The sequence below is a fragment of the Tenrec ecaudatus genome, chromosome 10 (assembly GCF_050624435.1).
Source record: "Tenrec ecaudatus isolate mTenEca1 chromosome 10, mTenEca1.hap1, whole genome shotgun sequence".
Taxonomy (NCBI): domain Eukaryota; kingdom Metazoa; phylum Chordata; class Mammalia; order Afrosoricida; family Tenrecidae; genus Tenrec; species Tenrec ecaudatus.
The window spans coordinates 33326854-33398942 of NC_134539.1; the positions used below are offsets into that span (position 1 = coordinate 33326854).

Below are 72089 nucleotides of genomic sequence, written 5' to 3' on the forward strand. Positions count from 1 at the left end.
CCCACCCCCATTATCATGACCCCAATTCTACCTTACAAACCCGGCTAGACTGGAGCATGCACACTGGTACAGATAAGTACTCTCGACACGCGGAATCCTGGACAGATAACCCCCCAGGAACAGCAATGGGAGTAGCAATTCCATGAGGGTAGGGGAAGGTGTGGGGAGAAAGAAGGAATCAATCACAAGGATCAACATATAGCCCTCCCCTGACCCCAGGGAGATGAACAACAGAAACGTGGGTGAAGGGAAACAGCAGACGGTGGAAGATATGAAAAGAATAATAATTTATAATTTACCAAGAGTTCACGGGGCAGGGGTGGGGGGATGAGGAGCTGATACCAAGGGCTCAAGTCAAAAGAAAATGGTTTGAATATGATGATAGTAACACATATGCAAATGTGCTTGATACAGTTGATGTATGGATTGTTATGAAAACTCCCAGTAAAACGATTTATAAAAATTAAAAAAATATTTTTAAAAGATCCCATCAAGTCTGTTTTCAAGATCTAGTGTGTGGTCGGTGTTAGGTCTGAGAACACTTTCTGTCCTAGGGCAGATAGTGACATTTCTTTCCATCCCAACCAATACACAACTAAGTCAATCTTAAATTTCAAGCATTTTGACAAACAAGATGTTGTTAAGGAGGGATACTTAAAATTGAGGTAGGGGTGATTGTACAATCCTCCGTGATGACTGAATGATTGAACTATTGAATTATATGATATGTAAATTACTTGCCAATAAAACTTTTTTTGGGGGGGGATGTTGTTTAACAGAGATCAAGACAACAAAAAGCTGGGGAAGGGTGGGGAAAGCTAGATTCTTTCCTTGTTGTCAATGTATTTATCACCCGACTTTTACGAATTCAACTTTTTACCAGTGTACACCTGACTGACAGCAATTGCAATGATTGGTTGTGCAACCCTACCCTTAATCAATACCCATATTCCCCCTCACTCTTCCCCCTCAAAAACTCACTGCCATCAAGTCAAACTCCTGATGACCCTGTAGGACAGTGTAGAATTGTGGACCTGCCCCTGAGGGTTTCTGAAACTCTAAGTCTCTCCTGGAATAGAAAGCCTCATCTTTCTCCCACAGAGAAAGATACAGCTGGTGGTGTTGAACTGACAACTTTGATAACCTTTCATGGCTGCTCAACGTGTGACCAGTACGCCACCCAGGGTCCTATCACTCCCGGCACTGGTAACCACTAATAAACGGATCTCTCTGCTTCCTTCTCACATCTTGTTATATGTGAGGATGACGCATTTATCCTTTTGTGATTAACTTATTCCACCCAGCATAATGTCTTCAAGCGCCGTACTTGTTGTAGCCTGTATCAAGAGTATAGGGTGGCTGGAAGTCAGCATCAACTCAATGGCAGTGAATTTGGGTTGTAGTTGGTTGGTTGGTTTGGCTTATCAAGGCTTGATTTCTCCTCCTGGCCAAGTGGCATATGGGGACCACATTCTGTTTAGCCGTTCACCTATCAATGGACATTTCAGGTTGTTTTCACCTTTGATTGTTGTAAATAGTGCTTCAGTGAACACTGGCATACAAGTCTCCTTTCAAATCTCGTAGCATCCACCCGGAGTGCCTTGCTCAGCCACATGGTAGTTCTGTTTCGTTTTGTGGGGACCACCATCCTCTTTCCCGCAACTAGGCCACTTTGCCTTCCAACAGAGATGACTAGGGGTCCCGATTTCTCTATATTCCTATTAACATTTGTTATCTTCTGTATTATTGTTTTCTTTCTTTCTTTTATTTTATTTTTTATTGGTTTTTTTCTTAGCCGTTCTTGGGGATATGAAATTGTCCCTCATTGTCATTTTGATTTATATCTCTGATGACACCGAGCATCTCTCCTGGTCGTTGATGGCCATTTGAAGGCCTTCTTTGGTGAAATGCCCATCGGAGTCCTGTGCCCATTTTTGTCATTGTATTATGTGCCTTTTTGGTTCTGCATTGTTAACGTTTCATATATTTTTAAATCATTAAATTCTTATCAAATAGATGATTTTCCAAGATATGCTCTTCTCCTAGTCAGTAACTTGTTTCTTTTCACTCTTTTGGTAAATGAAAGTTTTCTAATTTTCATGAGAGTTCCTTTGTTTTGTCTTTTTTGCTTTTGTTATCACTATTGGCTAATCCACATGAGGTCTGACAGCATTGTCCCTGTAGATCTTCTAAGAAGCTTAAAGTCTTGGTTTTCACAAGTAGAGTGTTTGAATATGTTTGAATGTGTTTTTGTATGTAGTTTGAGACGTGAGTTCTGTTTTATGTTTCTGAATGTGGAAACCTGGTTTCCCCAACACCATTTATCAAACAGACTCCTTTCCCTGTAGAATGACCTTAGTACCCTTGTAAAACTCAGATGACCACCTATAGGTGGGGTGATTGCCGGCCCGATTTTGTTGGTCTATGTGTCTGTGGTTACATCACTACTAGACTGCTTTGAGTCCTATAGCTGTATAATACTGAAGAAATGTGCAATTTCCTTTTCTATTTCATTCTTGACCCATTGCTAGTTTAATAACATATTGTTTAATTTTCATATATTTGTGTATTTTCCAGATTTTTTTTCTGTTACTGGTTTCTAGCATCATTCTGTTGGGGTCAGAAAAAATAGTTTGTAGTATTTCATTCTTTTAAAAAATTTTTCAGGATTAGCTTTATGACCTAAAATGTGGTCTGTCCTGGAACATGACAGTAACATGTATGTTTTGCTGTTGTCAGGTGGACTGTTCTATAGCTGTTAAGTCTAGTTCGTTTATAGTGTCGTTCAGGTCTTCTCTTTCCTTATTGGTCATAAATATTATTTTGTTGGTGTGGTTATAGAGTAGATTGCTACTGCTCAATGCCCCTCTACAACAAAATAAAGTCTTGGAAAATCCATACATGTCTCAAAAAATTATAAATTTATAAAGGTTTTGAAGCCTAGAAATGTGATAAGCCTGGTGTAAATATTAAACAAGATGTCCCTTATTTTGACTTGACCTCTCCAGGGTCTGTAGGTGACTTAAGTGGCCTCTAGAGGTTGCTTCTGTGTGCTTCCAACAGCTAGAGCATTGCAGTGGTGTAGAAATGTGATCCAGTCATTTACAGTCAATTAACCTGTGTTAAAAATGTATTCTTCTCTCTTTACCATTTATACCCACTTCTTGATAAATAGGAGAAAACTAAGTGTTTTTCAAATTCTTATTCTTAAAATTGAAATTATTGCTTTCTAAATGTCCTCTGAGGATATCTCCCTCTGTCCTCACAACCACAGTGTGCAGATAACAAGCTGCTTCTCTTGGTCTCAAGGTTTTTTTGAGCACCCGACATCTGTGTGCTCAGGGACTGTCCTGTGCATTTGGACGAGGCACACAATCCTAAGCCATATTGCTATAATGATCATTCCCATCTGTATAGTGGTTTGCATGAATATTCTAGGGGTGAAAGCAGTGGGAAGGTCCATCTTAGGTGAGGAGGTGCCCTTCATGCAGAGCTTTAAGGGGCAGGAAGGAGTCTGCAGTGTGACCGTCTGAAAGAAGTACCTCCCAGTTGCTCAGAAAGCAGCTTGGTTGGGTGCGTGCCAGCATGGAGGTCCGTGTAGCCACAAAGGCAGCACTAGGCACCCATTCTGAAGGATGAGGCTGAAGAGGGAGACAGGAGGCAGACTAGATGGGCCTGGGCAGCTATGCAACGGAGTTAGGGTTTTATCTTCAAGTGTGGAAGGTTTTTTTGTTCAGGAGAGACATGATCTGAAGCATTAGGAATGGCCCGAAGGAAAGCAGAGGCACCCGTGGAATGGGTTTAAGTTGGGAATGTTTGAAAGCAGACAGACCGGATTCACTGATGGATTGAAGGAGGAGGGTGAGGGAAAGAACAAGCATGGATGACCTATAGGTTTGGGGTTTGAACAGCCCGGCGAATGGTACATGGAAAAGATCGGAGAGTAAGTTGAGAAACTGAGAGTCAGTTTTGGCTGGTATTAAATCTGCAGGGTCCATTATACAGCCAAGTGCAGACGTCACTTGGTTACTCGAGGCTGCCCTCTGGAGGATGGGCTGGGGCTGGCAAATCAGTTATGCACTCCATCTAGTGGATCTCTATTACCTGGGCTGCTTAAATAAAACAGAAGCTATTTAACTGCTTCAAATGGTACCTGGAAAGTTAGCATAATTCCATAAGATCTTCATGATATTTCAATCGGGTTATTTAATATGCCTTATCTCATGGGTGCTTGACCTTGACACGGTGTTCAGAGGTAATTTTCCTTCTTCCTGTTCATGCATCTGAAATCTCTATCCAGGTGGAAACGAAGTGGAAATCATTCAGGAACCATCAATACCAAATATACAGGAAAAGGTCGTGTGCTGGGGTTTGCATTTTCTTGAAGGTGGGGGCAGACATTGATCACTGCACGACGCAGGATTAGGTTATGGCAGTGAAGAGGAGGTGGTGGTGTGTCACTGAGGCAGGAAGGGCGTATCTTGACCCAATCTCTGTGAGATATCAAAGAAGTCAAACAAACAAGAGAGCAGAGAGATGCCAAGCCACATAAAGATTGCCACGAGCAGAAGCTCTGAAGAGACGAGGACCTTTGCTCCAGGATCCATGGAGAAGGAGAATCTTCTACCAGAGCAAGCACCCCGAATTGGGGTGTCTACCCTGACAGCCTGTGAGAAAAGGCATGCCTGTTATATCCTTCCACCTATGGTAGTTCTGTTAGAGCAGGCCTAGATTATTGAGACAGGAGTCAGGCTAGGTTAAGTAGCCCATCCCGAGTTCCCTTCCCGGCCCTCAGCCCCTTCTAATCCTTCCTCCAGTGTCTGTCCTCCCTTCTTGGCTGTAGCCCCATGGAAGCCTGGCCTTGGCTGCTCATTCTCTGCTCTGTGTTGGCCGTGTACACTGCGGACGTGCCAACTTCAGTAATTAAGTCAAAGGACTAGGATCCAGGTTGAAGGGCCTGAAACAGATAGAAAGCCAGGAGACAAAGCACCCGTGTGTTCCGAGAGAATCATCCAGAGGAACCACGCGCCGCGGAGCTCCTGAGAGTGGATGGAAAACGGCTATGTGAGACCGCTTCCAAGTGCAATGGGCTGCCCTCTGGTTGTGCCATGTTTACAGTTCTTGCTAACAGCGTCCCAGATGAAGTTAACGCATAGCAGATGGTATCTGCCCATCTCTGCTAATCCGTTCCTGCTGTTCATTTAATCTGAGTCAGAAACCCCAGGGCACTCTCGGTGCAGGTTCTGATTTCTATAACCAATAGGTCCCAGCCATTTTCCGTGGTGACAGCACATGATGCGCCTTTATAGCAGTACCGTCCATCTTAACATGTGGGGCCTTCACTGGCTTGTTGATCAGGAAGTCAAGTTGTCCTCCCAGAAGCCCCATGTCCATCATTCCCTCCAAGGGCCTGAAGGACTTGCTGGTGACTGGGTCACTCAGCAGTGCCTGCCTCCATATCCTTCGTCTGCTCCCCCGGCTGCCATCACGCCGTGGCTAGCCTCCTGCCTCCTGCTGAGCTTCAGACTTCTCCCCTCTCGGACCAGCAGTTCATTCCCTCTCTCTTCCCTGAGCGGCTTCTGGAGAAGAGTTTCCCATGATATCTCTCTCACTTCTTCTCTAGTCCTTTCCTCGTGAGGACAGAGGGACCAGACTCAACCCACTGCCATCTGTCAATAACTCTCCCGCAGTTTCCGGGCCTTCCTTCTCAGTCTGACCACTGTGCCGATTCCCAAATGGAAGTGAGCTTCCCTTTCTAGCTGCGATTCCTCTCTTCCCCGATCCCTCTCACTAAAACCGAGCCACTTGCTGTAGCGTCCATTCCGATTCGAGGTGATCCAAGGTGTTGCAGAGCAAAACTGCCCTCAATAGAGTTCTACTGGTAGATCGTAGGGCTTTCTTGCCAGGGGCGCTCTGGGGGGATTTGAAATCTCCAATCTTCCTGTTAATTACCAATTAGTCACTGTTTCTCCTACCCAGGTACTCCTAGCAGGACCTTTCGCACCCCAAACCCAAGCCCATTGCTGTTGAGTTGATACCGACTCTTAGTGACCCTGCCTAACACAGAGAAGTACACAGAATGACTTCGCCCAAATTCATGATGGAGCTGCCGGTCAAAACCACAAGACACTACCATTTACCTCCACTAGGGTGGCTACGATGTAAAGCAAACAAAGGAAGACAGAGCCAGAAATGTTGACGAGGGAAAGCTGGGACTCCCCTCTGTGCTAGTGGGAATGCGGTATGACCCCGCTGCTGCGGAAAACCGTTTGATGCTAAGACTCTGCTTTCAGGGATCATGTCTATATTCGAACACCGTTTGATGACACCTCAGCAAGTTAAACCCCGAGCCCCACTGTGATGCCCCCGGTTCACTCCTGGTGACACGTGACAGCAGTGAAGCAGACAGCTGTGCTTGTGACAGGACCGGTCCCATTCGCCTATACATGGGAGTAACCCCAATGTTCATCAGCCGCTGAACGAGTAAACACAACGTGCGACGTGTCTACAGTGGAAAATGACTCAGTCGTCATGCGACAACATGGACGAACCTTGAAAACATTAGGCGGAGTGGAGTGAGTGGATCACAAAAGGACAAATGTTTTATTTTATACTTATATAAAATACCTCAAATTCAAGTAGGCAAAGGGTAGCGATCCAGGCTTATTCATGGCTCCGTAGAGTGGAAAGGCGGGATTGGGGGGTGTCAGTGAGGATGAGGCGTGTTTAGGAAGCATTGAGTTTCTGTTTATGATTATGGAATTGGGGGGAACAAATAATGATGATGATTGCCCAGCATGGTGGACACAATTGGTATCACTGGATTCTGCACATGAAAAATGTTGAATTGGCAAGTGTTGTGCCTATTTTTACAGCAATAAGAAGTACTTCTTTCCTTCTATTCTCATAATCAGATTTTATTCGTCTTTTAATTTTTGCAGAACTCCCGGGTAAAAATTGGAAAATTGTTGATTTATAACACTTTCTAAATGAGACAAACTTTTCTTTTGTTATGTCTAGTACCAAGATTTTATTTGAAACTGTAGCAAATGGAATTTACATGTTTCTTCTTCGTTGTACATGACTGAAAACACATTAGCTGTTTCAATTCCAGCCCTGATTTTGCCAGTTACTACCAACACAACTGAGCGTTCCTGGGAATGCTCAAATCGACCCTACTGAACCTCCACCTAGCTTTACCCCAAACAAAGATTTCGATTTTAAAAGAAAACATGTGGATTCAGCATTCATTAAGATTAAAAGTGTAATAAACTAAAACAGGCATCTTTCTTGAAGCCCTGATAGCACAATTTTGGCCAGATAATTTATATTGGGTACTGGTGCCCGAGTTTTGCCCAACCATATTTGAAATTAGGAGGATGGGCTTTCTACTCCCATTAAGTCACAGTCTCAGAAACTTAAAGGAGCCAGTCTACCTTGTCCTATAGGGTCGCAATGAGTCAGCATCTGCTCGAGGGCAGTGTAGCTGTGTCTGTGTGTGTGTGCGTGCGTGCGTGAGTGTGTTATTTGAAATTATAACACAAAACAACTCTCTAATTAAAATAAAAAGAACTCTACTCTCATTTCATGTATATTTCTTTCTCTTGCTCTCTCTCTCTCTTTCACACACACACACACACCACACACTGTTTAAACTTCTGCTCAGCTGTTTTTTCCTTTACTTAAAAAAAAAAAAAAAGGTGCCAGGAATCCCACCCCACCCTGCTGCTGGGTAACACTCAGTCATTTATTATTCCTGGACCAGACGCTTGCATTCATGATGAAGAAAACAGTTTGCCATGAATAGGATTTGGGTCTCTACTAAAAACAAACAAACAAAAAATGGCTAAAAAGAGACTTGAATTTCTTTTCAAATTCTATGGCTAAATTCCTATGTGGTGAAAATATTGGCAAGCTGCTGCATTTCACTTCAGGTCAGATTACTGCTGTGGTCAGGCCCAGGGGTGCCAGTGCGAGCTGCTTGTGGCCAGCTTTTTAAGAGACCAAAGAGGGCCTCAGCGGGATGTGTGCTGACACGAAGTGTTGGTGCAAGAGGAGGCAGGAGAGAGAACTGAAGACTTTCACAAAAACAACACCAGTTATGAACTATCACCAATGTCTACGTAGTTTTACTGTCTGGCGAACCAAAGCACCACTTCTCAGAATGTACCGTACTGGTAGAGGACCCTTTACCAGAGTTGTGTGTACTATTATGTGTTTATCCAGTCATCCGCCGATGAACCTTTCCATTGTTTTTCCCTGTGCCTATTGGAACGAGTGCTGCAGGGAACGCTGGTGTACACGTTTCTCTCACGCTGCCTGACTGCTTTCAAGGAGCTAACTAGGAATTATATATCTTACAAAACGCTCATCGAATCAGATCATTCAATCAAGCTCACCTAGGATGAGCTCGTTGTCATCCAGGTAAATCTTCCCTGGAGCAGACAGCCTCTCCCAAGGCAATGGCCCTTAATGTAAACATACACAACCATCCTCCCTTTCTCAGTGTTTATCAGCACTGAACTTAGAAACCAAACACCCTTCATATTAACCACCCAGCCCCAAACTCACCAAACCCCTTCTTAGCCCTCTCACTCGCCCAGACTATGATTGACTATGATCCTGCCATCATCCATGAAACAAATGCAGCTGTGGCAGAGATAGGCTAGTTTTCTGATATCCGGTTTGATTTCATTAATATCAACCCCCCAAACTCATTGTCACTGAGCACATGCGCACTCATGGTGACCTCTGGATTTCAGAGCAGAACTGAGCACCTGGGATTTTCTGGGCTACAATCTTCATGGAGCAGATAGACCTGGCACCATTGGATGAGTGAAAGCGATTTGAACCCAGGGAACTCTTTCGTTCATTAAAATCAAAAGCATGCCCATTGCCATCAAATTTATTACAATTCATAGCAACCGAGGGGTCAGAGTAGAACTACCCCCACGAGGTTGCTAAGCCGATACATCTTTTCAGAAGCAAATATTGAATTTCTTCTCCTCTTCTGTACGTGAATGAGACCATATGACTAAGTTTTAACCTGTGAGATGTAAGTGAAGATACTGTTTGGTTACGAGTTGGGCTGTGATCCGCAAGGTCGGCAGTTCAAAACCACCGGCTGCTCCAAGGGAGAAATACCAGGATGTGTACTCCCATAAACAGTTTCTGTCTCAGAAATCCACAAGGGGTCACTATGAGTCAGTATTGATTTGATGGCAGTGAGTTTGGTTTGCTTTGGTGTTTCCTTTTGTTGAGTTGGAATATTTGAAATAAAGTGGTGAGTGAGCCCTAGTATCGGAATAAAGACAGTACCAAAAAGAAAGATGGGGCAAAAAATATAGAAAAGACTGAGTTCTTGGGTCCTCTCGAAAAGCAGCCTAGTTGCCTTGGGCCATCTACTCTGAACTGCCTCACGAGCAGGAAAAGAGCCATCTCACTTGAACCACAGCGACTTCAAGCTTCTTTATGACAGCAATGTAACCTGTGCCTTCAGACTGCAAACCATCCAGTGAAGGAGGGAAAAACACCTCTTCCTTAAACTATCCGAAAGTTTAATCGAGAATAAAGCAACGTGGATCCCTGATGGAGACATTGTAAACCTTCTACCTCAGATTTCACTGGAACAAGACGACCAAATTAAAACTACTTCCCTTGACTTTGAAAATTGTAGAAAAATGAGTTTTGTTGTTGTTGTTGTTTTAAATCAAGTTTCCTCCTGTGGGTTGGAAACCACCAAAGAACTAAGCTGTCGTAGGTTGAATTGTTGTTCACCAAAATATGCATCTGCTTGGCTAGGTCAAGATTCTCAGGGGTTTGGCAGTGATGCATGCGATCGCCCCACCCCATGGTGTGGTCATGCACTCAGTCAAGAAGTTGTAAACCACCACCAGCTTCATGGGAGAAAGATGGGCCTTTCTACTCCTGTAAAGAGTTAGAGTCTGTGAAACTCACAAGGGCAGTTCTACCCTGTCTTGTAGGGTTGCTGTGAGTTGACATCACCGCCATATAGTCAGTTTGCTTTTTTGTTTATTTGTTTGTTTGTTTGTTTTGTTAGACAAGGTTCTCTAGAAAAACACAACCAGGACACTGATGATTTTATATATACATATAACATAAGAAATAAACAATTAATCTATAAAGCAGTACAAGTGGCTCAGTGCAACTCACTTTTGTAAGACAGCTAATACACTAGCAGTCTCTCAAGTCACTAGGGCCACCGGGTAGTCCTCTGTAGAGCAATTCAGGCAATCCGGCCACAGGCAGCAAGCAGCAAGGCAGGTCACCAGCAGTCAGCCAGATGACAGGGTCTGACCATCCCCAGCTCAAGCATGACAAAGCAGGTGTTGAGGGAACCTCAAACTCAGTAGCATGACAAAGCAGGTGTTGAGGGAACCTCAAACTACAGCAACACAGTCCATGGGTTAGGTGTCCCACAGGTAGTGTACCTTGTAAATTGAGGCAGAGAACAAGCTCAGGAAGCCGCACACTGATCCTCTCATCAAAGAGCAAGAGACAAGAAAGGCAAGGCTCACCGAGCCACTTATCTCGCCGCCCTTCAATGAATCCCACATGTGTTCATTAGCCATGTTGGCACAATAAACTTACTTCTCACATTTGTATTGCAGTATCCTTACTTAGCCCAGAGCCCTGATCTGATGTAATAGGAGTCTCCCTGGGGTGTGCTCTGCATCAGCTTTTAATTTACAAGATACATTGGGAGAGAGAAGCAAGCAGAGGGATTGGGATCTCAGTACCACCATAAAAGAAGACCTCGGAGCAGGGCGTGGGATCCTTGTGCTGAGAACCTCCGAGAGCCAGAGGAAGATTGATGCCAAGACACATGACCATCTCTAAGGATGGCCAGGCCCACCATTGTTGAAAGGAGTCCAGGGCCTTTCCGTACAACAGACCGAGAAAGCCTTTTCCTTGAGCTGGTGCCCTGAACTCAGGCTTCTCACTTCCTCAAACTTGAGTGCATAAACTTTTGTTGATCAAGGTTATCTGATTGTGGCATTCTGTGGTAGTTGTCTAGATAACTAAGATACCAACCAGTCGACCAACCAGCCAAATGACCTACACTTTGAGATCCTATCTCCCCAATCCCATTTTTAATACAGCTAGCACACAAAAAGGAAGGTTTTCTTCTTCTTTTTAAAAATTAGAAACCTGGCCTCCTCTTACCAAAACTCCTGGCCATTCAGTCAGTGTGGTCTCCTAGAAAGCCCCCTGTGGATTTCCGAGACTGTAACTGCTCCTGGGAGTACAAGACTCCATCTTTCCCCTGCGAGTGGCCGGTGTTTTGAAGTGCCAACCATTCAGATCATCGCCCACTGACAACTACTATGTCGGCAGAGCTCTTCTTAGTTACACTTAAAAGTATACTACAGAACTAGAAAGCGACTGTCTTAAAGTAGTCTAATCAAGAACTTTTGTGGCTATTAAAAACTTGGTAAATTCCATTCATTTGCTTTTGCCTGAAAACAAAACCCACGTTCAAGTTGTGTCGACATCTTGAAAACAAGCAGCCAAGGGGAGTGGATTTCTCCTTCGCTGCTTTTAAGCAAGCATTCTAGGGAATAGCATCATCCCTGACCCCCCTTCGTAGAGTCCAAAAAGCCCCTAGTTGCTCTTGTAGCCTGCTCTCCCACTCCCCTTCCTTCTGCCTATGAAATGCCTTTGCAGCGTGTGTGTGCATGTGTGTGTGCATGCACATGCATGTGAGCTTCTGTGCCTCATGGTCACTGATGCATTCAAATAAAGAATTTCTCCGTGCCCCTCCCCCCCCCCAAAAAAAAAACAACAACAAGAAGCCAGGATGCTGCAGAGGGATGCTAGCGAGCCTTGCACATGGAGGCATTTGGCATATCCAAGGGCTGGCATGAAGTCCCAATGCACCCTCCACTCTGTTACAAGCTCCTGCCTCTCCAGTCCTGGCAATGCAGCCATGGCTTCCCGTCACACGCCCACAGAGTTGCTGCGCTGGCTGGACAGGGGCGGCACAGTCCAATGTGGCAGCGTTGCGAGACTGGTGGAGTTGGGCTGTTCAGTTTACTTGCCGTCATGGTAAGGAATACAGGGAGTGGTTCCTGCAGATAAAAGGAGGTCCTAGCGGTGCAAGTTCAAGTCCTCAACTAACTTAAAAGGTTGGAGTTTTGAACTCACCCCCAAGCAACTCAGAGGAAAGTCCTGGTTATCTCTTCCTAAAGGCCACAGTCTTGAAAATCCTCTGACTAAGAATTCTAAGGAGTTGCAGACTTAGTAAGACTGTAAAAATGTGCAACCACTTTGGAAAGCAGCGTGGAGTTTCGCAAAAGGTTAAGCATAGATTTATTTACCATATGACCCAACAATCCCACATCTAGGAATTTCCTAGAGATGTAAAAACATACTAAAACCCACTGAATTGAATACTTTAAATGATTGACTTTTACTATGTGTGAATTATACTCTGTAAAGCTGTTTTGTTTTGTTTCCATTTGTCTTGTTTTTTAAGAAAGATGGAACTTTAACCACATCTTGAAGAATGGATAGTCTTTTTTTCAGGCACTGGAGAGGAGAGAAAGTAGGGAAGTAGAGGTACCAGGCTAATGAACTTTCTAAGAGATCAATCAAGAAGAAGCAATAACTCAAATTCTCCTTGGTGTTTTTTTTTTTTTTAATTGACTCTTGAGCTCAGTGACCTCAGTCCTTCTGAGGTATGATGAAGCCAGGAGACAGCAAACCAAACCTCTGCCGTGCTAGCAGGGCACCGAGACCTAGCATCCCTCCTCTGTTTCCTTTCAGCCTTGCTTAAAGGACCCAGAGTGGGTGAGGGCCAAAAGTTTTAGTGCTTCTGAGAAGGAGCTTTGGGGTTTTCCAAAACAGCTTTTAGTTGGTGACTCGTAGAGCGTCACAGCTGAGAAATGCGTCTGCCGGCAAGACTCGGCATCAAGTTTGTTTTGTTAAGGGCGGCATTGAGTCAAGCCAGGCAGGCAAAGCTCCTCGGGAAGGCTGGATAGAATAGTTCACAGTGACACCCACTCGCTTTGTTTCCCCTTTTCCCTAAAATCTCTTGAGAGCAGGATCTATTACTCAACTCCTTTTCATTGTCCTGCATTTCCATGTAATTGTATACAAAAAAAAACCCTTCACTGGCATCTAGTAGATGCTGACTCATAGCAACCCTCTAGGACAGGGTAGAACTGCTCCTTCTTTACCGCAGCAAGAAGCCCTGCCTTTCTCCCGTGGAGCATCTGGTGGTTTTAAACTTCAGACCTTGTACTTAGCTGCCCAACTCAAAAGCACTAAGCTCAGTGAAACCTTAATCCTCAAAGTGAACATTTAGTTTCGTTTTGTTTTGTTTTTTAGCACTTTAAGTAAGTCTTTGGCAGCAGATTTACCTGGTGCCATACGTTGTTTGGTTCTTGACCACTGATTCTATAGACGCTGATTGCAGATCAAAGTAAAATTAAATCCTTGACAACTTCAAGTTTTCTCAATTTATCATGATGTTGCTTATTGATCCAGCTGTGAGGATTTTTATTTTCCTTATGTTGAGATGTAATCCATATTAGAAGATTGTAGTCTTTGATCTTCATCCATGGTTGCTTTAAGTCTTCATTTTCAGCAAAAAAAAGATATATCCCATAACTGTTTACATAAATAGTGTCCAGTCACGTGAGTTTTTTATCTGTGCAGGTCAACAATCCATGTTGGTCTAAAAAGCTGTTCTGTACATGAATACCTTCCCTTTCTAACTCTATAATGTCAAGTGCGATGTTTTCATACCACTTAATTAATTAAATGTATATATTAATATATATATTGATAACTATGAAAGTAAAGAATAAAATCAAAAAATTTTTCCTTAAATTATAAATCCAGGCATTATAGGGCTAAACAGTATTTGAAATTCTATGACATTGGCTAAGCTAAGGATATTATCAATAAAATCCAACATTTGCCTGCCAGTTGTCCTTCTGTGTGTTGTTGTGATGGTGGATGCTATATCACTGGTATTTCAAATACCGACAGAGTCACCCAAAGCGAACAAGCTTCAGCAGAGCTTCCAGACTACGAACGGACTTTGGAGAATGACTAGGCTGTCCACTTCTAAGTAATTAGTCACTAAAAACCTTATATATCACTTCAAAGCATTGTCAGGTACTGTAAACATCACAAATAACAGCAGAGCATTATCAGAGATAGTGCTGGGAGATGAATCCCTCATGTCAGAAGGCAACCACAATATGACTGAGGAAGCGCTGCCTTCTCAAGTAGTCAAAGATAATGACGTGAATGAAGTGTGTGGGAGAAAAGCCTTTGTGACCTTCATTTGCTGGTGTGACAGGACTGAAAATGAAAAGAAACTGAAATACTCTAATAATAATTGGAACTTGGAATGTACAAAGTATGAATCTAGGAAAATTGGAAGTTGGCAGAAATGACATTGAATGCATAAAGATATCTATCCTAGTTATTAGTGAGCTGAGATGGACTGGTATTGACCATTTTGAATCAGAAGATTCTATGGTTTACTATGTCAGAAATGACATAATCAAAAATGGCATTAATTGTTAAAAAGACTATTTCAAGATTTAACTGAAGTATCATGTTGTCTGTGATAGGATTATATCTATTCTCATTGTAGGAAATCCAATCAATACAACTATTATTCAAATCTAAGCATCAACCACTAAGAATAAATTGAAGAATTCTACCAATGTCTTCAATGAGAAATTGATCAAATATGAAATCAAGATGCATTTATAATCATTGATGATTGCTTGCAAAAGTTAGAAACAAAGAGGAAGAGTAGTGGGAAGATATGGTCTTGGTGATGACAATAAAACTGGAGATCAGATGACAGAAGTTTGCAAAACCAACAACCTGTTCATAGCAAATGCCATTTTTCAAAAACACAGAAGGTAATTATATATATTGACTTCTCCAGATAGGATACACAGTTATCAAGTTAACTACATCTGTAGGAAGAGACGATGGAGAAGCTCAGTATCAGCAGGTAAAACAAGGCCAGAGGCTCACTGTGAAACACACCACCAATTGCTCTTATGTAAGTGCAGGTTGAAGCTGAAGGAAATTAAAACAAGTCTACAAAAGTCAAAATATGAGCTTGAATATATCCCAGCTGAATTTCAAGAACAGATTTGATGTATTTAACATGAATGACAGAAGACCTCATCAGCTGTGGGAGGACATCAAGAACATCATTCATGAAGAAAGCAAAAGATGATTAAAAAGACATGAAAGAAAGTGGATATCGGAGGAGACTCTGAAACTTGCTCTTAATCATAGACTATTTAAAGCAAATGGAGGAAATGAAGTCAAAGAGCTGACCAGAGAATTTCAAAAGACAGCTCAAGAAGACAAAGTAAAATGTTACAATGAAATGTGCAAAAACCTACAGTTAGAAATCCAAAACAGAAACAGAAAGAACCAAGAGAAAAAAAACAAGTTTTGAATTACAATATTGAAAGATTCTATTCAGCACACAGTTGAATAAGGTTGGTGAACAACCCCAACACACACATTTTCTGACTTTAAACACTCAAAAACCCCTTGTTCTGTTACACCAGTGGTTCTCAACCTTCCTCACGCCGCGACCCTTTCATATAGTGCCTCATGTTGTGGTGACCCCTCAACCATAAAATTATTTTCATTGCTACTTCATCCCTGTAATTTTGCTACTGTTACGAATTGGGTGACCCCTGTGAAAGTGTCGTTTGACCCCCCAAAGGGGTCGTGACCCACAGGTTGAGAACCGCTGTGTTAGACCGTCTATAAACAGATTCCACACGAGCACAATGAAGAGCTCTGGAACTTGCATTATTCATCCTGTTACCCATAGTTTGTTATGATTCACAGAGTCGAATGTCTGCCTAGTCAATAAGACCCAGGCAAACATCTTTCCGATATTCTCTGCTTCATACAAGATCCATCCGACATCAGCAATGACAGCTCTCAGTGCTCTCCTGAATCCAGCTTGGATTTCTGGCAATTCCATGTTGAATTCCTGCAACTCTCTGGATCATCTTGAGCAAACTTTTACTTCTGTGTGATATTAATGATTGTTGTTGTTCTTTATAAGAACCCTGGAATGTAGTGGTTATGCGACCCACTACATGGAACACATGGTTGGCAGTTCAAAACCACAGCAGCTCCGAGGGAGAAAACTGGGCTTTCTGTCTACTTCCATAAATAGTTACAGTCTCAGAAACCCACCGGGGTCTGCTATGAGTCAGGTTTGGCTCGATGACAGAGAGGTTGTTGTTGCTAGGTGCTGATGAGGCAGTTCTAACTCATAGAAACCCTACATACAACAGATGGAAGCACTGTCCAGTCCTGCACCATCCTGGTGGTTTAGTGGGTTATGCCTTGGGCTGCTAACAACAAGGCCAGCAGTTTGAAACCACCAGCTGCTCCATGGAAGAAAGATGAGACTTTCTACTTCTGTAAGAAACCCATAAGGACAAGTGGAAAGTTAAAGGAAATAGGAGAAAGAAGTAGGAGGCAAAGAACATTTATAGAGGTCTAAATGCAGGCATGTGCATATGTAAATATATTTTATATAATGATAGGGAAATAGATCTATGTACATATATTTATATGCTAAGTATTAAGGTAGCAGACCGACATTGGGCCTCTACTCAAGTACTCCCTCAATGTAAGAACACCTTGTTCTAATAATCCAGCATTCTGTGATGCTCACCTTCTGGACACGATTGCTGAAGACAAAGTGGTGCATCAGCAAATGTGGTAAAGAAAGCTGATGATGCCCAGCTATCAAAAAATATAGTGTCTGAGGTCTTAAAGGCTTTGAGATAAATAAGCGACCATTTAACTAAGAAGCAACAAAGCCCATGTGGGAGAAGCACACCAGCTTATGTGATCATGAGATGTCGAGGGGATCAGGCATCAAAGACCCAGAACAAAAATCATATCAATGTAAATGAGGGGGAGCATGGAGTGGAGACTCAAAGCCCATCTGTAGACAATTGAACATCCCCTTACAGAAGGGTCACAAGGAAGAGATGAGCCAATCAGGGCACAGTATAGCACAGATGAAACATACAACTTTCCCCTACTTTTTAATGCTTCCTTGCCTAGACTATCATGACCCCAATTCTACCTTACAAATCTGGCTAGACTAGAGCTAGACTAGACGGGTACAGATAAGAGCTGGAAACACAGGGAATCCAGGACAGATAAGCCCCTCAGGACCAAAAATAAGAGTAGCAACACCAGGAGGGTAAGGAGAAGGTTGAGGGGCGAGAAAAGGGGAACTGATCACAATGATCTACCCCCTCCCAGGGGGACAGACAACAGAAAAGTGGGTGAAAGGAGACAGCGGTAGGTATAAGACATGAAAAAAAATTAATTACCAAGGGTTCATAAGGGAACGAAGGGGGTGAGGGGGGAAATGAGCTGATACCAAGGGCTCAAATAGAAAATGTTTTGAAAGGGATGATGGCAACAAGTGTACAAATGTAGTTGGCGCATGGATGGATGGATGGATGGATGGATGGATGGATGGATGGATGGATGGATGGATGGATGGATTTGATAATAGCTGTATGAGCCCCCAATAAACTGATTTGAAAGAAACCCATAGGGGCAGCTCTACTCACTGTGAACCAGAACTGACTCGAAGGCAGCAAGTACTGATATTGTTGAGTACTTTCCACATTCTGGTGGATCACCTTTCTTTGATATGAGCACAAATGTGACTCTCTTCACTAATTGGCCAGGTAGCTGTCTTACAGATGTCTTGGCTTAGATAAGTGAGCACATCCACCATTGTATCTATATGTTGGAACATTTCCATTGGTATTCCTTCGATTCTTGGAGGGTTTTTTTGGTTTTTTGGCCAATGCCTTTAGTGTAGCTTGGATTTATTTCTTCAGTGTCACTGGGGATCATCTACCAATTCTTCTTTGTACAATAATTGTGTATTATTTCCACCTTCTTTTGATGGGTCCTGCATTGTTTCATATCTTGCCCGTAGAATATTTCAATATTCCAACTCAAGGATGAAAGCCTTTTCCCCCTTTAGTTCTTTCATTTTGAGAAATGCCAACTAGTGTTAAATTATAATGGGTTTTATTTACTAATTCACTGTACGCTTGTGTAGAGTTTTCTTAGAGACATAGTTTTAACCTTATTGAAGAAGGATACACTCATCCTTATTTTATTAGAAACTTTTTAAAACTCAGAAATTGATTTTCAATTTTTTGAAGTAACTGTGGGACAGTATTGAGTAATCACATTTTTATTCTGTTGACTTGTGAATGTGGTGAATTATACCAATAAAGAACCCAGTTGCCATTGTCTGGAAGAGTTCTAAAATTTGAAATGTTGGGTAAGGAAATATTTTTCTCGGTGGTTAAGCTAAAGATACAGAAAGAATGTTGTTGATACAAGAGCCTTATCAGCAATTCCCTCGGCAGCATTCAGAAAATATTTTAAGACAATTACCTTATTCCCACCGTGTAAAGCCCTCCTTTTTTACATTTTTTAACTAGCCAATCCAAATAGCCCACATTTGTGTTTCTAGCCAATTACTATAAAGCCTCTCCTTCAGTTGTCCTCCCTCTGATTTCCCTGATCTTGCAACTTTCAATCAAAATGTATCTTCAGTGTTTGATTTTACCTCTTAAATATACCTCTTTTGGAGCCTTTTGATCTCTCTTTGTGGGTTCAGATGTGTTCCTGGTTTGAAATGTTTTGAACCTTCCATGAGTGCCTTTTCTTTTACCAGAGTGCGTTCTTCCGATCTTCCTCTTTGACTGCTTGACTCGGGCTCATCCCTACCGCACTGTATAGAACTAAACTCCACGGGGTTCTCAATGGCTGAAGCTTTGGAAGTAGAAGGCAGGTCTTCCAAGATGCTTCATACCCTTAAATTGTTGACTTTAATGCCTACGATCTTAAAGCAACCTCATTTGAATATTATTTATTATTCTGTTCATTTGCTGTTAAATTCCAGTGTACATGTTAAAGTTCTCTATGTTTTCATCTGCGCTTGGACAAGAAGGAGGTCAATGAAAGAGAGGAAGTTCCTCAATGAGATAGAAGGACAGTGAGCACAGCAGAATCCTCAGGACGGTGCAAGCCTGGGCAGCGCTTCATGCTGACAAACGTGAAACCGCTATGGCTCTGAACTGACTCAGTGGTGGCTGCTTTTAGGTGCCATTGAGTCAGTTCTGACCCAAAGTGGCCCTCTGTCCACAGAAGGAAACCCTGCCCGAGCCTGCACCATCCTCACAGTGGTTCCTGCGCTTGAACCCATTGTTGCAGCCATTGATCTCATCGAAGGCCTTCCTCCTATTCGCTACTCTTCTACTTTATCAAGCATGACGTCCTTTTCCAGGGACTGGTCTCTCCTGACAACATGTCCAAAGTACATGAGACGAAGTCTTACTGTCCTTACTTCGAAGGAGCATTCTGGTTGCACTTCTCAACAATAACCACATGTATTCCTCTCCACGCCATGTTTGTCATCTTTTGGCATCAATGCTATGCTGGCTTGGAATTTGGAAAATACCCTTGTCACGGCAATCTCTGAAATAGTTTCATTCACCACCATCAAGTCAATTCTGACCAGTAGCAACCCTATGAGACAGAGTAGAACTTCCCGTGTTGGTTTCTGAGACTGTACCACTTTATGGGAGTAGAAAGCCTCACTTTCCTCCCAAGTAGCATCTGATGGTTTTGAACTGCTGACCTTACCCATTGTATTGAAACATTTTGTTCTCTGAATGTTTGATAACTGTCATCAGTGCAGTCATCTTGGCAAGGAACTTTAAAATGTTTGTTGGCAATTTCTTCTTAAGCTCTTGGTCTTTGTAGGTTTGCTATCTCTTTAGAAGGAAGCCTTAGTGAGGTCACTAGTAATTCATTGGGCTCTGCTAACAAGGTCAGCCATTCAAAACGACCAGCCACATTAAGGGAGAAAGGTGAGATTTTCCACTCCCATACAGATATACAGTGTCAGAAACTCAGAAAGGTAGTTTTACTCTGTCCTATTCAATCAGTAGGTTTGCTATGGATCGGAACTGACTCTATGACACCTAGCAACAACATCCTATCACTGTGAGTTAGAATTGACTTGATAGTATCGGGTTTCTCTTGGGTGACTCATTGGGTGACACACCTTACTTATTTAAAGGAAGGAGGACTTGAAAATTTGCTGATAAAAAAGACGGTAGCCTTCAATATGTATTGCAGTGAATGCTAAAAACACACAAAGACATCATAGTAAATGGACAAAATTTTGAGGTTGTCAAGAATTCCAATTTGCCTAGATGCACAATCAATGCTCACGAGAGCCAAACCAAAAACCAAACTCACGGCCATCAACCCAATGTCAACCCTGTGACACAGGGCTGCACTGTCTCTATAGGTTTCCAAGGCTGTCACTCTTTCCAGGAACAGAAAGCTTCATTTTTCTCCCATACTCATGGAATCAACAATTGAGAAATCAAATTATTGCATTGGGCAGATCTACTGTACAAGACCTCTTGAACGAGTTGAATGGTAAGGATGTTACTTTAAAGACTAAGATGTGTCTTAACCAAGACATGTTCTTTCCAATCACCTCCTATGCCTGTGAAAGTTGAAGAGTGAGTAAGGAATACCACAGAAGAGCAGATGCACTTGAATTACAGTGTTGATGAAGGATGTGAGAAGTACTGTGAACGGCCAGAAGAACAAACACATCTGTCTGGAAGAAGTACAGCCTGCATGCTCCTTCGAAGTTAAGACAGAGACCCTTCGACTCGCATACTTTGGATTCAGCTTGGTAAAGCCATGTCGGTGAAAAAGAAGACGGCTCGTCTAGAGGAGAGTGACACCTGGGCAGGATTTTGTTAGGTTGTACAAAAGGTTGCTGTGAGCCAGAACGACTCCACAAGCCTAATAGCAGCAGCTTCTCGCAGAATAGAATTGTCCAGATTTGTTTAGTTTATTTCTGAGGCTCTGGCAACAATCTCATGAAACTTCAAATTCTCTTGACAACAGTACGTGTAGGGTCATATTTGATTTGGGTGGTGCCTCTAGACTGGAGAACCCCTGGAGGGTGGGGATAAAGGGTCGGCTGAGAAGATAGAGCCCTATTCCGTCCACGGCCTCTCGCCTCCATTCTGGCTCCATCCCTGCTGTGTAGACCTAGTTTATATTTGTGATTTCAACTTAGAGGTGAGTCACAAGAACTAAATTCTAAAAGAACCACTGACCATGAGCTATAAAGTTGAAATAATATATTGATTGAATTCGTATAATATGAGAGTATTTATGTCCCCAAGAGTTTGTACATTATGATTCTTTTCTATGACGAACTTTAGAAATAGAGTCCTATGTTGCACAGTACTTGATCAGGAATTTTTCTCAGAAAGATTGAAATTTTCTCAGCTGTTGCCTCTTCTTGTATCTGTTAGCACATCTTATACTTTCTGAACGTAGAAAGCAGGAGAAAGGTGACTGAGTTTTGAAATACAAGGCTTGGGACATTGGAGGGGGAGGCAGGCAGCCATTGTTCCTAAAGGAAGCAACTATATCATTGCTAATTTAACAATTACATTTTGAAATTTTAACTTGTAATGTTAAGAGTGTCGCTACCATTCATCCGTGGGGAAAACGGGAGTCGAGGGCAGCCTGGCAGGAAAGTAGACTTGTTCCAAAGAGGTTCTCTGTACCAGATGCATCTCAGGTGCCCTGAGGAAATAGAGCTAACGTGCTGGGGTTGTTATTAGCCCCAAAGTAGTTTATGCGACACACCACCTTCTTTCCATGGCTTTTTCTTTCTCTCAAGAAAAAACAAAATCACTGTCATGGAGTTGATTCCAACTCTCAGCACAATCTACCTCTTGCCACTTAGACTGTGTTGATTTGGGCATGGATAGGAAGAACTCGACTGGGCTTAGGATCACGGGTAATAAACTAAAGGACCAAGAGAGGTACCTTCATGTATCGGCAGGAACAAGAATGGGCACTTTCCTAGGCTGAGGATGGAGTGAAGACTGAAAGATAGACGCTCCTGGAGAGTATGATTCAAGGGGAATTTTCCTAGCACAGCTTAGGGAAACAGCTGGAATGTGGAAGTACTGAATCATCATCACTGGAGATATCAAAGCAGATCTGGTTAGCCTGGGTCAGAGACAGTGGAGAGGAATCCCGTGCCTCCTGTGGATTGGCTTCAATAAGAAGACCCCAGGAGACTCTTCTCGACTCTGATGTTAGGAGGCTCGGCAGACACAGGACATGGGTCTGAATGGTCTCCTCGGTGACACGCTCCTGTGTTTGCAGGAGTGAGATGATTTCTCTGCTGGCGCAAAGAAGAAATCAGGCACATGACCAGCTGCTCTTAGAGCATGCCTTTTCATCCATTTCGTCTTAATAAATCCATTCTTCATAAATAGAAAACATAGCTATCATTGGAAGCAATATTTCCCAAAGCCTCCTCTTTTCTTTTAAGAACAGAGCTGTGCTTATTTAAACCATTGTATTGGCATATAATTCACATATCATACAATTCAAAGATCTATCCTTAATGGAAGATTAGCTTTCTAAATCCTCTCGTAAAGACATCTGATGTTCTTAGAATGTAACATACCTTGCCACAAAACTGCTTCTGGCCATCCCAAGCCATCTCTGAGCCTCTCATGTGGCTGCTGTGTCTGGGTCTAGATGGGAGCTATATGTTAGAGTCTTTACTACTCTGCACATGGTGCTGTAGCAGCATACATAACAATGCTAAGAATAACATAGTGCATTTCTATTGTGCTTTTCATTTCCTAGGCACTCACTGATAGTACCTCATTTAATCTACAAAAATAGATTGAGTGACCATGATGACATAGGCTGAGAAAGCTCAACCTGCCCAGAGTCGAAGGCAAGGAAATGCCTCCCGATCTGTGTGCTGAACTCAAGGAGCACCACATATTTTACACCCCCTCATCCATTCTTAGTGATGTTAGGCTGGTGAGACTCTGAGAATTCCAAGAGCAAAGAAACCGGCACATTTTAAACCCAAAGTTTTCAATCATGTTTTGCCACTATTCTCTCTCTCCCTTTCGCTTCCTCTGTCTTTTTCTCGTTCTCTGTCTGTCTCTCATACAAATGCATATAAATATATCGATATTTTAAAATGTAAGAACAGGAGTTGGTACCTCACAGAACGCCAGTTATCTGTTGGGAAATGCCATAAGTTAGGACTGTGAAATTCAAACTCCCTAGTCCACCTCAAGTTGAATTATTGAAGTTATTAGCAATGTTTCATAATCTTCTGTGCATCAAGAATTTTAAAAAAATAGCCTCCACTCCTCTTGGCTAAAAAGATAGTCTGTATGTCCATGTAACAGTTCCCATGATGAAGAACTCGCATTTGTCTCTTCTTAGCACTTCAGACACACGGAATCTAATAAACATAAGCCTAGACTGAGCACTTCCAAGTCCTCCGTACTCCCTGGTTCTCCTGGAGAGTCCAATTGGAGTGGCGACATGACTGTGAAGGAGCATTTTGTTTCCCTGCACGAATCGTTTGGTTTGCTCTACGGTGCTCTTTATACTCAACGCGGGTGATGATGAAGTTTGCTCTGCTCTGATGCACTGGACCTATGAGCGAAAAGGACCTCCGGAGTACCCTCTGAATAATGCTACACCGCGCCGCAGATGCACTTTCGCTGAGAGGCCATTCCATTCCAGCTCGCTAGACTCGGCGCCTGAATGGCAGGCGCACAGACTGAAAGCGCAGCCTTCCGTCTGGACTCCCACAGGGGGCTTGTCCCACCATCACTGGGGGCTCTGTCTCTGAAAGACCAGGGTCTTCGCAGCAGCCTTGACATCCTTGTTCCGCAGGCTGTAGATGATAGGGTTGAGCATGGGGGTCACCACCCCATAGAAGAGGGAGATCAGCTTGTCTGCGATGTCTTGCTTGTCTGCCCGGAGTGGATCCTTCGACTTGGGTTTTGCATACATGAAAAACAAGGTCCCGTAGAAGACGACCACCACAGTGAGGTGGGCAGAGCAGGTGGAGAAGGCTTTCTTCTTGCCTTCTGCTGAGGGGATCCTCAGGATGGTGGCCACAATGAACACATAGGAGACAGAAATGAATAGGACAGGGAACCCCAGAAAGATTATATTTGTCACGCCCATCGCGATCACATTGATGGAAATATCAGCGCAGGCCAACTTCAGGAGAGCCAAAATCTCACAGGTGAAGTGGTTGATGACATTGTCCCCACAGAAGGGCAGCCGGATGGTCAAGGATGTGTGTACCACAGAAGCAACACCACCAGCAGCCCAGGAGCTGGCGGCCATGGGCACGTAGGTAGCCTTGCTCATGATCATGGGGTACCTAAGGGGCCAGCAGATGGCCACATAGCGATCAAAGGCCATCATGCTTAGAAGCAGGCACTCTGTCCCCGCCATGGCAAAGGAGAGGGTCATCTGCACCACACAGGCGGAGAAGGAGATGGTTTCTCTGGTAGTCAAGAAGTTGTCCAGGACCAGAGGAACCGAGCAGGTGGTGTAGCAGATGTCCAGGAAGGAGAGGTTCCCCAGGAAGAAGTACATGGGGGTGTGCAGGCGGGAGTCCAGCACGCTCACCAGGATGAGTAACCCATTGCCCAGCAGGATCACCAGGTACATCAGTAAGACCAGCACAAAGAAAATCTTCTCTAGCTTGGGGTGGTCCGAGAGTCCCAGGAGAATGAACTCCATCGTGAAGGAGGTCCAGTTGGTTTTTGCCATGCTGTAGTCCCACCGTCATCAGCAACACCTCAGACCTTCTTGAGAGGAATCCTACGCAGCCAGTGTGGGTTCAGGTCCCTATGGCGTAAAAGGAGGAGCGATATGCATAAAAGAAAGTGAGCAGAAGAGAAGATAGAAGGTGTTTCTTCGTTCTTAGATGAGAGAAGCTCAGGGCTGGGATAGAACTTGCAGTGAACCAGCGTTGGCTGAGGGCCTCGCATGGTCAGATGTGTGCTAGAGCTTTCTGGTGTTGCAGACGGCCCCACTTGTAAAGACAACTGTACACGAAACATAGACGTGTATCAGAGTAGAACTGTGCTCCCCAGGGTGTGCCGCAGCCCATTTTTAGGTGACTATTGCCAGTCTTTCCTTCTCAGACACCTCGGGGTGGACCCAGACCCCCAGCCTTTCAGTTAGCAGCCAAGCGCATTCACTATGTACATCTCCGTGTCTTTAATTGTTTCTATGGTGCCTTCTTAAATTGCAGTGGGGTGGGACGTGAGACTGGATGAATGATGGAAGACGAGGGATATGGATAGGCACCTACTGTGTGCCATATGCTTTGAGGCACCCTGTGGAAAAGATCGTGTCATTCTAGGGTTAATAGATAAAATAACCCAAACTCAGAGGAACTAAGGGATTTCTTTTGTGGAGTGGATTCATGGAGCTGGGGTTGCATCCAAGTCCCCAATTCTGAGTTATTTTCACCAGATAGCTGCCTTCCCCTCTTGGTTCATAGATTGGGGAGAGACTCTGACTCTCCAGTGGCAGCTGGGTACATTATCTAAGGTGTCTTCTCACTCCTTTCTCTGCGGTCCTGCTGGGAGGTTTCTTCCTGACGTGCTGTTAGGCCAGATGACTCCCACCCGGAATTGAGCTCAGGGCTGTCTGCACCTGCCTCTGTTCTTTGGGAGGCTGTCCTGAGCACCGGAGGATGGTTAGCAGTGCCCTCGGCCTCCAGTAGCATCTCGCTCCCCACTCTGCACTGTAATAGCCAAAATGTCCACTCATTGCCAACTGTCTCCTGAAAATAAAGAGGGCAGATCTTTGCCTGATAAAGAGCACTGAACTAACCCAGGAAAAGGTTCACCTGTTATACAAACATGAACATCGTTGTTATTTCCTATAAAATCTTACTGCCCTTCCCCACTCCTCAAGAGAGACTTACAGGTATCCCTGCTTGCGCAATCTGGGCATGCTTTGGGTGCCCCCCCCTGCCATGAACGTTGGCCTCTAAGTTGTCCAACCACCTTCTCCTTTCCCCTCCAGAAAACTTTCCAGCCAGCCAGTATCACTAACAGAGTCAACTCTCCAGCCAGTATCACTAACAAGACTTACTAGTGGCGAGGAGATGGCATGGCCTTTGTTAGAGGAACCATAGCTTCCCATGCCCATCAGATAAATCCACACGAAGCTTCTACCCATCCACAGCATGGCATGGGTCTTCCCTGGAGGAGAGCTGCACCTTTGCAGTCTGGGTACCTGCCATCTACAAGATGCTGAATAAAAGCGTGCTCAATCGACTTGAACTAAACAGCTGGAAAGATGCTGCTCTTAAGACCAGAGCCCATGGACCTACCCCTGCCTCTGGGCTGGATACACTCTGAGATCTCAGCAAGGCCACTTTCCTCCCAAGACCTCCGTTTCCTTATGTGCACCATGCATTCCCAACTCTGACTGCCTCAGGCTGCCCAGGGACATTCTCAGCTGGCAGGAAGACATCCTTGGTGAAGGGGCTGCCCACTTCTTTGAGTAGTGTGTGTGTGTGTGTGTGTGTGTGTGTGTGTGTGTGTGTGTGTAGGGAAGATCCAAATTCTTGGTTTCCCATCAAAGAAAGTCAGCAGAAAAGGGTGACAGATGAAGACAACGTGTTCTGGCGCCTGCCGCCTAACAAGAGGAGGGGGAGAGTGGAGGTGGGAGGCCAGCAGGGGAACAAAGAGAGGAAGAGAAACTTCTACCTGTGTGGTTGCATCCTGTGCTTGTCTCACCTGTCTGGGCAGCCAGCCGCGCTGAGAAATGGGAAGCTACGTACTGGAGTGTAAGCAACCCATGCACACTCATAGCCTTTCTGGAGAGCAATTTGTCTAGAAAAAGGGAAACATCTGTAAAGACTGTGTACCCATCATCGCAACAATTCCACCTCTCAGAAACAATGCTGAGCTAACTGGGATCAGTGAGCGTCATTTTTTCTTAATAAGGGTCTTCCTCCCAGGAATGTTTGTGAGTAAAATTTAGGAAACGGAGGTGCTAGCAATAAAGACCTAGGCAAATGATGCTGTTTGGGGCAGACATTCAATTTGGCTTGTACACATTTACACCATAGGATTATTACATTATAATACTCAGGTTAAAATGAGAATACAACATGGTGTACGTTTGTAGGACATAAGTTAGATCAACTCTGTGTGGGTATAAAATTGAGCAGCGGAAAATTGCACCAAAATCCATGGGGGAGGCAAATTCTTCTTGGTTCCTGGTTAGTGTTGCTAAAAAATATCCATTAATACGATGGGCACACATTTCTTGGTGTTCAGAACACATGTCAGCCTTTATAAAGGAAAATGAGAAAGCAGATCTAGCCCAGCCTGGAATCATAGGCAGGGACTTGGATCCCGGCTGGCCTCTTGCCCTGTGATCCTGAAGAAATCTGACTTTCCTCATCTGGACAATGGGCAGGGGAACTTCCACACACCTTCTTCTTGGGCTTCATGTGCAGATGGAGCATCAACATCAGGGAAGGCCTTGGTCAATGGGGACCGCTGGCGAGTGAGAGCACAGAGATGGCCCAAGCTTAGGAATAGCCCTTCCTCTGTGCTCCAGCACCAGCTCCCAGCTAGAGCTCAAGGCTGCTCTGAGCAGAGGTCGGGTGGGGAGGAAAGCACCTCTCAGAGAAACTGTCTGCAGAAGGCATTGCCCCGCCACAGCTCAAGCCTTTCTACGGCCTGTCTCCTAATCCCAACCACACAATTCTACTCCTCCTTGCACCCTGGGCCAGCAGGTCCTCTCTTACCTCACTTCCTTCCTCTTAACTGCACTAGCTGAATCCTGAGTGCTTCGATCTGGACTCTTCCTGGGGAATGCTGACTCTCCTAGTTTGCTGCCCAGAATTCCCAAGGACACATTTTCCCAGCAGTTGAAGGGAATCTTCAGGTAGCAGCCACGGACTCCACAAGACACTTAATTCCCCAGTGACTCCAGCAGGGACCCAGTAGTCCCAGAAGCAATTTAAAGTTTGGAATGCAAAGTGTACAAGAGCACAGGCCCTAGGCATACCTGGGGGAAGGGGGGTGGGGGAACAGCTGCCCCAGGGACCACAGCCTCTCATTTCAGTTAGAGACAGTGACTGGAATGGGCCATCCAGAGCTTCCTTCTGAGCTTTCTCTAGGGTCTCAGAGAAGCTGTGTTCTCCAAAGGAATAGGGCATCCTAGGCTCCCAAGAACTAGGCGGCAAGATGGATAGCTAACAACAGCAACAGGCGCAGCATTAGCTAGATACACATGTCATCAACATGCGTTGCTGGGAGCTGTCAGTTCTGACTCTAGTAACCCTGTAGACCACACAACAAAGCGCTCCCCGGTGATCTTCAGCACTGTGGCTGTGTCTGAAAGCACAGCCCTGTGTCAGGCCATCTCCTGCGGATGTGCCCCTTCTCCACGGCCCTCTGCGTTGCCAAGCATGGCGTCCTTCTCCCGGGCCTGGGCCTTCTGAATAATGGACCCAAAGCATGTGAGACCAAGTCTTGCTTCTAAGGCATTCCCAGATATGAATATCTAAGTTCAATAAAGGCCATCAATAAATGAGCATTGAGTATCTACTTCCAGTCTATTCTGGATTGTGTATTAGGGAGCATTGGGCTACGTGTTGGGTTGATAATGAACATTGATTTTCTCATAGTTTTGAAGGTTTCTTCTTTCTGTTGACTGTAGGAGAAAGTCCTTGACTACTTTTGACGTCTGTGGGCCTGGAGGTCCTTAGTGATTTCCATGTGTGTTAGCACCAATCGCCCCCTGGATCTAGGAGGTTCCCAACACAGGCACCCCAGGTCTGAATGACACGTGTTGTTCCTAGGTCTTCTTTCTTGGGATCTCTCTCTCTCTCTCTCTCTCTCTCTCTCTCTCTCTCTCTCTCTCTCTCTCTCTCTCTGTATTTCTCTCCTTGCTCTTCTACCTTTTTTATCTCTCTAAGATAAGGAGTCCTGGGGGCCTTAGTGAACTATGTGTTGGGCTTCTAACTAAAAGGTCAGAAGTTCAAAACCATCAGCCGCTCTGTGGGAGAAAGATGAGGCTTTATACTCCTATAAAGATTCAGTCTCAGAAACCCACAGGAGTAGTGCTACCTTGTCCTATGGGGTCAGTATGAGTCAGAATTATCAGAATAGACGAGAACCCCTGATCAGGTTGCTATACATTGGAATCAACTTGATGAAGTGGGCATTTTTAGTTGAGGGAGACATTTTAAAATGCATCCATTTTCCAAAGACCACATGTGTTGTGAATGGCATAGCTGGAATTTCATTCTCAGTATTGTACATCTGATTTTCCTTGTCATCATTGTCATCATCGTCATGGTGATCATTAGCAACATTATTCATTGATACCTGGAACAAAAGGTATAGAAGGGTATGTAGTAAAAATTAAGCCTCTGTCTCTAGTTAGTCTCCCTGAGACAACCAACATTAGCAATTTCTTATGTTCAGATTTTCTGGAAAGAATATCTTCTTTTCAGATATATTCTGTACATAGTAATAAATGTTTTAAGATAGATTTCTCACAAATACACACTGTCTTAATATCTTGCATTTCTCACTTAACAATATACCTGGAGAGTTTGTGTGTGTGTGGGGGGGGGGGTGGAATGTGTGTGTGTCTTTTTAATGGCTGCATACATTTCATTATAAAAATGTTCCATTGAGGAGGAGAGGTCAAGATGGCAGCCAGGTAGAATCACCTGCCCAGTGCTCCTGCTGTTAGATCAGAAAATTAAGAGATATCAAAGCAAACAAGCAAAATAAAAAGAATGTTCCATCATTTAATTAACCAGGCTGGTAGGAAAGGACCTTAGATTTTCCAATGTTGTTCTATCACAAACAATGTTCCAAAACATTCACGCTCTGTGTATTCCTTCCGTCTTCTTTTGCTGTTCATGTGCCCGTCAGTATCTTGTCCACAGACTACTGCGATATTGCAACTCGAGGCTTGGATTTCTTCTTCATGTCTTCAAGCTTGAGGTGTGCTAAGCATGTTGTCTAACTCAAAGTCTTTGCATATGTTGTTCTAGTGATCTACTTTGTCTTCTAACACTGCCCTGTGAAAATTTCTGCTTAGCTTCTTTCACTTCATCAATTCTTTCATTTGTTTCAGATACTCTATGATCAAGATCAAATTTCAGCATATTTTCTCACATATACTTTGGTCTTTTCTTGCTTTCCTACCTTTTTAATGATCCTTCTGCTTTCTTCATGTAGGATTTCTTGATGTCATTCTACAGCTCATCAGTTCTGTTATGAGTGTTCAATAATTCAAATCTTTTCTTGAGATATACTCTAAGTCCAGGTGTGTTCTACTCAAGGTTGTATTTTGGTTCTCGTGGACTTGTTTTCATTTTCTACAGCTTCAACCTGAACTTGCATATGAGCAATTAGTGGTCTGGTCCACAGTCAGCTCCTGGCCTTGTTTACACTGCTGCTATTGATCTTCTCCATCATCTCTTCTCACAGATAGAGCCCATTTGATTCCTGTGTATCCCATCTGGTGTAGTCCACGTATATTATAGTCGCCATTCACGGTATGTTGTTTAAAGGGGCATTTACAATAAAGAAGTTATTGATTTTGCAAAATTTAATCAGATGATAGCTTAATTCCTATCTTTCTATCATCAAGGTCACATTTTCTAACTACTGTTCCTTTCTCTTTGTTTTCAACTTTTGCATTCCAATTGCCAATAATTACCAATACAACTTGATTACATGTCTGATCAATTTCAGATGGAAGAGATTGGTAAAATCCTTCAATTTCTTCATCACTAATTTTAGTAGTTGGATCATAAAAATGAATGATAGTTATGTTAACTGGATGTCCATGTTGTCAGATAGATAATATACTAATGCAAACAGCATTGTACTTGCGCTAGATCTTGAAATGTTCTTTTTGATGATGAACGTGACAACATTCTTCTTTAATTTGTCATTTTAAGCTTAGTAAGCCATACAATTAACTGCTTTAAAATGGCCAGTACCAGTCCATCTCAGCTCACTAATGCCTGGGATATAAATCTTTATGTTTTCCATTACATTTTTACAATTTACAATTTTCCTGGATTCATACTTTGTGAATTCCATGTTCTGAAAATTAATAAGTATTTTCAGCTGTTTATTCTCATTTTAAGTCATGCCCCCCCCCCCAAAAAAATGACAGCCCTGAAGCCTTGCTTCATTCATACCATTGTGGCCAACTCTACTTGGAGGAGGCAGGTATTTCACGCTCGTTTTTTGAGTGCCCCCAGCATGGGAGGATCCTCTTTTGGCACTCTACCTGACAGTGTTCTGTCACAGTTCACAAGATTTTCAGTGGAGAACCCCTGAGACACAGAAAACCTATTACTTCTTCATTTTCTGTTCTTAGTCAGGAAGCTTTGCTGAAACTTGTTCACTTGAGTTAACCTTGCTGATATTTGAAATATCAGTGATGTAGCTTCCAGCATCAGAGAAACACATAAACCACCAAAATATGACAAGCCGACAGGTTGGAGGTGGATCTTAGGCATCAGTGAGTTGAGATAGACTAGTCTTTATCATTTTGAATCGGGAATCATTGGGTCTTCTGCACCTGGAATGACAAATAAAAGAGGAATGGCATGGTATTCCTTATTTTTTAAATTTCTACATCTATTATGAAGAAGAAGGAAGAGAAAGAGGGGGTGGGGTGGAGGAGGAGGAGAAGCAAAAGGAACCATATTGAAGTGCAATGCTGTCGGTGATACGATAATATCTATGTGTCGAGAGGGAAGACAAGGAAATGCAACTATTAGTGTGCACCAATTACTAAAGCCAACGTTGAAAAATGGAAGATTTCTACCCACTTCTGCAGTTTGTAATTGATCAAACATGCAATAGAGATGCATTAATAATTACTGGTGATTGGAATGCAAAAGTTGGGAACAAAGAAGAAACAGTATTTGGAAAATATGGTCTCTGTGATGGAAACAATATCAGAGATTGCATGATAGAATTTTACAAGACTAACAATTTACTCATTGAAAATATGCATTTTCAACAACATAAACAGTAACTAGATTATACATGTGACTGGCTATGGAACGGACCATCAATTACTCCTATATAATTTCAAGTTAAAGATGAAGAAAATTAAAACGAGTCCACAAAAGCCAAATGCTATCTTTAGTGTATTTCACCAGAATTTAGAGAGCATATCAAGATTTGACACGTTGAACCTGATAACTGAAAACTAAAGAGCTGTGGGAAGGCATCAAAGATGTCATATATGAAGAAAGCAAAAGGTCATTAAAAAGACAGGAGGAAAAGAAAACAAGAAATAGATGCAAGAAGAAACTCTGAAACTTACTCGTGAATGTAGTTAAGATGAACAGACGTAGTGATATAAAAGAACTGAAAAGCGGATTTCAAAGGGTAGCTCCTTTTACAATAAAATATGGAAAGACCTAGAGTTCAAAAATCAAAAAGGAAGAAGACGCTCACCATTTCTCAATCTACAAGAACTGAAGAAAACTCCAAGCCCAGAGTTGTAATACTGAAGAACACTGTGGGCAAAATATTGAACGATTCTGGAAGCATCAAAAGCAGATGAAAGGATTACAAAGGGTCATTATACAAAAAAAAAAAAGAATTGATTGGCACCCAACCATGCAGGACATAGCACATGACCAAGAACCAATGGTATTGGAAGAAAACATTCAAGCTGCACTGAAGGCAATGGCCGAAAGCAAGGTTCCAGGAGCTTGCAGAGTCCCAACTGAGATGTTGCAACAAATGGATGGAACACTGGAAGCATTCCTTTATCTATGCCCCCCAAATTTGGAAGACAGCTATCTGGCCAACCAACTGGAAGCGTTCTAGGCAAAATACTGAACAATACAGGAAGCATCAAAAGAAAGGTGACCCAATAGAATGAGAAATTACGGAACAAAATCATCAGTAGCTCACGCAAGTAAAGTTTAGCTGATGATAATTCAAAAATGGTTGCAGGAAATTACCAGAAGAAGATGTAAAATGAGGGACATCATTGTTGAAGTCAGATGGATATCGGCTGAAATAGAACCTATCAGAAATAAAATGTTTACCTGTGTTTATTGACTATGCAAGGGCATGTGACTGTATGAATCATAACAAAGTATGAAAATGGGAATTCCAGAACACTCAGGTGCAGCCGACACATGGACCACGAGGCAGTTGTTTGAACAGAACGAGGGAAAGCTGTGTGGTTTGAAATCAGGAAAGGTGTGTAGCAGGGCTGTTTCTTTTCACCATATTTATCAATCTGAATGCTGAGCAAGTAATCTGAGAAACGGAACTGTATGAAGAATAATGTGGCATTAAGAGTTAAGAAAGACTCATGAACAGCCTGTGATATTCAAGTAACACAACCTTGCTTGCTGACATCAAAGAGCACTTACGGCATTACCTGATGACCTGTAAATGTTTTATGGATTACACCCAGTGGAAAGAAAACAGAAAGCCTCACAACTGGACCAATAAACAATATTGCAATAAATGGGGAAAAGATCAAAATCTTCAAAGATTTCATCTCACTTAAATCCACAATCAATGCCCATGGAAGAGCAGTCCAGAAATCAAATGGCATATTGCACCTGGGCAAATCTGCTACAAAAAGACGTCAAGTGGTAAAAAGGAAGGATATCACTTTGTGAACTAACGGTGTGCCTAACCCAAACCAATATGTTTTCTACTGAGAATCCTAGACAATAAATAAGACTACAGACATTTGATGCATTTGAATTATAGTATTGGTGAAGAATATTGAAGATACCATGAACTGCCAGAAGAACCTATAAATCTGTCTTGGAAAAAGTTCAACCCGATTGCTTACTAGTACGGATGGCAAAACTTCTCTCCCATACTTAAGACGTGTGACCAGAGAGACCGGTTTCCTGGAGAAGACATGCAGCCTTGTAAAGAAGAGGCTCCATTGATAAAAGAGAAGCCCTTCCATGAGATGGATTAGCACAGTGGCTCCAATGATAGGCTCACACATGGCAACAGTTGTGAGACTGGTGCCGGGCTGGGCAGGGATTCGTTCTTTGTACATCGGGGCACTGTGTATTGGAGTTGGGATGGATTCAATGGCATGTCCCTTTGAAGACTAAGCTACACCTGAACCAAGCCATGGTATTTTCAATTGCCTCACATGCACGTGAGAGTTGGACATTGAATAAGCAAGATGAAAGAAACGAGCGATACATTTGGATTAGGGTGTTGGTGAAGCACATTGAAAGCAGCACGGACTGCCCAAAGAACAAACAAAGCTGTCTTGGAAGAAGTACAACCAGAATGCCCCTTAGAGGCCAGGATGGCAGACTTAGTCGCATGTACTTTGGACATGGTGTCAGAAGAACCCGGTTCTTAGAGAAGGGCGTCATGCTTGATCTAGTGGAAGGACAGGGAAAGAGGAAGTACCGCAACAAGATGGGCGGACACAGTGGCTGCAGCAATGGGCTCCGGCACAGGAGCAATTGTGAGGATGGCAGGGGACTGGGCAGTGTTTTGTTCCATTGGCCACAGGGTCCTTGTGAGTCAGAACCTCCTCGACCGACCGCCTCTAACAATAACAATAGCATCTAACAAGCAGCTTTGGAGACAAGTAAAATGGCTCTTCCAAATGTTTTATTGTTTTCCACAATCTTGCAGTCACTCCAGTTCTTGTACCTTTCTCTATCACACTTAGAATCATCTACAAAGATTTTCTCCAGGATTTGGGTAAAATTCCTGTTACACTTGTACATCAATGTATGAAGAATTGACATCTTCGCATGTCACTCCATTTGTTAAATTTTATTTAAATCATAATAATTTATAAAATAGCAAGGGTTCATGAGGGAGCGGGAGCGGGGAAGGAGGGGAAAATGAGGAGCTGGTGTCAGGGGCTTAGGTGGAGAGCAAATGTTTTGAGAATGATGAGGGCAATGAATGTACAAATGTGCTTTATGCAATTGATGTATGTGTGGATTGTGATAAGAGTTGTATCAGCCGCCAATAAAATGATTTAAATTTTTTTATTTAAATCTTCTTTGATTTCTTTCATCAGTGTTTTACAGTTTTAATCAAATAAGTCCTATACTTTTCAAAAAGAGACTTACAGTTAAGAATTTAACCTTGGTGAGCAATTATAAATAGGATTCTTATTGAAATTTTGGGTTTTTATGTTGTAAGAGGCTCTGACTCTTTCTCACACAGCCTCGCCCCTCCCTTGCCTTCCTCCTGCGGTCTTTGTAGGCAATCTACACGTTCTCATTTCAGTTATTTGCATTAATTATTTTCTGCGGCTGTTCGATACTACATTTGGTTGTGTTTTATGATACACTCATGGACTATTTTAACCTCTTAGAGAAATTTAAAGATAGTCCTAAATTGAGGTAAAAGATCAGTAAGCACTTCAAAGCTTCACTTTCCACTTCAAAGCTAATCACCAGTTGAAACACAGCTTTGAAAACTTCTTATCGCCAAAAGCCAAGGCTGGACTAAAGGTTGGTTTTCTTGGCTTCTGCAAATCTCTGACCAGTGACTCATTGTGTTCCCAACCAGAAGGTTGAATCTGATTTGTCTAGGGATGGGGAAGTGATGGAGCAGGGACCATTCCAACTCTGGGGGAGAGGAGAGAACTTGGAAGATACTCTTAGATTGCACTAAAGCAGGGTTGTTTTTTTTCCTCCCCCACTCCTTCCAAAATGAAAATAGTTTTCTTATTTCTCTTGGTCATCGTAAATATATGATATTAATATAGGCCTTGCTGCTTGCTGGTATATTTTACTAGGTGTTTTCTTTTAAAGATTCTGTGACTTCTATAAATGGTATCCTATCAGCACAACGCGCTTTCTTATTCGTTCTAGTAGTTTTGCGCCGGATTGAAATTGTTGTCCGGTTAAACAACATATCATCTATCAATACTTTAATTCTTATCTTTCTTTTGCATATTTACATTCCTTGCTTCACTTTCTGGTCTTGTTGCAGTAGGTAGACTCTCCATAGTAATGCAGGCACTGAGACCAGATAGCTGCATCTAGGTCCTAGGGGGTTTCCTGGAGTTTTGCCACCAAGTGTGCTGTCTGCTGTGATTCAGGTATTTTCCTTCGTGTCAAGGATGCATGGATGGATTACCCAATAAGCAAGTGCAGCATGAACTTACTGAGTAAGTTAGCACAATTAAACTCATATTTATCTTGCTTACTGGGTATTTAGACCCGGTCAGGGATTATAAATTTGAAAAGCGGCTTTGATTCTGTAGGAAGATGCTATGGGGCAAGAGAGAAAAAGATGCTAGATATATGTAGAAGCAAAATCCTAGATGTGGTGGAATCGTTCACTACAGATTAGGAAGAAAGCACAATTAAGCTTGTGCTTGCTTTGCTTATGAGTAACCCAACACTGCGAAGCTCGTTTCCTCTGTTCAAGTCCGCAGCTTTAAAAAGTCAGAAATAGATATTAAACTCTATCAAATGATTTCTCCACATTTGTTTATGTGGTCATTTTCTTTCTCCTTTAATCTTAGAGAGATAGATGGCAGTGCTAGATCTCCGAATAGTCCTACTGTTAGCAATCTATACCTATTCAGAGCACCAGACATTTTTAGCATTTATTAAATGTACAATGACTTTAAACTGCTCAGATGCAATAAATGGCCTTTTCCCCACATGACCCATTTTTGCTGCACTTTCCTAACCCTCTAATTCTTAGGAAAAGCTTCATGTTAATACTATTTTACAGGCATGACTTAAAATCTTTAAAGCATACGTGCACATCTCCGTTGTATCTAAATAAATGCAGTGGATCTTATTTTTAACTCCTTCCTCCCCACTATGGGCTCACTTTCTTCATTTGTTGAAGCCTCAGGGGACTGCAACTTTACTTCTTTTTCTCCAGCTTCTAGTGGGAGAAGTCAACTAGAATTTAACTGGAGTTAATACCATTGCTTTAAAAAAAAGTCTTTGTTCATCTATGCATGTTCTAATCATTTATATACAAGTCTTTGAAAAGTTGTTGTCAAAAATTAATTAGATTTTATTAGTCTTAAGCATTTCCTCATTCTCTACCATGTCTTATATACTACATGTACCACGTTCATTAAATTGTTATTTTTAAGTGTTTGTTGAGAGAATTTCCTTCCTAATGGAGTGTGTGTGCCGGTATTTCCATATGACAGAAAGGGCCTTTCTATGCTTCTTCCACTTATATAATGATCAATTACGCATAGAATCCATTCCATAGCCAGAGCCCAGGTCCCTCACAAAACGGTTAGCATAGATCTGACTCTGCACTTCATACTGCAGAGGAGACAGCCAATGACCATCAGATTTTCACCCATTGAAAAGCCCATGGGAAGATCCTGCTCCATCTGTGGAAATGAAACTGCCTCCGTAGTACTCACTGCCCTAGAGGCAAGGCCGCCTCACAGCCACCCTATGGGACGAGCGAGAACGATCCCTGTGAGTTTCCGAAACTAACTTTTCAGGAGTAGAAAGCCACGCATTCTCCCCAAAAGCAGTTACGTAGTGGTTTCGAACTGCTGACCTTTTGAAAGGCCAACGTGTTACCACTATGCCACCCCCTAGGGGGCCTAGTCTTGGACTTCAGCTAAATCTTTTGCCACAGTTCTTGCCTGAAATTAGGGAACTCTTTTGGACCTGAGACCTACAACTGCTCGTGTTCAGAGACAGTTTTACTTTTGCTTTTGATGCTTACTTGCCTTCTCTGGGCATTTTTCGCGCCTGCTGAAAGTCTGTGATGAGCCCTCTGGCTTGGGGTCCCAGACCTCCCTAAACTCTTTCTCCGACAGCTGTGCCTCCACGTCTCCCTCTCTGAAGGCTAAGAACACAAATAATTTGTTTTTTTATCCAAAACTTTATTTTTAGTGTTATCCTCAATACTTCCCTAGTGTTGGCAAAGGATTTTTATTTGTTCGTTTTTTTCTTTTTAGTTCCAAGAAAATGTTCTTACTTTCTAATCTCTTTTTTTTATAAATTTCTCTTATTTTATTGATTCAAAAGTTCTCTGAATCCTACTAAGGATTATGCTGAGATTTTTTAAATGTATTTCCATCTTCCTGTATTAACTTTTGTTTTAAAAAAAAAAAGCAAAAGTTTTGTTTCCTCTTGTGAGGATTGAAAGTTCACCTCAATCTTCTGAAGCTGCATGTTCTATTCATTCTCTTGTTTAGATTGATCACTGCTAGCTAATTTAGGATTCCTCACCAATTATGTGATGTCCCCTAGTGAACTTCACCTCCATGTCCTTCCGGGTACCACGTGGCTTTGGTGTTCCTTAGATGGCAATGCAAGTGATGTCATCGGTTGGCTACATGCTTGGTCCTGCCATGTCAGATAGTTAATAACACTCATGTGATCCTTCTGGACATATTTCCGTTTCTATATTATTCTGATGGCTGATGGAAAGCCACTGATCTCTACGGGTAGAACCCAGATTCTAAAAATCTTCACAAAGGGAAAAATCCCTGTCGCACATTCATCGCTTGCTGATTCAAGGGCATGAATAATTTCCTGATAGAGAACTTGATCAAGAAGCAGAAAGTACTACAGGCAAATTCGCCATGGGAGGGGAAATTTTTTAAGCAATTAATATGGCAATGAAACAGTTAGGAGAAAGATAAAAATATTATGAGATACTATCTTATTTGGCATAGGAAGCATTGAAAGATGACATAAAAATAAGCACTCATGCAAATATGTTCAAGGAAAGGATCCAGGAATAATTCAAAAAGACTGGAACTTTTCATTAGTTAAAAAATAAAATTAGAAGGATTAATCGTCCTATGACTGCAATTTGTTCATTACCCATTGCAGAGAACTGCAAGCCTAAATAAATGAGAATATACCTTTATGGAATTCTCTATAGGGTAAAAAGGAAAAGTACCATTAAAGACTCCGGGTCACAACATCTTTCTGTGTAAAGGGTTGATGAAACATTTGAAAAGATTGGACCATATCTGGTGACCTAGTTTACTGGGACCCTGACTTGAGAGACAGCAGGAAGCTCAGAACTACCAGGCCCCCTCCCACCATCACTGGGGGCTCTGTCTCTGAAAGACCAAGGTCCTTGCAGCAGCCTTCACGTCCTTGTTCCGCAGGCTGTAGATGATGGGGTTGAGCATGGGGGTCACCACCCCGTAGAAGAGGGAGATGAGTTTGTCTGAAAGATCCTGTTTGTCAGCTCCCAGTGGATCCTTAGACTTGGGCTTCCCATACATGAAGAGGATGGTCCCATAGAAGACGACTACCACTGTGAGGTGGGCTGAGCAGGTGGAGAAGGCTTTCTTCCTTCCCTCTGCTGAGGGGATCCTCAGGATGGTGGTTAGGATGAACACATAGGAAACAAAGATGAGCAGCACTGGGATTCCCACAAAGATCACATTGGCCACCCCCATGCTGATCACATTCACGGAGATGTCACCACAGGCCAACTTCAGGACAGCCAGGATCTCACAGGTGAAGTGGTTGATGACATTGTCCCCACAGAAGGGTAGTTGCATTGCCAGGGATGTCTGCACCATAGCGGTGGTGCATCCAGCTGCCCAGGAGCCAGCAGCCATGGGTACATAGGCAGCCCTGCTCATGATCACAGGGTACCTAAGGGGGTTGCAGATGGCCACGTAGCGATCAAATGCCATCATGCCCAGGAGCACACACTCTGTGGCTCCCATGGCAAAGGAGAGAAACATCTGCACTGCACAGGCTGAGAAGGGGATGGTTTTCCGGGGAGTGAGGAAGCTGCCGAGAATGAGGGGGACGGAAGAGGTGGTGTAGCAGATGTCCAGGAAGGAGAGGTTCCCCAGGAAGAAGTACATGGGTGTGTGCAGGCGGGAGTCCAGCATGGTCACCAGGATGAGTAACCCATTGCCCAGCAGGATCACCAGGTACATCAGCAGGATGAGCACAAAGAAGGCTTTCTCAAGTTTGGGGTGGGCAGAGAGTCCCAGGAGAAGGAAGCCCATCATGGGGGAAGTCTGATTGGACCTGACCATGTTTCACTTGCAGGAGCTCACAAAGCTTCTGATGTCATCACTCTCTGATGTCCGAAGGGCCTGGGCAGCCGGGGAGCAATCTCCTTGGTGCTGAGCAATCAAAGAAAATCTCTGACCATTTAGGGTTCTCTACATGGTTCTAAATGAAATGCAGGGCATTTTATTAACATCCTCTTTGCAATCTTGTCACCTCATAAACTTGGAACGTCATCTGATTTGCATGACTTTCCAGAATTACATTCACAAGGGACACCACCTATTTAAGTTACACCACCCCTGGCTGATGGTTTCACTCTGTTTTGAGAGCTCCAAGTAGGAAGAAAATGTTTTGAAAATGATGAGGGCAGCATATGTACAAATGTGTTTGACACTATGGATGTATGTGTGGATTGTGGTAAGACTTGTACAAGCCCCAATAAAATGATTTTTTAAAAAGAAGGAAAGAAATGGGAGAGCCCATTTGAATGTTCCTCCCCCGTCCCCGATCTTGCGGCCCAGGACTGAGGCTCTTCCCGCTCATGTCCTGGCCCCTGTTCTTCTCTCTAAACACTTTCAGACAGAACCACCTCCGTCTTTCAATTCTCTCTCGCCATGTACAGAACCCTGGGCCCCTCCTGCATTCATCTAGCTGGAAAACTCCTCTGGAGAAATGAACCAAAGAACTGGCGTTCACCAACTGCTCGATGCAGAGAAGGAGTTAAGTCTTCTTTTTGCTCAGTTTCCCTAGCGCTCGCTCCGGAACTGGCTATGTTTAAGGTAGTCCATCCCAGGGTCTAAGCATGTCATGCTTTTCTGTCCTGTCCCTTTCTTTCCAGATCCCCCCGCGCCACCTAGCCACACAAGACGGGACCGAGCTAATAAGAGGTGGAGCTATCCTTTAAAAAGCCATTTCCTTACCTGTATTAAACATGTAGATTAATAAAGAAAAAATATTTCTTAGAAGTCTTGGGGAATGCCCATGCAATAAGCTGTGGCTAGGAAGTTAGCTCCTAACATGGGTGAAAGTTTTCTTGCGCCTGCTCGGCATTTGCATCAAATCCACAAAGGACCATCTGTTGCATATACAGAGCAATTTAAATCTCACCCTGCTTTGGGGATTATGCCAGTCCCTGAGGTGATTTAAAGTTTAGAACTGGAAGTGACAATGTTTAGAAACTTTTTATTCACCAGGGACTCTGTCCCTAAGATCAAATCATTGGCAAGTTCTCTCCAAAAATAATTTCTTCCCTCTTATCCTCTCTTCCTAGAAGTCCTGGGTGGTATAAATCTTTAAATGGTGAATTTCGTAGCCAAAAGGTTGGTGGGTCAAACCCACCCAGTGGCACTTCAAAAGACAGGCCTGAGAGGGACCAGACGTCAACCCAGGGCCTCAAGGTGTGAATGCAACATTCTGGCATGGGAACCAGTGGAGAGGTCTGGCAGGCTGGCCCCAGTACCAAATACTAAGTGGATGCCTGCCCCTCCCTCCAGAAGAATTTATTTCAAAGGACGGCATTGAATCTGTAGCTCCAGGAGAGGGACATATCTGATCTGAGCACATGGGAGCAGATGAAGGGGAAGTAGGAGAGAATAGAGTACATCCTGACCCACCAGGCCCTGAGGATGATGACCCCAATTAGAGAAGCCAGTCCACAGAGAGGACCACATGGCCAGCCCCACTATGAGATATGACGTCCCTCACTGACCCATGGCCCTGCAGAGGAACAACAATGGAGACACAGTGTGGGAATTACGCCCGACCTGGTCCCACCACACCGAGGCAAAGCACTGGGGGAATACAGCAAGGGAATGGAGCAGCAAGGTCCCCAGGGAATGCTGAAAATGGACTTTGGGTCCAGGGCATGGTGCCCCAACAGACTGGACTGGAAAACATTCCTAAAAGCCAACAAAATGATCCTTGGACTAACTATAAGCTTTTCTTTCTTGTTGTGTTTTGTTTTGTTCTTTGTCAGTGGTTGTTGTTTTTGTATATTGTTGGCTAGTTTTGCTCTGTCTTGTTTTTGTGCATGTTATTATCTCTGCAGGTCTGTCTAAATAAGATAGGCTGGATGAACAATCTGGAGGGAAAACAACAGGACGGACAGTTCCGGGGGGACATGGGATAGGGGGAGGTAAGGTGTAAGGAAGTGGTGTTAACAAACCCAGGGATAAGGGAACAGCAAGGAATCCAAATTGGTGGTGAGGTGGGTGTGGCAGGCCTGGTAGGGCATCTCAAGGGTAATGTAACAAAGAGGTATAGCTGAAACCCAGGTAGGGATGGAGCATGATAGTGGGACAGGAGGAAAGTCAAGGGAAATGGAGGAAAGAGCTAGGAGGCAAAGGACATTTATAGAGGTCTAGAAAAAGACATGTACATATGCAAATATATGTGTGAGGATGGGGAATTAGATCTATGTGCCTATATAAGGACATTGGGCCTCTACTCAAGTACTCCCTCAATGCAAGAATATCTTCTTCTATTAAATTGGAATTCTATGATGCTCACCCTCCTGACACAACCGCTGAAGACAAAGTGGGTGAAGAGCAAATGTGAAGAAAGTTGATGGTGCCCGGCTATCAAAAGAGATAGCATCTGAGGTCTTAAAGGCTTGAAGATAAACAAGTGGCCATCTAGCTCAGAAGCAACAAAGCCCACATGGAAGAACACACCAGCCTGTGTGATCACATGGTTCCAAAGGGATCAGTTATCAGGCATCAAAGAACAAAAAATCATATCATTGGGTGCACACCTCCATGATACGATCGCTGAGGACAAACGGATGCATAAGCAAATGTGGCAAAGAAAGCTGATGGTGCCCAGCTATCAAAAGAGATAGCATCTGGGGTCTTAAAGGCTTGAAGGTAAACAAGCAGTCATCTAGCTCAGAAGCAACAAAACCCACATGGGAGAAGCACACCAGCGTGTGCGATCACAAGGTGTTGAAGGGATCAGGTATAAGGCATCATCAGAACAAAATAAATCTTACCATAGTGAATGAAGGGGGAAGTGCAGAGTGGAGACCCAAAGCCCATTTATCGGCCACTGGAGATCCCCTTGCAAAGAGATCTAGGAGAGGAGATGAGTCAGTCAGGGTGCGATTTAGCACCGATGAAGAATACAGCTTTCCTCCAGTTCCTAAATGCTTCCTTCCCCTCTATCCGCCCCCCCCCCAACTATCATGATCTGAATTCTACCTTGCAAATCTGGATAAAGCAGAGGATGTACACTGGTGCAGATAGGAGCTGAAGGCACAGGGAATCCAGGGCAGATGATCCCTTCAGGACCAGGGGTGTGAATGGTCATACTGGGAGGGTAGAGGGAGAGTGGGTTGGAAAGAGGGAACCAATTACAAGGATCTACATGTGACCTCCTCCCTGGGGCACGGGCAACAGAAAAAGGGAGACATGGGACAGGGCAAGATATGACAAAATAATAATTTATAAATTATCAAGGGCTCATGAGGGAGGGGAGAGCAGTGAGGGAGGGGAAAAAAGAGGACCTGATGCAAAGGGCTTAAGGGAAGAGCAAATGCTTTGAAAATGATGAGGGCAAAGAATGTACAGATGTGCTTTACACAACTGATGTATGTGTGGATTGTGATAAGAGTTGTGTGAGCCCCTAATAAAATGTTTTTTTTTTTTAAAGATAGGCCTGGAATCTTCTTTAGAAAGGTCACAGCATTGACCCGATGAAACAGTTCTATTGTTGCCTCTTTGGGGTGATCATAAGTCAGAATCAACTCGCTGGCCATGAACCACAACTGTGCCAAGCCTCCCTTTCTACCTAGTCTGTGAGGAGAGGAAGGGTCACCCGGGCCCTGTCTGAGTTCACACAAGCTCTGAAACAATGAAATGCTCTTTCAGAGTCCGTCCATCGATCTGGAGAATGAGAAACCACTACACGAGGCAAATCCTTGTAGCCCAGTGCTCGGCCAGTTCCACACGTGCGGTGCCCGTGTTAAAGACAGGGCCAGCTTAGACGTGCTGCTCTCACTGATACCCCCCAAATAGGCTCTGCAGTCTGCTACAGGGCTGACCTTTATAGGACAATAAGAAGAGGGGGAGCAGGAGGAGGAGGAGAAAGGGATGGAGGGAAGGAAAACCAGTAGTTGCCTGAGCGTGAGCTCCCATTCATGGGTACAGAACTGGGTTCCCAAAGGTTTTCAGTAACTGAGGTTTGTATGGGAAACAGATCACAAGGACTTGCCTCCCCGAGGTGTCAGCACACGGACTCAGACCACCCATTCTTCAGTCATGGTCGAGCATGTTAAACATTAGCATCCCCGAGGGATTTCAGGGCTATTGGTGATTCCGCTCATGGCTCCTGGAAAACAACTGTCCCAGGCACAGCAGCGGCACGGTGGGTGGAGGACAGTTGATCACAGAAGGGGAGGCTTGCTGCTTGCAGGCTTTTCCCGTGTAGGTTGGCCTGGGTGTATTTGGGTCTCTGCATTTGGGAAAGCAGAGCTGGCTTTACCTACGGCTGGGACGTCAAAGCCTTCTCGTCTAAGATCCCAAACTGAGCTCTGTGATCACTGTTAGTCTGGGTACTTTAGAGAAACAAACCCACAGAAACGCATGTATAAGAGAGTTATATATCTATATCTAGATAGATAGATAGATAGATAGATAGATAGATAGATAGATAGATAGATAGATAGATAGATAGATAGATATGGAAGTGCACATTAAGAAAACATCCCAACCCAGTGCTGCCCAAGCCCATTAGCCCATATGTCCAACACCAATGCACAAAGTCCTCCTCCATCTCACAAAACACATGCATTGATGCTGACTGCAGGAGGAAAGCCGTATCAGTGAACGTGTGAGCATCTCAGAGCTAGCAAGTGTCTCCACACGGCTGCTCCAGCACCCAGGGCTGCATCGGGGTAGGTCCATGTGGCTTTTCCTCAGGGATGCCTTGCAGGAAGTGAGGCTTTCAAGCTGCAGCAAGGAACTGGCTAAGGCAGCTGCACCCTGGTCCAACCATCAGAAAGCAAGAGACCTGAGAATTTGAAAGGCAAGGCTCACTGAGCCATTTATCCCTCTGCCCTGCAATTAACCCCACATGTGTTTATTGCTCAGGTTGGCACAATAAACTTTAACTATCTCAATCACCAAGCAATATCAGGAAGCGTGTGGAATTTGGAGCACTGCTTTCTGACTTGATATCGTTTCTCAATCACAGTCTTACTTTCCCTTTCTCGTTTAATTTGAATGCTGGGAATGGTAGGCGACACATGTGTTCAAGGAAATCCCCAGTGTGTGCAAGATGCCTTCCCCATACCAGGGACAAAAGAAGGTCTGGACAGTTCTTCCCATTTTTTCCATAAATAAATACCCAACTGCCTTACGCAGTGACATAAAAACCCAAGCACTAAATCTCCCATCATTATGGCTTGTTTTGCATGTTTCTTTCTGTGAAATATATCATACATCTGTTAGATTGTCAGGGTTATCCCAATTCATAACAACCGGACCAGACACTGCTCCCCCCACCCCCGAGCCATCTTGACCATTATTGTCGATTTCAGCCATTGTTACTGCCAAGGTGCTGCTCCAGCTGGTTGAGGTTCTTCCTCTCTTTTATGGGCTTTCTACATTCCTAAGCATGACGTTCTTTTCCAAGACTGGACCCTCCTAATAACATGTCCACAGTACTGAGACAAGGTCTAGTCTTCCTTTCTGTACTTCCTCCAGAATAGATCGGTTTGTTCTTCTAGCAAGTCCACTGTACTTTCACTATTGTTCACTCACACCACACTTTAAATACATCCATTCTTCAATGGTCTTCTGTATTCACTGTCCAACTTTCATAACCCTAGAGAGAGGGGACTACAAATATCATCCCTTGAGTCATTACACCTGAGACCTCAATCTGACATCTTTGGTCTTGTGCCGCACATTTGCACAATACGACATATCATTTGGGCTGGGGGGAATCTTGGACAACTTCAGTCTTTTCTGCAGTTATCATGAGGTTAATGACTGGGCCGGCTGTGCGGGTGTTTGCTTTCTTTACATTGAGTTCCTAGCTATCCTGGTGGCTGCTGTCCTTGATCTCCATCGGCAAACGTTTGAAGTCCTCCTTGCTTTCAGCAAGCAAGGTTGTGGCATCTGCAATGTGCAGGCTGTTAGTCACCTTCCCCAGTCCTGAGTTCTTCTTCACAGAGTCCAGCCTCTCTGCTTATTTTCTCACCATACAGATTGAACAAGCATGAAAGGACACAAGGTGAAAGGACACAGCCCTGACCAGCATCTCTCCTGATTTTAAGCCATACACTAATCCGTGTTCATGTAAAATGAATATATGTAACATTTAACAACAAACAATAAACTACACACGACATATCCACCACTCTGGTTTAGAAGTAGAACAGCCCATAGCTGTCCCTCATGTTATCCCCTCTTATTCAGAAGGACCCACTGTTCTTGCTTTTGTGGAAATGATTCTGTGTAGTGACAGTCATTCTGTTGGGCACTTTTTAAGGAATGGATTCTAAATAAATCTATTCCAGTCAGCTGGCCAAGTAACTGTCTTCTAAATGTCTTGGCATAGAGGCGTGAGGGCTTCCAGTGCTCCATCAGCTCGGCACCCCATCAATTCCTGGAGCCTTGTTTTTGGCGAAGGCTCTCCATGCAGCTTAAACTCCTTCCTTCAACATCATTGGTTCTTGATCACATACTAATTCTTGAAATGGATGAATGTCGACTAGTTTTTTTCAGGAGAGTGACTGTGTATCCTTTTCAGATTTTATGTTTTCTGCATCATTCAATATTTTGCCTACAGGATCTTTCAATCTTATAACTTGAGACATGGATTTTTTCCCCCTTTAGTTCTGTCAATTTAGGACATGCTGAGTATGTTTTTGGTTTCCTAACTCTACGTCTTTGCACATACATTTCATGAAAATATTGTACTTTGACTTCTTGAGCTGCCCTTTGAAATTTTCTTCACAGCTCTTTGACTTTATCATTTCTTCCATTTGCCTTCATGACTCTATGATCAAAAACCAGTTTCAGAGTCTCTTCTGACATCCACTTAGACCTTTTTTATTTTATTTCCTGTCTTTTTAATGACTTTTAGCTTTCTTCATGAATAATGTTCTTGATGGCAGCCATTGTCATTGGTGTTCAAAGCATCAAATCTGATCTGCTATTAACAACCTGCAATAGACAGATGACACAACTTTGCTTGCTTAAAGTGAGGAAGACTTAAAGCACTTGCTGAGGTAGATCAAGGTTTGCAGCTTTCAGGATGGATTACAACTCAATGTAAAGACACCCAAATCCTCACAACTGGACCAATAGGTAACAACCTGATAAATGGAGGGAAGATTGAAGTTGGCGAGGATTTCATCATTCTAGGATGCGTCATCCATGCTCATGGAAGCAGCAGCCAAGAGATCAAAGGGTGCATTGCATTGAATAAATGTGTTGCACAAGACCTCTTTAAAGTGTTGAAAAGCCAAGGTGTTACCTTGAGGACTAAAGTGTGCCTAATTCAAGCCATGGTCATTTCAATTGCCTCATATGTATGTGAAAGTTGGACGTTGAATAAGGAAGACCAAAGAAGAATCGATGCATTTGAATTATGATATTGGTGAAGAATACTGAAAGTAACATGGAGTGCCAAGAAAACAAACAAATCTATCTTGGAAGAGGTACCACCAGAATGCTCCTTAGAATCCAGAATGGCAAAACTTCATCTCACATACTTTGGAGATGTTGTCAGGGGAAGCCAGTCCCAGGAACAGAGCATCATGCTTGGGAAAGTAGAGGAGCAGCAAAAAACAGGAAGGCCTTCGATGAGTTGGACTGACACAGTGGCTGCATCAGTGGGCTCGACTGTAAGAGCAATTGTGAGGATGCTGTAGGACCAAGCAGTGTTTTGTTCTATCACACAAAAGGGTCACGGTGACTGATCAACCTGGCAGCATCTAACAAGAATCATAATGAGGTGATTATTCCCCACACAATTCTCATCTGGTGATAAAAGTCAAATACTAACCCAGATGCTATTTTGGAGGTATTTTGATTAAGTAACTGCCATTCCAAGTTAGTTGATCTAATAGAATATTTAAACATGTATATATTGGTTATTTATATATATATATATATATATATAATGACTCAATAAGATGAACCTTTTGAAAGAAGAGTTTTCTCCCACTCCAGCCTGTGTGATCATGAGGTGTCGACAGGATGAGTTATCAGATATCAAAAGACCTAAAACAAACAATTATATTGATGCAAATGAGGGGGGTTGGAGCGTATACCCAAAGCCCATCTGTAGACAGTTTGATATGCCCCACAGAAGGGTTATAAGGAAGGGGCAATTCAACAAGGGTGCAGTATAGCACCAACGAATCACACATCATTCCTCTAGTTCCTGAATGCTTCCTTCCCCTACCCCCACCCGACTATCATGACCCAGTTCTACCTTACAAATCCAGCTAGATCAGGATACACACATTGGTAAGTGCTCTTGACACATTCAATTCAGGACATATCAAACCCTCAGGGACAGTAATGGGAGTAGTGATATCATGAGGGTAGGGGAATGGTGGGGCTGGGGGGAGAGGGAGAAATGGGGAACCCATTACATGGTTGGATATATAGCAGCCCCTCTTGCCGAGGGGGATGAATAACAGAAATGTGGGAGACATTGGACAGTGTAAGACACAAAATAACAATAATAATATAGAATTGATCAAGGATTCACGAGGGTGAGAGGGAGGGGAGAGAGGGGAAAACAGACAAGCTGATACCAAGGACTCAAGTAGAAAAAAAATGTTCTGTAAATGTTGATAGCAACATATGTACAAGTGTGCTTAATACAATTGAATGATGGATTGTCATCAGATTTGTAAGAGCCCTCAATGAAATGATTGATTTTTTTTAATAAATCATTTTTGGGAGGCTCATACAACTCTTATCACAATCCATGCATACATCAATTGAGTAAAGCACCCTTAAACATTGGTTGCCCTCATCATTCTCAAAATTCGCCTTCCGCTTGGGTTCCTGGAATCAGTTCATTTTCCTTTTTCCCTCCTCCTCCCTCCCCTCTCCTCTCTCCCTCATGAACCCTTAATAATTTATAAATTATTATTTTATCTTATCTTACACTGCCCAGCGTCTCCCTTTACCCCCAAAGAGGAGGTTATATGTAGATCCCCAAGATTGGTTCCCCCTTTCTACACCTCCTTCCCTCCCGTTATCGCCACTCTCACCGTTGGTCCTGAGGAGTTCATCTGTCCTAGACTCCCTGTGTTTCCAGATCCCAACTGTATCCTCTGGTCTAACCAGGTTTGCAAGATAGAATTGGGATCATGATAATTTTTATTGACATAATTATGAGCAACTATATTGGTGGAATCGAGAACAAACATCTCTGGTGTGGGAGAAAGAGATACAGGTATTATATCAATGAGGTAAAATAATTGGGATTGTATGAACTCATCATGTCTTTGGTCTTATCAAAAGACATAGCATCTAATACTTACCTGCAGGGGAGATACCATGATCACGAAGGTGGTTTTCCCAGGGCGAGGCTTATCCATTGCACTTCGGATGTGCTGACCCCTGCGATTTCCCCAAATGTGGGAAACTCGACTGCATAATTTGAGGAATATGGGAGACTGCTTTCGCGCTCTCCCCTGATAAGAAAAAAAAAAAAAGACATAGCATCTAGGGTCCTGTAGACTAGAAGATAAGCAAGTAGAAATCTAAGTGCGAAACAACAAAGCCTACATGGAAGAAGCAAACAGTCTGTGAGATCACGAGGTGTTGAAGGGATTAGATATTAGGCATCAAAGGCAAAAAAAATCATAGCACTTTGAATGAGGGGGAGTGGGGACCTAGGGCCCATCTGTGGGAATTTGGACATCCCCTTGCAGAAGAGCCACAGGGAGATGAGCCAGTCAGGGTGCAGTGTAGCAATGATTAAACATGTACTTTTCCTCTAGTTCTTGAATGCTTCCTCCCCACCACTATCATGATCCCAATTCTACCTTACAAGTCCAGCTAGACCAGAGCATGTACACTGGTACAGATAGGAACTGGAATTACAGGGAATCCAGGACAGATGAACCCCTCAGGATCAGTGGTGAGAATGGTGATACTGGGAGGATGGAGGAAAGGTGAGGGAGAAAGGGGGAAAAGATTACAAGGATCTACATATAACTTCCTTGCTGGGGGACAGGCAGTGGGAAAGTAGGTGAAGCGAGACATCAGACAGTGGAAGATATGACAAAATATTAATACTTCATAAATTATCAAGGGTTCATGGGGAAGGGAGGAGCGGGAAGGGAGGAGAAAATGAGGAGATGATACCAAGGGCTCAAGTAGAAAACAAATGTTTTGAGAATGATGAGGGAAACAAATGTACAAATGTGCTTGACACAATGGATGGATGTATGGATTGTGATAAGAGTTGTACGAGCCCCCAATAAAATGATATTTTTTAAAAGAAGACAAAGTACAATATTATCATGAAATGTGCAAAGATTTAGAGTTAGGAAACCAAAAGCATGCTCAGCGTGTCCTAAACTGGACCCTCCTAATAACATTTTTAGAAATACACAGGGAACTGTTTTCAGGGTGAAGTGCTGTCATTATTGGGATTTCTTCTGACTTATTTAGGAAATGGAGAGGTGGGTGGAAGATGGATGAGCAAGACTGGCTGTGAATTGATTGATCATTCATTGATCATTGTGCATCTGGGAGTTGAATACCTAAGGATTCATTATGTTATTTTATCTACTTTCTTTTTTATATATCGTTTTATTAGGAGCTCACATCTCTTATCACAATCCATCCATACATCAATTGTGTAAAGCACATTTGTGCATTCATTGCCCTCATCATTCTCAAAACATTTGCTCTCCACTTAAGCTCCTGGCATTAGCTCCTCATTTTCCCCCTCCCTTCCCTCGTCCCCCCTCCCTCATGAACCCTTGATAATTTATAAATTACTATTTTATCATATCTTGCCCTGTCCAACGTCTCCCTTCACCCACTTTTCTGTTGTCCGTCTCCCAGGAAGGAGGTAATGTGTAGATCCTTGTAATTGGTCCCCCCTTTGCAACCCATTCTCCCTATGCCCTCCCAGGATCGCCACTCACACCACTGGTCCTGAAGGATCATCCACCCTGGATTCCCTGTGTTTCCAGTTCCTATCTGCTCCAGTATACATCCTCTGATCTAACCATATTTGTAAGGTAGAATTGGGATCATGCTAATGGTGGGGGGGGAGGCATTTAGGAACTAGAGGAAAGTTGTATTTTTCATCATTGCTACATCATACCCTGACTGACTCATCTCTCCTAGACCCTTCTGTCAGGGGATGTCCAATGACCTACAAATGGGTTTTGGTTCTCCACTCCGCGCTTCCCTACTCATTCACTATGGTAAGATTTTTTGTTCTGATGATCTCTGATACCTGATCCCTTCAACACCTCGTGATCGCACTGCTGGTGTGTTTCTTCCATGTGGGCTTTGTTGCTTCTGAGCTAGATGGCCTCATGTTTACCTTCAAGCCTTTAAGATCCCATTGCTATATCTTTTGATAGCCGCGCACCATCAGCTTTCTTCCCCATGTTTGCTTATGGACCCATTTGTCTTCAGTGATCATATCAGGTAGGTGAGCACACAATGATATGATTTTTTGTTCTTTGATGCCTGATACCTGATCCCTTTGGCAACTTGTGATCGCACAGGGTGGTGTGCTTCTTCCATGTGGGCTTTGTCGCTTCTGAGCTAGATGGCCGCTTGTTTACCTTCAAGCCTTTAAGACCCCAGATGCTATATCTTTTGAAAGCCAGGCACCATCAGCTTTCTTCACCATATTTGCTTATTCACCTGCTTTGTCTTCAGTGATTTTCCCAGGAAGGTGAGCATCATAGAAGGCCAATTTAATAGAAGAAAGTATTCTTGCATTGAGGGAGTACTTGAGTGGAGGCCCAATGTCCTTCTGCTACCTTAATTCTGAACCTATAAATATAGGCACATAGATCTAGTTCTCCCTCCTCATATATAAACATATTTATATATATACATGCCTCCTGGCTCTTTCCTCTATTTCCTTTGACTTTCCTCTTGCCCCACTATCATGCTCAGTCTTCATTTGGGTTTCAGTAATTCCTCTTGTTACATTACCCTTGATTACACCCTACTAGGCCTCCTACACCCTCCTCACCATCGATTTGGATCACTTGTTCCCTTGTCCCTGGGTTTGTTAACACCACTACCTTTACCCCTCCCCACCCTCTCCCATGTACCCCCGGAACTGTCAGTCCTGCTGTGTTCTCCTCCAGATTGTTCATCCAGCTTATCTTATTTAGACAGACCTGTGGAGATAATAACGTGCACAAAAACAAGACAGAGCAAAACCAAGCAAGAATATATAACAAAACAATAATAATAAACCAACGACAAAAACAAAACAAGAAGGAAAAGCTTATCGTTAGTTCAAGGACTGTTTGTTGGCCTTTAGGAGTGTGTTCCAGTCCAGTCTGTTGGGGCACCAAGCCCTGGCCCCAAAGTCCACCTTCAGCATTCCCTGGGGACCTCGCCGCTCTGTTCCCTTGCTGTTCTGTTGCACACGCTTAGTGTTTGGCCTCGGTGTGGCAGGATCAGATCAGGCACAATTTCCACACTGTGTCTCCGGTGTTGTCCCCTGTAGGGCTATGGGTCATTGAGGGATGTCTTGTCTCATAGTGGGACCGGCCACATGGTCCTCTCTGTGGACTGGCTGCTCTAATTGGGAACGTTGTCATCAAGGCTTGGTGGGCCATGTGTGCGGGCCATGTGTGCTCCACTGTCTTCTCCTCCCCTTCATCTGCTCCCATGTGCTCTGATCAGATATGTCCCTCTCCCAGAGCGGCATATTCAGAGCCGTCCTTTGAAATAAATTCTTCTTGGGGGAGGGGAAAGTGCCCATGCAGTAGTTGGGATTGGGACCGGCCCTTTATCTACTTTTCTATGGGTTTTAGTTTCCTCATAAAATAATAGAAAAAGGCTCCTCCAAATCTTAGCTCAGGGATTGCAGCCTTTTAACTCTCTCTCTCTCTCTCTCTCTCTCTCTCTCTCTCTCTCTCTCTCTCTCTCTCTCTCTCTCTCCATCCCTCCCCCCTCCCTCCCTCCCTCCCTCTCTTGTGAGCATGGGTCCTTTGGTGTATTTACATTGTTGCCTCTCAAGTCCAGCTTTTTCTTCATTGGCAAGCATGTAACTGTGTCGGTCCTAGCCCAGTATCCACCACCTCAATTTATCAATACACAAATCCCTTGGAGAGAAGATACAATTAACCCAGTTTGGGTCAAATATTCCATTTTCAGTGGCCAAGTGGAGGGATATGACTGTCCTCTCAGCATGTGCTAAGGGAGGAGACCTTTTGCTAAGTACAGAGACTTCTAGCTAGTGTGTCACAGGCTACAGAAATGCCAGGTTCTGGGTCACCCAGGACTGGATAACCCTCACATGGAGTCGTCTAAGCCCTTGGGTGAATTGCCTGCAGCCGTGAATGAAGTTGTCCATTTACGCAAAGTGCCATAAAAACCCCATTCTTTTCTATGTTTCATGAAAAGAAGATAGGGAAGTGTTCAGAGTATGAGTTGTGGGTAGAATTTGGAGACATTATCCACAATAAAACACAACCCCCAACGTGGCATGGGAAGTTGGAGAACTAGACTCTAACCAAGGCTTCCTGATGCTTATCATAATGCTATGCGGTCTCACCAACTATTTTTCAAGCTAGGTTTGTGTTAAGCATTGCCAGGACCCACAGATTCTGAAGAGAAAACATGTGAGTTACCTGCGTACTATTATTTGCATGGTGTCACTCTTGGGGTTCCCTGGAAAACAGACTCTGAGACAGAACTTAGGGTGACAGAGGCTTATTAGGGAGTGTGATGGAGAGTCACAGTCTCAGAAAGTCTATCTAGGGTGGCCATGAGTCAGGATCAACGACATGGCCATGGGTCGGGGTTTGGGTCTGGGGATCAGCACTTGGGGAGGAGAAAAAAAGGAGAGGGAAGAGGAGGGGAAGGGGTGGGTCTGAAAGGGAAAGAAGTAGGAGTTGGAGGGGGAAGCTGGGCTGTGATGCATTTCAACAAAGGCTTCAGTGAAACCCTTCAGAGTTACCCTAAGACACGACAAGATTTGGTAGCTCACCGTCAATTGGTGTTGGGATGTAGGGTGCCCAGGAAGAAGCGTGTTGGGATGCTTCAGCAAAGAGCCCTTGTTAGCTAGTTCTCAAAGATGACTGACAGCTGAAGGCTGGGCGTAGTTTCTAAGTAAGAAAGGAAAGGGGGGGGCGAACCCAACTCATAAAATGAAACATATTGAAAAGAAAGTGGACTCTGCAGGTATATTTCATTTTAAAGTCGATGCTTGGCTCACAAAGATGTGTAAAAGTTTCCAATTGCCCGAGCGTTAGGATTCCCGTGCAGTGAATTCAGTGTGCTCTGTGCCCACAGGAAAAGGCAGTCCCACATAGGGTGGAATAGGCAATACTGGACTTGCAATGGGTAACTAGGCCCATGGCCCTGGCTCCTGCAGCCTGAAAGAATGTTAAGCGGGTCCTGCAGCAATGAGTTGGTGCCCCTGTTTCTACCCAGTTAATAGCCAAGGGAGCCCTCTGAGGCTGACGCGAGTGGCTGGCCACATCGTAGACAGATATCCTAAGCAAAACAGGCAAAGACATTTTATTTTCATAATGAAATCTTTATTTCAGGAGAAAACAACCAATGACCTGAAAAGACACAAAATGGGGGTCTCCCTCCTAGATATTTTTGCCCCTTTTTATGTCTCAACTGACCGAGGTCCTCACAGGTTCTCTCTCTCTCTCATTTTCTCTCTCTCTCTCTCTCTCTCTCTCTCTCTCTCTCTCTCTCTCTCTCTGCAGGGTGCACTGTCTCAGACTTTCAGGGTTACCATTCCAGTGCTTCCTAGACCACGTGTCATGTTTCACCACCTGATGCTGCCTGCCCTTGGTACCCTGCTATGCTCTTCTTCTACAGGATCCACCTCTTAACCCTGGAGACTGTAAGTCCAGACTATGAACTTGAACTTGAGCAAGGACACTAAAATAAAGCTTAGAACTGGATACAAGTTAGGGTTCTTCCCAGACTGAGACTCTCCACACGAGTGTGCCAGGACCTGTTTGCTTGCCTCTTAAGGAAACACCTACGATGGAAGCTATAATCCCAACTCCCCTGCGTGGTAACTAAAGGGGAAAGGCACTATAATCTTATCTTCAACCCCAGTGCCGTCTCCAAGAAAAGATTTGACATGTCACTCATCTACAATGAGACTATACTTTAAACTTCTTTGTCATGAAGTCTGGCCTCACATTGCCTGTCTTCCATTGCCTTTATAAAGTGCAGGGTTATATTAAATCCTTTTTCTCAAAACAAAGGATCTACCTTCTCACAAAGATGAATTCAAGCTTCCACAGTGGAAAATTAGAAAAGCACATTTTTCTAGCAGCAGTTCCACTTCCATCCCCTCAAACCACACTCATTCCTAACTTTCATTTCCAGCACTCTTAGAAGTTGGATCTAGTAACATCTCAAACTCTCCATTACACATGTAATTTGATTTCTTGGCAATCATCCTTCATATGGAAAGATCAGGGTACCAGGATTGGAGGAAGGTTGATTAATAACCTGCAATATGCAAATGCCACAACCTTGCTTGCTGAACGTGAGGAGGACTTGAAGTACTTGCTGCTGAAGATCAAAGACTGCATCCTTCAGGATGGATTACAAGTCAATGTCAAGAAGACCACAATCCTCACAACTGAACCAATAGGCAACATCATATAAACAGGGAGAAAAAAATGAAGTTCTCAAGGACTTTATCTTGCTTGGATTTACCATCAATGCATATGGAAGTAACAGTCAAGAGTCCAAATGACATGGCACATTGGCTAAATCTGCTACACAGACCTCTTTAAAGTGTTGTGAAGCAAGGATGCTACTTTGAGGACTAAAGTATGCCTGACCCAAGCCATGGTATTTCCAATCCCCTCATGTGCATATGAGGGTTAGACTCTGAGTAAGGATGGGCACAGAAGAGCAGATGCATTTGAAGGACGGTGCTGGCAGAGATTATTGGAATGTACCGTAGAGTGCCAAAGGAACAAACACATCTATCTCAGAAGTACAGCCAGAATGCTCCTCAGAGGCAAAGATGGCGAGACTTCATCTCACGTACTTTGGACATGCTGTCAGGAGAGACCCGTGCCTAGAAAAAGACATCCTGCTTAGTTAAGCAGAGGGGCAGCCAAAGAGAGGAAGGGCCCTTAAGGAGATAGGTTGACCCAGCGGGTACAACAATGGGTTCAATTATCAGAACAATGGTGAGCATGGAGTAGGGCCTGGCAATCTGTCTTTCTGTTGCCATGGAATCGGCACGAGTTAGGACCGACTCGACGGTGCCCAACAGCGTGCTTCACCTGTGTCTTCTCAGGAGGCTACTTTCTCCTGAGATTCTTGGGTGGAAGCATCCAAGATGCACAGGACCACGAGATAGCTCCACTCTCTCCATCACTAGGGGCTCTGTCTCTGAAAGACCAGAGTCCTTGCAGCAGCCTTCACATCCTTGTTCCGCAGGCTGTAGATGATGGGGTTGAGCATGGGGGTCACCACCCCGTAGAAGAGGGAGATGAGTTTGTCTGAAAGGTCCTGCTTGTCAGCTCCCAGTGGATCCTTAGACTTGGGCTTCCCATACATGAAGAGGATGGTCCCATAGAAGACGACCACCACTGTGAGGTGGGCTGAGCAGGTGGAGAAGGCTTTCTTCCTTCCCTCTGCTGAGGGGATCCTCAGGATGGTGGCCAGGATGAACACATAGGAGACAAAGATGAGCAGCACTGGGACTGCAAGGAAGATCACGTTGGTCACCCCCATGCTGATCACATTCATGGAGATGTCAGCACAGGCCAACTTCAGGACAGCCAGGATCTCACAGGTGAAGTGGTTGATGATGTTGTTCCCACAGAAAGGCAGCTGCATAGCCAGAGAGGTTTGGACCATGGAGGCAGCACTTCCAGCTGCCCAGCAGCTGGCAGCCATGGGCACATAGGCAACCTTGCTCATGATCACAGGGTACCTAAGGGGGTTGCAGATGGCCACGTAGCGATCAAATGCCATCATGCCCAGGAGCACGCACTCTGTGGCTCCCATGGCAAAGGAGAGAAACATCTGCACCGCACAGGCTGAGAAGGGGATGGTTTTCCGGGGAGTGAGGAAGCTGTCGAGAATGAGGGGCACGGAGGAGGTGGTGTAGCAGATGTCCAGGAAGGAGAGGTTTCCTAGGAAGAAGTACATGGGTGTGTGTAGGCGGGAGTCAGTCACAGTCACCAGGATGAGGACCCCATTGCCCAGCAGGATCACCAGGTACATCAGCAGGATGAGCACAAAGAACATTTTCTCCAACTTTGGGTGAGCAGAAAGTCCCAGGAGAATAAACTCTGTCACGGGTGAGGTCTGATTAGCACTTTCCATGGTGCATTTCCTCTGCCCTCTGAAGAAAACACTCAGCGGTCCAAACGCAATATTCTTTTCGTTGCGTAGGCCCGGGCATGGGGTCTGGAATCCTATCTGACGGTGTGATTCGAAAAACAGCTCTGAACAGCCACAGTGTGTAGCTTTCCCAAAAAAATAAAATAAGTAAAATTATAAATTACTTTTGGGGGGGCACAAGACACTAATTTATAAGACTGAAAAACACGATACCCCTGGTGATTGAATGCATTTGATCAGAGATAAGCCACAGTGCACATCGATTGCATTGGCCTGCATCCCACTCGGCAATTCATCTCTTTAAACTTCCCTCCAGAGGTGACTTTAAGCATGCTGCGTGTTCTAGTGAAATGATTAGCGGTGAACTTGACAACTATTTCTTCTCTCCAGACCATTCTCTCCGAAAACATATTATTCTCAAGAACTACTTTCTCATGAGCAATGCCATTCCCAGGGTTTCTCATCCATCCAATCCAAATTAATATGCACCCATCCAAACACCTGTTGATCAATCAGTATGTGAGTATAATGATTCTTATGAGGATCAGGGGTGACTTGTGGCCCCAGTTAAGGAGGCTAATAGCTAGCCAAGGAGGGAAGACAGATCCAGGAGAGGCCAAAAGCTGCAGAAAAGACACTCTGGACACTGATGAGAAGAAGGTCACAGAAGGCTCCCTGGGCAACAAGAATCCAGCTAGGATTAAACACAAAATGCGACTGGACATGGACTGATGAAAAAGCATGGGTGGGAGCCACAGAATTTCCAAGACAACTTAGTATTCTAGAAATGCTGATACTGTGCATACCTGTCTGAATCTTACCCTCCATGAAGCTCGATCTGCTGTAGCAAAGTCCAGAAACCTGCTGCAGTAGACCCCAGCTTCTGAGGTTCTAGTTCTCTAGGTAACTAAAGGAGTGCTTTGGGGTTATGGTCCCCTTCTGTGTCCCCTTCTCTCTGGGTAAGCTTCCACTCTGGAATCAGTGGAAATGGACAGTTCTTGAGTCTTTGGATTCACCTGCTCGGCATGTGCTAGACTGATGTTCTGCAACTGGTTCTACTCCCCCGAGAATCTAATTGCACTGAAATCTAGTGAAACTCTCTTCCTGTACTAGATGCTTTGCTGCACACACTGATGCAAATAGTTTTAGCTTGATATCTTTAAGTGATGAAGAACTCACTTGGCTTCCCTGTCTGTTCCATAACTGCAGAACTGTAGAATGCTAGAAGATACTTTTTTCCCCCTATTTAGCAAAGCAGACAGCCTTCTGGTTTTTCCATTGAATTTGTGGACTGTTCTCAGGGCTATATTCTGATGATTAACATGCCAATTTGCAAGGATCCCTGGTGGCATAGTGGTGGGCTATGCTTTAGACTGCTAACCACAGGACCGCAGTTTGAAACCACCAGCAGCCACTTCTCAGAAGGAAGAGGTGGCTTCCTATTCCCATTAAGATTTACAGTCTCTGAAACCCACAGGAGATTGGGATTGGAAAAAAAATCAGTGATATTCAAACTCTATAGGAAAGAGATGTTGTTGTTGTTGTTAAATGTAAAACTCCCAAACATGAAGCAGAGCTGCTCTTGTTGAAGCAATGAAGCGGGCTCCGAAAGTTTGAGAAGCTCATCCCCTTGAAACCCCTCCTAGGGGCTGCCATTGTCATGCATAACTCCAGTGAATTCCCTTTGCATTGTGAGCAACATGACTGAAAAAACTGAAAGCCAGAACCTGGGCAAGACAGAACCTGTCGGAGAATGAAAAGACTCACGTATTTTCCACTAAAACAAGCCATAGAAATGTGGTAAATCTACACCTTGCCAAAAATGGAAACATTTCAAGACCTAGAGTGCTGCCTTTCCTGGGACCCGCCAGCAGACCGAGCACAGCTCCCGCCCTCTCTGTAGCTAACCATCAATGCAACATCTCAGCACCAGCCGTCAGTCTCTGAAAGCATCCCATTCTTTAACCGAAGTCAAGGAGGTTCATAATTTAAGACTGAAAGATTTCGTGGGCTTCTTGCCACTTCGATTTTTTTTGGGGGGGGGGGGGCGATCCAGGAAAAAGGAGTTCTGTGAGCTCTTCGATCTTTGTGATCCTACTGAAATTCCTTTCTTTCTCAAATCCAACCACTTGGCAATATTAAGTGAGAAGCTAGACCAATTTCTATGCTAAAAGGTTAAAGGATAATTGGTATAAGAACGTTCACTTACTTTTCTTCAGACCCCACAAAGAAAGACTCCCTACAGATGGAGAACCATACACGGGCCAGAAATAGCAACACACGTTCAAATGCCTGGGCTGAGATGTCCACTTGGAGTTGAAGAAGGAGGGGAAGCCACTTCTTCCCACTCTAACTTGATTCTGTGTTTTTGGCAAAAGTTCCAAAAAGAACAGCCATTACATGTAGAAAACATTTTGAAATCAGCACTATAATTGGGACTATTGTGCTCCCCAAAGTGATTATAAAGTTTGGAGACAGAAACCTACAAAGTCAGAAAAGTTGTTATCCTCTGGGACAGCGTCCCCAAGATCCAATTATGCTTAAAAAAATACTCCAGAAATATTGCTTAAATATTCCAGAAATTATGCTTAAAAAAAATACTCCAGAAAGACTCCTTTGTTGCGACTGGAACTTTCCATTCTTAGGCCACTGAAGGACATCAGGGCAAGTATTTATGTCTTACTTGAATTTTCACAAACTTTAAAAGGCTTAAAGTCTTGAAAGAGTAACTGAAGATACAAGAACTATTTGCATGAAGGAGCCAGCAGCTGTGGGCATGACTTATAAACCAACTGCTCAAGGCGGTGACTGGGGCCACTGAGAAAATTACATTTGGAGCCTTGGAGAGACTTACAGGTGGAGACAACGTCTGACCAGTCTTTGAATAATGGGGAAAGTAGGAAGGTGAATAAGTCATTGTATATTTAGAGAGAGGTTCGTTAATTTTTTATAGTGGGATGCACAAATCTTAACTGTGTCTACATTGAGTTTTGACAGATGTGTCTGTCTAGGTCAATCCTCCCAAGAGTTCCCTCGTGCCCATTCCCAGTCAAGCCTTCACACTACCTTAGCACCTTTGTGGTCTAGGTGCCTTATCCAGTAGAGTGGCCCAGACCTTCATTCTTTCAGAGAGATCTGAACTTTGGCTACCTTTTCAGACTGCAGGTGCTGCAGCTATCCATTGCCATCAAAGTTAGGTAGAGTATAAACAAGAGATACCAAACATGCTCCTCCCTGGCCCCATTACGTCAAAGCAGTCCTGTTTTCTGCTAATGACCGAGGTTTGTTACCTCCAAAAGAACAGTGTCTTACCTGCTGGTCCAGAGGCATTAAGGATCCAAAGTGACTGGGTGTAGATATAGTAAAAAGCTTAATATCATCTGCCTCTGACTTGCTTTCAACTCATAATGACTTTGATAAGACAGAGTAGAGCTACTCCTTAGGGTTTATGAGACTGCTCTTTACAAGAGCAGATAGGCTCTGCTTTCTCCTGAGGAGCTCCCAGTTTGACCTGAGGGTCTTGAAGTCAACAGCTCAATGTCTAGCCCATGGCATGACCAGAGCTGCTGCTGCTGCTGCTACTGCTGGTGGTGCTGCTGCTGCTGTTGCTGCTGCTGCTGTTGCTGCTGCTGCTGCTGCTGCTGGTGCTGGTGCTGGTGCTGCTGGTGCTGGTGCTGGTGCTGCTGGTGGTGCTCCTCTTCCTCCTCCTCCTCCGCCTCCTCCTCCTCTTTCTTATTCTCCTCTTCTTTTTAGGACAGTCCATGTACTAAAGACCTAGTGAGCAAATTACATTTCGGTCCCAAATGAATCCTCTCATGATTTGAGGGCGACCTTGTCAAGGGATGGAACGTCTGATATATAGGGGTCGGGTAGCAAGAACACATTGGTTCTCCTCAATCCATAGCCTGTGTGGTAGTTACATAATTTCTTGTCAACTTGAAGATACATAAAAGTGGAGGGGTGGTATCCGAGCAGGCAATCAGGCCACAGCTTGATGGAAACTCCTTGTGGGTGTGGCTCTCCCATAAGGAGGGCCCAGGGAACCTGCCCATCTCTCTCTGCCTTAACTTTCCTGCTTGCTGGGCACCCTGAGAACCACCAGAGCCCCGGCATGTTTCTGCCCACCTCACATCCACAGGATTTTGCACACAAAAGTCCTGCATTCTGCATCATTACCTGTGTCTGTTTAAGTCCAAAGAGGGACTTATGGACTATTATCGAACGTATGGACTTAAGTTGAACTAGGCTGGATGTTTTCTTAATATATAATTATTTTTATATAAATCTCTTTCTTTTTAAAAAAATCATTTGATTGGGGGCTCGTACAACTCTTATCACTATCCATACATCCATCCATTGTATCAAGCACTTTTGTACATTTGTTTCCCTCATTCTCAAAACATTTGCTCTCCACTTGAACCCTTGGTATAAGCTCCTCGTTTTTCTCCTCCCTCCCTGCTTTCCCCTCCCTCATGAACCCTTGATGATTTATAAATTATTATTATTTTGTCATATCTTACACTATCCAATGTCTCCATTCACCCACTTTTCTATTGTCCGTCCCCTAGGAAAGAGGTTATATGTAGATCCTTGTAAATGGTTGCCCCATAAAGCTCTTTATTGCACATATATGAGTGTCACTGGATTTGTTTGTCTAGTCGACCTGGCCTAACACATCCTGCTTCCCCATTGGCCTTTACCTTTGGATCCTGAATGACTGAACGCACCAGAGTCTGGTTGGTCTTTAGTCTTATGCAATGATTGGTCTCATTACCCATGGTTTGTGCTCCTTGTTATCATGTGAGGTAATGTTGGGATGATTCATCCAGACTTGTGGTGGAATGGAAATCTCTAGCTCTATCTGACCCTAACATTCCACCTTGGAGAGAAAGGGACTCCAGATTCAGTAGAGATATTAGGCAATCACTGGTCTGACTACTTCCTGCTGAGAAGGATGTAGTCGTCTTGTCGATCTCTTCAGAGTTGCTCTCTTCACTTGCCCTGAACCTGCAAGCTGCCTGTCTGTTGTGTGATGTGGGATAAGAGTTATCTGCTCATCACCATCATTTTCACACAGAACTTCTGTAATCTAGAAGAGACAACTTGACCAACATATGAAAGTTCCAAAGGCTAATCAACAGCCAAAGGCCAAGTGCTATTACTGGCCCGAGGAAAGGAAGCAGCCATGAGGCCCGAGTCCAAACCTGGGACCAGGGGCTCTAGGATTCGGACAAACACTGTCATGTTTTGGAGTTACACCCCTTCAAGTATACCCCTTCAAGTTACACCCCTTCAAGTACGGCATCTGGATCTTCCCAGAGGACTAACTAGTACTTTAGCATCTTTGAGCTGGCAAGCCACTTACTTCCTTGGCTCAGAAGCAGGCATTCCAAGTAGTGGGGGCTGTAACAGTAATGTTCTTAGTGTATGTCAGCTTCTACTAATGGAGAGGACGGTAGTAGCTGCTACTACTCTCAGACAACAGAGCCACACATAACTGCATCCAGATTTGGGGGCAGATATGCTAACGGTCATGGTTCAGGTTCCAAAATTTTGAGCAGAACTCCTACCGCCTGCTTGTCTTTTCTAACACGCACAGGAAAAATGGGGTGGTGCTAGGTCAGGGAGCTCTAAGGCTAGGGCTCTAATTCAGGCTGGTGTGAGTGCTTTAAAAGTCTTCTCTTACATCTTGTCCCTTCTAATTCTTCTAATTGTCCCCCCTCTAAGAGCCTCACAAAGGTTTTGAGATGGTCCCAGAATCTGAGACCCAAACCCCGAAGTAGCCTGTCCTTCTCAGAAACTCCTTAATTATCTTTTGAATCAGGGCTTCTTAGAATTTAATCGTTGGAATAAACTAGAAAGTCCAGAAATTACCCCATACATTTATGGCCAATTGAAGTTTTAACAAAGGTGGCAGAGCAACCCAATGGGGAAGAGATAGACTTTCTACCAAAAGGTGTTAAGACCACTAGATATGTAAAAATTGGATGAGACCCTTATCACATACCATACCAAAAAATTACTCAAAATCAATCATATACCTAAATCTAAGATCTAAAACTATAAAACCAAAAGAAAATAGAGGACAAATCCTTTTTCACTTTAGGTTAAGTAACAAATTTTTAGATAAAACACAAAAGCACAATCTATAGGAAAAAACTTTGATAAATTGAACTTTATCAAAATAAATTCTTCAAACAATATCATAAGAAAATAAAAAGACAAACAAAAATACTGTGAGAAACTATTTTTAAATGTATATCTGATAAAGGACTTGCATCCGAAATATGTAACAAACTCTTACAAACCAGGGGGTACCCTCCCCACCAACAAAGGAGTTTTTTCAAAACTATGTTTTTGTGGTTTTGTTTTTTTTTTTTTAACAAAACAACCTTATCACCTTCTAAGTACTCTCCATTACACTTAATACATTTGTCAAATCTTCGATTCCATTCTTGGAACCATTTTGCTAACCCATCTGTTTGGATGACTGGCAGTATCTCCCTTGTTTTTTTCTTCACCTCATCTACATCATCAAATCGCTGTCCTTTCATGTCCCTCTTCATCTGTAGAAACAAAAAGAAGGTGCACGGAGCGAGGTCAAGTGAGTAAGGCATGTGGGGCAAGAGAGGTATGCTGTTTTTTGCCCCAAAAATGGCACACTGAAAAGGCTGCATGAGCAGGTGCATTGTCGTGGTGACAGGAAAAATGTGTACTATTAAAGTTTTGCTCCACCCAGCACAATTCCAGTTTTTAGGGGTGTACCCCCTCATACAACTCAACAATAATAAGAGAAGCCACCTAATTAAATTCTATTTAATTTTTAATTCCTCTTTAGTGGTAAATGATTTCCCCTGGCCATTATATACAACACAAAGAAGCTATATGAATAGTAAATAAACACTTGAATAGAAAATGACAGATGGGACATCAGGAAAATGCAAATTAAAAGTACAATGAGACCTCATTACATGTCAACCAGAAGAGCTATAACCCAAAAGACTAACAATACCATGGGCTGATGAGGATGTGGATTAACTGGGACTATCATGCATTCAGTGCCTGAGGGAAAGTACAGTGATACAACTACTTTGGAAGAGAGTTTGGTAGGTGCTGTTGAGTCTGTTCCAACTTGTTTTGCCCGTGTGCCCAACAGAGCAAAATGCTGCTGAGCCTACATCATCCCATCTTGTTTGAGCCTGCTGCTACCGCCATTTTGTCATCCCATCTCATTGAGGAGCTTTGTCTTTTTTCAGTGACTCTCTAACAGAGGAGAGCTGGTGGTGTAATGGTTACTTGTTGGGCAACTAACCTCAAGGTCAGCAGTTTAAAACCACTGGTCATCAGGAGAAGGATGTGGCTTTCTACTCCCATATAGAGTTATAGTCTTGGAAACCCACTGGGGTAGTTCTATAGCATCCTATAGGGTTGCTGTGAATTGGAATCTACTTGATGGTGATGAGTTTGATTTTTGAGTTTTCTCTACTTTAACAAGCATGCCATTCTTCTCTAGGTATGGATCCCTGCTGCTAACATGTGCAAAGTAAATCAATGTCTCGCCATCTTCATTTCTTCTTTTTTTAATTAAAATATTATTTTACTGGGGTTCTTACAGCTCTTGATACATTAGTTGTATCAAGCCTATTTGTACATATGTTGCCATCATTATTTTCTAAACATTTACAGGAGTGTTCTGGTTGTACTTCTTCCTAATACAAATGTGTTTGTTCTTCTGGCAGTCTATGATATACTCGTGGTTCTTTAATATAATCAACCACAGTGCCATGGAAGCAGCAGCCAAGAAATCAAAATATGTGTTACAGTGGACAAATCTGTTGGCAAGAAAACTCTTTAATATATTAGAAAGCAAAGTTGTCTTTTCAAGGATTAAGGTACCCATGGCCTGAGTCATGGCATTTTCAATTGCCTCATATGCATGAGAAAACCGGACAGTAAATAAGGAAGACATAAGAAGAATTGAACTATATTGTTGGTGAAGAATTGTTAGCATATGATCTAGCAGCTCCACATATGAGAACCAAGTCTTCTACATGAATGTGCATAGCAGCATTGCTCACAATGACCAGTTACTGGGAACAATCCAATGTCTGTGGGTAGATGAACAGTAAACAAAATGTGGTATACCCTTACAATGGAGTACTATTGCACAGTAAAAAGAACAAATTACTGGTACACCCTATTATATGGATAAGCTTCAAAAATTACTCTATGTTTAAAAAAGCAAGATAAGAAATGAAAAAGTGGAAAGAATAAAAAGGGTTTTTTCTCAAAAAAATTACTCTGTGTGAAAGAAGACGTACACAAAAGACAATACATTGTATGATTCCATTGATCTGAAATTTCTAGAAAGGGAAAATATTTCTAGAAATATGTATATTTCATATTGCCCATGATTGAGGGTTCCAGGGGGAACTGACCACAATATACATGAAGTCATAGAAATATTTTAAAACTGGTTGTGGTCATGATTACATAAAATGACCTTACTAAATGATTTTACCAGAAGTCATTAAACGCTACCTGCCTCGTCCTCACAATTGTTGTGTGTTTGTGCCCATGAATTGCAACCACTATGTCACTCTCTCTGATTGAAGATGGTTCTCTTTTTCACTGACCTAGTTAGCCAAGCATGACGTCCTTCTCCAGGGACCGGTCCCTCCTAATAACACATTCAAAGTTTGTGAGACAACATCTCACCATCCTGGCTTCAAAGGAGCATTCTGACTGTACTTCTTCCAAGATCGGTTGTTTATTCGTCTAGCAGTCTCTGGTAGATTCAATATTCTTCATCAGCCCCATAACTCAATGCATAGATTCTTCTCTGCTTGTCCTTACTCATTGTCCACCTTTTGCATACATGAGTCCATGGTAAACCCCATGGCAGTTAGATATACCTAAGTCCACAGAGTGACATATTTAGTTTTGTTTTTTTCCCTGACACTTTCAAGAGCCCTTTTGTAGCAGACTTGCCCAAGGAAATATATAATTTGATTTCTCTAGGATATCAATGAAGTAATGGGATTACTGGGTCATATGATATTTCTACTTCCGGCTGTGTAAGGTGGAGCCATCTCATTTCACTGTAGTGGCACTGTTTGACAGTCTTACCAGCAGTACTGTGTGAGGGGCTCAGTCTCTCCACAACTCTGCCAGCGTTTGTTGTTCTCTGGTTGACTGATGTGCCTGTTCTGTTGGAATGAGATGCTTTCTCCTTGTTGCTTTGGTTTGCATCATTCTATTTTTGTAGTCATTTTATTGAGGGTTCTTACAGCTCTTAAACATTCATCAAGTGTATCAAACTTATTTGTAACTAGGTCACCATCATCATTTCTAAACATTTACTTTCAATTTGAGCCCTTGGCATCAGCTTCTCTTTTTTCCCTCCCTCCCCACCTCCCACCCTCGTGACCCCTTGACAAATTATAGATTATTATTGTTTTCATATCTAACACCAACCGCTGTCTCCCTTCCCACATGTTTCTGTGGTTCATCCCCCTGGGGGTGGGGGGAGGTGTTAAGTATTGGTCATTGCGATTGGTTCCCCCTTCCTCCCCTCCTCCCCCCACCTTCTCCCTACTCTCCTGGCATCCAACTCCCATTTCTGTTCCTGAGAGCTTTATCTGACCTGGATTCCATATATCATGAACTCTTGTCTGTACCAGTGTACAAACTCAGCTCTGGTACAGTCAGAACTGAAAGGCAGTCATCAGAGTGGTGGAGGTGGTGAGGAAGTCTCAAAGAACCAGAGGAATATTGTGTGTTTCATCAGTGCTATACTGCGCCCTGGTTGACTCATCCCTTCCTTGTGACCCTTCTGTGAGGGGATGTCCTATTGTCAACAGATAGGTTTGGGGTCTCTGCTCCGACCCCCCTTGTTCTCAACAATATGTTTCAGTTGTTGCTGTTTGATCTTCTGATGCCTTTTACCTGCAGCGTTCTTCATATAATATGAAGAATAATTTAATAAGTATGATGAAAGGATGTACCCTGATGAACATCTTTCTTGACTTTGAACCACTCAGTGTCCCTTTGTTCTGTTGGAATTACTGCCTCTTGGTTTTTGTACAGCTTCTACATGAGCACAATTAAGTGCTCTGGAATTCCCATTCTTCTCGATATCATCCATAATATTTGTTAGGCTGTACACAATCGAAGGCCTTAGTTTAGTAAATGAAATATAGGTAAGGACTTTCTGCTATTGTCTGCTTTCACCAATATTCATCTGATAGCAGCAATGATATCACTCATTCCACATCTTGGATTTCTGACAGCTCCCTGTCAAGGTACTGCTGCAACCCACCATTTTTTAAATACTGTCTGAAAAATTGTACTTGCCTGTGACATTAATATTACTATTTGATTATTTCTGCATTCTGTTTGGTCACCTTCCCTTGGAATAGCACAAATATGGTTCAATTCCAGTTGGTTGGCGAGGTAGCTATTCCAAATGTATTGGCTCAGACGAGTCAGCCCTGCCAGCACTGCACCTGCTTGTTGAACCATTTCAATTGCTATTCCATCAATTCTGGAGTCTTGCTTCATGCTAAAGCCTTCAGTGTAGCTAGAGCCTTCCATGTAGCTGGGAGCATTGGTCCTGATTTGGTTGAATGACAACAACCCGCTCTGGTACAATGTCTCTGGACTCCTTCCATCTTCTTCTGGTGCTCCCTGCTAGTCAACATTTCCCCACACACAATTCATTATGACAACCGAAAGTTGTTATTCAGGTCTTTCAGCTTGAGAAACACTGAGATTCTTCTCTCCCACCCACCCCTTTTTGAACTCTAGGTCTTTGCACATTTCATTATAATACTTTGCCTTTTTTAGTCCCCCCCCCACTTTGAAATCTATCCAGTTCTTTTGTTGCTTCTTTCCTTCCTTTTATTTTAGGGATTCTACTTTCAACAGCAAGTTGTGAGGAGAGCCAGCCCCTAACAAATCATCACAGGCCCGGCAGGCATAATTGTACAGTGATAATAAGTAAAGATGATAGTAAGTCATAGAGAATAAGAGAGAGTGAAATAAAGGAGTCAGACACATTTCATAGTAGCACGCTCACCTCAGTCCCGCTTGGTGGTCCATGTGAGGATGTGGAAGGTGGGAATTTCAGGAGCAAGAGAGATTTATTACTAACCAAGGCTTATATATCTTTTAGGGGTATGCAAGCCCCCTAATTACAGGTAAAGACATATGTTACAGGAAGGGGTTGTACCATAGATAATACAGTAATGTGAGGGGGACGATCCAGGGGTGTACACACTATAGGAAGAAGAGGGATTGGGGGTATGACAAGATGGGCGGATCCTACATTCATGATGGAGGCCTAACCTTGATTGCCCTTGAACTGGAGACTTGATTTAGTCTAAGCTTTCAGGGGAAGCAATCCACTGTCTCTAACAGCAGGGAAACAATAGTGTCTGATTACTCTGGATAGCTGAATGCCTACAAGGAAACTATCTCTAAGCATCTGAACTCCCACCTTGTGCTGGCAAACAGCCTCTTAGGTTAGGTATATCTTGGGGGAGACAAAGCTGGGGAGTCTGTTTATCTCCCACAGCAAGTTTGAGAGTCTCCTATCACACCCACGTGGGTCTTTTCATTCATTCTTGTCTTTTTGTCCTCTTGGGGGTTTTCTGAGCTTGATCAAGGGGGACACATCTTTATCTCCTTAAGTATTTCTTCTTCTCCATTTCCTTTCTCCCTCCCTCTGGAAGCTCAGTTTCACATGTGTCAGGCCATGTGGTTTTACTCCACACAGGGGACTTGGGGGATTCTCCAGGTTCAGGAATTTGTGTGAGCAGCCCTTACTCACTGGCTGTGTCTTCTCTGGGTCCCCACCGAGTGCAGGGTCCCACCAGTCTCTGCCCTTTTCTGGGCTGAGCCTGAAAGTCCCCGTCCTTGCAAGACCTCTGCCTTCTCTGTCCCACTTTCCTGACACCCTGATGGAGAGGAGCTCAGTGACCATCGGGCACAACTTGTCACAGGGTTCGTGGGCGTGAGCCTGGGCCACTCCAGCTACATCTCCCTGGTGCCACCTGGCGACCTACACACCTTTGGGCAGCACCTTTGACTGGGGTCCCTTGAGTCGCCAGAGCAGTCCAGGCCCAGTACTGCCAGCGGTGACTTCTACCTGCACTGCTGTGTCCTCATAACCGCCGCGCATGCACATGACTCTGTCCTGTCTTGTTACCCATCTTTCTGCTTTTCCCGTCTGATGTCTCTGACGCACTCCCCACAGCTCTTCTGGTGTTTAGTTCACTCCTGCGCAAGGCATCTGAGTTGATGTTCAGATGGCCTCTAGATTCAAGAGGAATATACTCACAGTCACACTTGGGCTTCTGTGGATCTGTTTTCATTTGGTTAATTAGATGCCTGTACACACTCACACACACACACACACACACACACATCTAGAGGCTGTGACTGGCCATAGACTTGATGAGCTCAACATCAGCAGCCTGCCAGGTATCATTTTCTGCCCTTTAGTCTCCTCCCGGCTTTCCGCACCACTGCCCCTCTCTCCAAGCCTCCTCCCTTACTGATTCTCCATCCCTCCACCAACACTGCACATTCTCACTTCCCGGACTTCGTGGAATCCTTTGCCTAAGTTCTGACCCTGTACAAGAGGGTCTTCTGAGGTTTGTGGGGAAAGATATAATGGAAAGATAACAAAACTTCTCTGGAAGCAGCGGTAGTGCACTGTGGTGCATTGGACAAGTCTACTGCAGACAGTCTCTGGAAAGTATTAGAAAGCAGATGTGCCACCTTGAGGACTACACTGTGCCTGATCTAGGCCATGATAAATCACCTCATACCATGCTCCTTTGCCCATGAGATGTGAGGATGGTGAGACTTCATCTCACCCACTTTGGACACGTATCTAAAGAGGATTAATCCCTTGGAGAAGGCTATCAGGCTTGATCAAAGGGAGGTCGGTGAAAAAGATGAAGATGTGTGGTAAGATAGACTGAACTGCTGCTGCAATCATGCACTCAAACACAGCAGCAATGGGGAGGCTAGCCTAGGACCAGGCAGGGTCATTCTGAGCCGGAACCACCTCCACAATCCCTAAAAACAACGGCAAGAACAGTAGCTATAACTGTTGGTGACTGGCCCCCTAGATCAGTGAAAAAGAAAATCAGTGTTAAGGATAAAATTATTTCTGCTGAAGACAAATGTGTACATAAGCAAATGTGGTGAAGAATGCTGATGGTGCCCGGCTATCAAAAGATATAGCATCTGAGGTCTTAAAGGCTTGAAGGTAAACAAGCAACCATCTAGCTCAGAAGCAACAAAGCCCACATTGAAGAAGCACACCAGCCTGTGTGATCACAAGGTGCCGAAGGCATCATATCATTGTGAATGAGGGGGACGTGCAGAATGGAGACACAAAGCCCATCTGCAGGCAATTGGACATCCCTTACAGAAGAGTCATGGGGAGGAAATGAGCCAGTCAGGGTGCAGTATAGCAACGATGAACCATACAACTTTCCTCTAGTTCCTAAATGCTTCCCCCCACCCACCCACCCCACTATCGTGGTCCCAATTCTGCCTTGCAGGTCTGGCTAGACCAGATAGGTGTGGGGGGAGGTCAGATGCTTACAGACATCTTCCCTGAAGGCAGTCATTGCCAGACTGCTGTCTCCCCACACCACAGGGCTGGGCCTGCTCCCTGCTGCTGGAGACAATGGATTACTTCTCCCTAATGCTTGCAACCATTAGCTTGGTTCCTGTAGGTGGGGTTTACACCCTACTGAGAATGGTTCCTATGGAGACCCAGAGAACAGATCAAAGTTAAGCTACCATCCTAAATCTAGGATCTGCTCATCTTGCCACATGTATACCCTAATCCCTCCTCTTCTTATTGCGTGTATACCCCCTCCCATTACTGTATTCCCAATAGCACATCCCCTTCCTGTGACATAGGTCCTCACCTGTAATTAGGGGGCTTGCATGTCCCCAGAGAATATAAATGCCTTGGTCGACATTAAAGATTCTCTCTCTCTCTCTCTCTCTCTCTCTCTCTTTCTATCTCCACGTGGACCACCATGTGGGCTTGAGTGAGCATGCTACCATGAATTGTGTCTGACTCCATTTATTTCAATATTTCTCTTCTATCTCTCATGCTCTCTATAACTTTACTATAATCTTTACTTATTATCACTGTACAATTGTGCCTACCAGACCCATAATGATGTGTTAGGGGCTGGCTTCCCCTGGCAGATAGGAACTGGAAACACAGGGAATCCAGTCCAGATGTTCCTTTCAGGAACAGTGGTGAGAGTGGCGGTACCAGGAGGGTGGAGGAAAGGTAGGGTAGAAAGGGGGAACTGATTGCAAGAATCTACATATAACCTCCTCCCTGGGGGGTGGACAGCAGAGGAGTGGGTGAGGGGAGACATCAAACAGTGCAAGATGTGACAAAATAATGATTTGTAAATTATCAAGTGTTCATGAGGGAGGGAAGAGCAGGGAAGGAGGGGAAAAAATGAGGAGCTGGTGCCAGGGGCTTAAGCGAAGAGCAGGTGTTTTGTGAATGATGAAGGCAATGAATGTAC

The 72089-nt window shown here is 43.7% G+C and overlaps 3 protein-coding genes and 1 non-coding gene across 4 annotated transcripts; 1 reads left to right on the forward strand and 3 right to left on the reverse strand.

Annotated features, from left to right (window-relative positions):
• Positions 1-23793: 23793 nt before the first annotated feature.
• Positions 23794-24753, reverse strand: LOC142457877 (olfactory receptor 2S2-like). Its single transcript, XM_075558973.1, has one exon. The coding sequence runs from the start codon at positions 24751-24753 to the stop codon at positions 23794-23796; it is 960 nt and encodes a 319-aa protein (XP_075415088.1).
• Positions 24754-39039: 14286 nt separating this feature from the next.
• LOC142457878 (olfactory receptor 13C7-like) lies at positions 39040-39999 on the reverse strand. Its single transcript, XM_075558974.1, has one exon. The coding sequence runs from the start codon at positions 39997-39999 to the stop codon at positions 39040-39042; it is 960 nt and encodes a 319-aa protein (XP_075415089.1).
• Positions 40000-49479: 9480 nt separating this feature from the next.
• Positions 49480-49643, forward strand: LOC142460260 (U1 spliceosomal RNA). Its single transcript, XR_012786504.1, has one exon. It is a non-coding gene; the product is annotated as a U1 spliceosomal RNA (small nuclear RNA).
• Positions 49644-56535: 6892 nt separating this feature from the next.
• LOC142458476 (olfactory receptor 13C7) lies at positions 56536-57492 on the reverse strand. The gene has a single exon (XM_075559502.1). It carries the CDS (start codon positions 57490-57492, stop codon positions 56536-56538), a length of 957 nt encoding a protein of 318 aa, XP_075415617.1.
• Positions 57493-72089: the final 14597 nt, after the last annotated feature.

Excerpts from the sequence above, each read along its gene's own strand:
- LOC142457877 (XM_075558973.1), bottom strand. The coding sequence starts at position 24,753 with ATGGCAAAAACCAACTGGACCTCCTTCACGATGGAGTTCATTCTCCTG.
- LOC142457878 (XM_075558974.1), bottom strand. The coding sequence starts at position 39,999 with ATGGTCAGGTCCAATCAGACTTCCCCCATGATGGGCTTCCTTCTCCTG.
- LOC142458476 (XM_075559502.1), bottom strand. The coding sequence starts at position 57,492 with ATGGAAAGTGCTAATCAGACCTCACCCGTGACAGAGTTTATTCTCCTG.